Raw genomic sequence first — 72,089 nt, forward strand, 5'->3', positions numbered from 1 at the left:
GGAAATGGAATTTTTTTTCATATTCATTCACAGGATGTGGGCGTCGCTGGCTGGGCCAGCATTTATTACCCATCCCTAGTTGCCCTTGAGAAGGTGATGGTGAGCTGCCTTCTTGAACTGCTGCAGTCCATGTGATGTAGGTACACCCACAGTGCTGTTAGGGAGAGAGTTCCAGGATTTTGACCCAGCGACAGTGAAGGAATTATATATTTCCAAGTCAGGATGGTGAGTTACTTGGAGGGGAACTTCCAGGTGGTGATGTTCCCATTTATCTGCTGCCCTTGTCCTTCTAGGTGGTAGTGGTCATAGGTTTGGAATGTGCTGTTGAAGGAGCCTTGGTGAATTCCTGCAGTGCATCTTGTAAATGGTACACATTGCTGCTACCATGCGTTTGTGGTGGAGTGAGTGAATGTTTGTGGATGTGGTGCCAATCAAGCAGGCTGCTTTGTTCTGGATGGTGTCCGGCTTCTTCAATGTTGTAGGAGCTGCAATCATCAGTGAATATCCCCGCTTCTGACCTTATGATGGAAGGAAGATCATTGATGAAGCAGCTGAGGATGGTTAGGCCTATGGTATATTTCATGATCCCTTTAAATGGCACTGGTGGTAGTGGTGTGGGTGAAGATCCTTCATTCTATTTAATAGGATGTTCAGCTGTGTGTTGTCAAGACAGAGTTTTGACTGTGGTGTGCAGTTTAAACAGGGCAGCAATAGTGTCAGATCAGCTTTGCATATTGATTCACATCATGATCTTCCTGCACTGCATGTTGCCAGCGGTTGTCGGGTGAGAGTACCAGAAAAAATACCTTTACTAAGATGGCATCCTGTGCACTTCTGTTTGGAACTCTGCACTGATCCTGGGTCCCATTTTTGAGTGGTAGGTGGTTGCTTTGCACCCAAAAAAATGGATGCCACATAGCCCAAGTTAGCCCCCAATATCCATTGCACAGTAAATATTGCATACAATTGCTATTAAATTTCCATATTGTGAACCAATTTTAATTTCATGATGAAGGAACATCTTTTTTCATTCTTCTTCATCTCATCCAATTTGCATCAATCATCCAGGAAACTTTCACCTCCCCTTCATATTTATTCAGTGGTAAGAATGATTCCTACCCATGTTGTCTGACACTGGTGCTGTTAAAGCACTTAGTTATAACAGATAATAGACAGACCTTCTAGTATTTTCCCCTGTGCAGTCCATATGCGGATGATGCATTGAGGTTTTCATTCATCATTGTCACTGTGAGAGTGCATCAAAGTTGACATTTTCATCATTCGAGTCAATGCATCTGGACAGTGTTATACATAGCAGATTTGCTTTGTGGCATTTACAACTACCAGTTATGCTGTGATTATTTTATTTGATGAATGCTGATTGTTTTAACAATTAATAGGGCAGAGGTCCTTGAGGAGATTGAGAGAATAATTCTTTGACATCAGTGTTACCTTTCCCTCAGGACCTCATAATCACCTACCTTATGGCAATGAAATATTAGTCGGGAAAGAAGTTGATTATTTTGATATGAAAACTGGTTTTTGTTGCATTGTATGTGTTCAGACAGAAGGTGGTAGGTAGCTTATTGTAGGATATTCTGTATGGCTTTCAGTAATGATGACACTTGCTTGGCAGTTTATAATTAAAATTAATTGTCTATAAAAGCAAGACCTTGCAAAATCTAAGGGGAGTTTATATAGGTTTTATTTGATATTCATTGATACCAGCTATCAGAAAGAAATTTAAGATTTGACAGCAGGCAGCCATTAATGCATCTTAATGGAGACCAGGAATGTAAGAGAGATTCTTCAAGCATTCAATGGCAGCTCAGTGACATGTATGTAAGATGCTCAAATGGTGCATAAGAGTTGCTGTATGTGGTTACTTATATAGAGAAGGAGTCAGCAGGGGCACTCAATATGGCTTCTGGAAAAGAAAGCTGGGTCTTACTAATTATAAGATAAAAAAAGTCATTTGGTTAGTGATGAGGGTATCCACGTAGATATAGTAGATCTGGATTTTTGGAAAGCCTTTGATAAGGTACCACACGATCGGTAAATTTTGTGGAATTAATGAAAAGTTGCTGCAGTGGACTAAGAATTGGCTACATACTTGTAGACAGAAGGTTTTTAGTCATGTCCCAAAGGGTCAAGGCTTTTTATTATCTTTATTAATTACTTAAATATGCGTGTTGGGTATGATTTTTAAGTTTGCTGATGATAGAAAGCTTTGTGTCAAGCTGTAATCTGATCTCAGTCAGTTAGGGAAATGGGAATTTGAAAAATTGTATTTTGTACCTGGGGAGGCCAATGCCTTACAGAGAACAGAACAGAAAGCTGTGGAGAAAGAAGACTTGGTGTCAGAGTTAATGATGTCTCAAGGTTCACCAAAGTAAATATGGTATTGCATCCACAGGACAATTCAATAATACATCAAACATAGCATTTTGTCCTTAGTTAGGCCTCATATAGAATATTGTATAATATTCTGGTGTATGATCTTCAGAGGACAGCCAAAAGAATGATACCCAGTTTAAAACAACTTAGCTGCCCAGATCTGGGACAATATTTTAAAGAAACAAAAACCTGGGGCAATTTATTGAGATCTATTCCCCCCTTCTCTTGATGACACTGACATGATGAAGCTGGCATTTTCCCTTCTACATCTCTTTCAGTTGGACATTTTTTGCATGTGAGTCCCGACAGAGAATATTAGCAGGCAATTCAACTGTGGAGCAACAAGCTAAACACAAACACCTGCCCTAATGCACATCAGCTTGCCTCTATGACTCAGTAGCACACTGGGCAAAGAACTTGCCAATGGACCCATCGGTACAGCATGTAGACAGCATTTTAACAACTATGTGTACTGCCTGATATAGGAACATGCAGAAAGCTATTTTCCAACAAATACACGGGTCTTTCGACTAACATAAGTATCTCCTAAAAAGAACATCATTGGGCATAAGAACATCATTCAACAACATCATTGATTAGTTTTTGCTAGGGTACTATTGCAAGACTAAAAGAAAGATGGACTTGCATTTGTTTATTTTTTCTTATTCTTTCACAGGACATGGGCTTTGCTGACTAGGACCGCATTTTTGTTGCCCATTCTTAGTTGCCCTTGAGAAGGTAGTGGTGTTTTCTTCTTGAACCACTGCAGTCCATGTGGTGTAGATACACCCACAGTGCTGTTAGGGAGGGAGTTCCAAGATTTTGACCCATATTCATATTGCGCTTTTTATGGCCACCAATGTCTCAAAGCACTTTACGGCTAATGAAATACATTTTATTGAAGCATAGTAATGTAGGAAAGGCGGCTGCCAATTTGCCCACGAAAACTCCCACAAGCAGCAATGTGATAATGACTGGAAAATCTGTTTTTGTGATGTTGATCAATAAATAAATCTTGGCTAGGATGCCAGGGATAACTCTGCTGCTCTTCTTTGAACTGGTGCCATGGGATCTTTTACATCCATCTGAGCAGGCAGATGGGGCCTCGGTTTAACATCTCAAGCAAGAGACGGCATTTCCGACAGTGCAGCACTCCCTCAGCACTGCACTGAAGTGTCATCCTTGACCTTTGTGTTCAAGCCCTGGAATGGATTTGAACCCATTAAAGGCTAACAAAATGACTTGGTATCTTTGCAGCCAAAAATTGGGCGGGATTTTCCACACCGGCCGCTGCTAGGATCTTCTGATCCCGCCGTAAGTCAATGGACTTCTGGCTGGGGCACCGCCTCACCCGCGGCGGGTTCTGCCCACAACAGGGCCACAAAATCCCAGCCATTGTATTAATTTACAACAATTACCATATGAGAACAGAAAATGCTAGAAAAACTCAGCAGGTCTTGGAGAAAGAAACAGAATTAATGTTAGGATGGAAGGCAGGAGAGATTAAAGGACAAAAGGACTAATGGTAAAAGCAAAAGGACATGGTAATGGATAAGTAAAGAAATAAAATAATTTTTTTATTTATTCTTTCATGGCTAGGCCAGCATTTATTGCTCATTCCTAATTGCCCTTAATAAGGTGATGGTAAGCCATCTTGAACTGCTGTAGTCCATTTGGTGTTGGTACACCACAGGGCTGTTAGGAAGGGAGTTCCAGAATGTTGACCCAGCAACAGAGAAGGAACAGCAATTAAGTTTCAAATCAGGATGATGTGCAGCTTCCAGGGGACCTTGCAGGTGGTGGTGTTCTCATTCAGCTGCTGCCCTTGTCATAGGTGGTAGAGGTTGTGGGTTTGGAAGGTGCTGTTGAAGGTGCCATGTTGAGATGTAGCAGTGCATCTAGTAGATGGTACACACTGTTGCCATTACCTCAGTGGCAGAGGCTGTGAATGTTTAAGGTATGGATGGGGTGATAATCAAGCATGCTGCATTTTCCAGGATGATGTCAAACTTCTTGAGTGTTGTTGGAGCTGCCCTCGTCCAGGCAAATGGTGAGTATTCCGTTACTCCCCTGACTTGTGCCTTGGAAATGGTGGACAGGCTTTGGGGAGTCAGAAGATGAGTTACTTTCTGCAGAATTTCAAGCCACCAATCTGCTCTTGTCACCACAATATTTACATGGCTGGTCCAGTTCAGTTTCTGGTCAATGGTAACCCACGGGATGTTGACAGTGAGGTATTCAGTGAGGGTAATGCCATTGAATGTCATGGAGAGATGGCTAGATTCTTGCTTGTTTGAGATGGTCATTGCCTGACATATGTGTGACGTGAATGTTACTTGCCACTTATCAGACTTCTTTAGTATCTGAGGAGTCACGATAGGTGCTGAAGACGTGCTGTCATCAGCGAACATCCCCTCTTCTGAACTTATGATAGAGGGAAGGTCATTGATGAAGCAGCTGAAGATGGCTGGGCCTAGGACACTACCTGGAGGAACTCCTGTTGCAATGTCCTGGGACTGAGATGATTGACCTCCAACAACCACAACCATCCTCCTTTGTGCTAGTTATGACTCCAATCAGTGGAGAGTTTTCCCCGATTCCCATTGGCCAGTTTTGCTGATGCAAAGGATGAGTGTAGAGGAAGTATAAATTGGAATCGCAGAATCTGCTACTCTGCCCAATCATAGAGCTTTCCTTTCCTTTCTCCCTGACTCCACTTTCCCTGCCTCTATACTAGCGTGAAACCTCTTACATCCCCAACTTTGTCCAGTTTTGATGAAAGGTCATTGACCCCTTTCTCTCTTGCACAGATGTTGCCTGACTTGTTGAGTATTTCCAACAGTTTTTATTTTTATTTCAGATTTCCAGCATTGGTGTATTTTGCTTTCATTTTACCAATTACCATATTTGCACCATCAGAACTATCTGGCAATGGCGAATTTCATGCGTATTTATATTGGTAAATTAATCACTGCTTCACTGGGCATGCTAAAGTTGTTATCGTGCTGTGGCAAAACTTTGCTAAAGAACTCTTCACATGGTGAGTGACATTATTTAAATTAATTTTCATGTCATAACTCTGCCATGTCAATAATCAGAGGCGCTTTTAAGAGTTTTTTAATCTGTACTACCCAGAGACAAACTAGTGCAAACATCACTTTCCAATTTTCTTTACAGATTTCTGCAAACCAACTTACAGGTTCAACAACAACAAAAGCAACAAGTTGCATTTAAACAGCACCTTTAACATGGTAAAATGTCCAAAAGCGTTTTACAGGAGATTATGAAGGGGCTTGAGAGGGTAGATACTGAGGCTGTTTTCCTAGAACAAATATCAGGATAAGGTAGGGTTGCCAACTGTGATTAAATGTATTCCTGGAGGTTTCATCACATGACTTGCCCCCCCCCCCCCCCCCCCCGGCCAGGTCATTTGTCAGTGAACACATATGGTGCCAGACCTGCTGATCTTTTCCAGCATTTTTCTGTGCATCCTCCTGATGTCTTTGTGTGTCAATTGGAAAGTAAAATGGCTCATTACCCAGTTGGATGATGTTTGGCTTGCCTGTCCCTGCCCCACCCCCACGATCCCATTTTCAATACTTTTTATATCTGGTAAAGAGAACCGTTAAAAGTGGCAAAAAAATCTTTCCTTTTTGTGATCCAATGATTTTTCTCCAAGGTTGCACAGAGCAGCATCCTGGCAATTGATCTCTGATTGCTGGAGACTCCAGGACAATCCTGGAAAGTTGGACACTGCAGCTTAAGGAGAGAGGGAGTCAGTTGGAACTGAGATGAGGAGAAATTTCTTCACTCATAGGATTGTGAATCTTTGGGATTCTCTTCATTGGCTGTAAGGTGCTTCGGAAGATCCTTAGATAGTGCAAGGGCTATATAAATGCAAATCTTTCCTCACTCCTGCGCCTTTAAGGGGTGATTGTTCCAGTGACGTCAGGAGTCCCCGCGCAAGCGCCTTGGCGGTAGCGCGGGGGCTGACGGGAGGCCCAGTTCCAATATGGCTGAAGATCCCGGGGGAGTGACTTTTATTCACTCAATCATTTTCTCTTCTCTTTTCCTTTCTCCTGTCGGTTCTGCAACATGGAAGAACTCTCGATAACGTGTTTCGGTCTCGTGTTGTCGTCGCAATGCCAAAGAAAGGGAACAGAAAACGGCTGAAATACCGGGGAAACATTTCTTCTGAAGCAGGTGAAAAGAGAAAGCGAAGTGAAGGGGAGGGAGGGGAGGGATAGTGCTGGGGCAGCCGAACTTGCTGTCGAGGAGGAGCTGCTAAATGCCGCCCTTCCATTGGCTTATCTCGGGCCCCATTGTCCTGTGCGCCTGCTGATTGAGCCAGGGAGTTGTCAGTAATGGAGCTGAGCTTTTATCAGGTTAGGTGGCGTTAGGTTGGTTCATTTGGTTCTAAACCCGGGGCAGATTCTTTCCGTGCGGGTCCGGCCAAGAATCACAATCGTTGTGCGGGAGGAGAGGTATAGTAGTGGCATTTTTAATGCAGTCTGTACCGAGATGCACTCTGGAGTGAAACCTAGTTGTAGCAATGCACTCCACGAAGCAAACCGTTCAAGAAGCGCAACTTCGCCCTGAGAAAAGTAAAATATTGTAAATGTTGGAAATCTGAAAGGAAAAGAGAAAATGCCGGAAATACTCAGTGGGTCAGGCAGCATCTATGGCGAGAATCAGTGCAGGAGTGGTTGTTACGAGGATTCAAATAGGAAAAAGGATGATGGGGCAAGATGTCTGCCATGAAAGTGGTACTGGGACAAGAGGAGCTGAAAATGATAAAAAAAACATAATCATTACCAGCAGCTGCTATCCCGGGGGGGGGGGGGTGAGGAATTGTGGTTTTATCCCCCTGTCTTACACCATATCACAGACCTTTCTCATGGTTCTTTATCCAACTTTTCTCTCTTTTACTTCACAGAATTGTTACACTGCAGAAGGAGGCCATTCAGCACATCATGTCTGCACTGGTTGTCCAAATGAGCATTTCACCTAATGCTATTCTCCTGCCTTCTCCCCTTAACCCTGCAGATTGTTTCTTTTCAAATAATAATCTAATTCTCTCTTGAATACCTCCATTGGACCTGCTTCCACCATACTTGGACAGTACACTCCAGACCCTAACCACCTGCTACATGAAAAAGTTTTTCCTGGTGTTGCTTTTGCCAGTAACTCTAAATCAGTGCCATCTTATTCTCAATCCTTTGCGAATGGGAACAGTTTCTCCCTATCTGCTCTGTCCAGGCCCTCATGATTTTGAATACCTCTATCAAATCTCTTAGCCTTGTCTTCAAGGAAAAGAACTTCTCCAATTTTACTATATAACTGAAGTTCCTCATCCCTGGAACCATTCTCCTAAATCTTTTATGCATTTTCTCCAATGTTGTTACTTCCTTCCTGAAATGCAGTGCCCAGAACTGTATGCAGTACTCCAGCTAAAGTCTAACTAGTGTCTTATGCAAGTTCTCTTGTACTCTCTGCCCCTATTAATAAAGCCTAGGATACTGAATGCTTTATTAACTGCTATCTCAACCTGTCCTTCCCCCTTTAAAGACATAGGCAATTATACACTCAGGTCCCTCTGCTCCTGTACCCCCTTCATTTTGTACTGTCTCTCCATGTTCTTCCTACCAAAATGTATCACCTCACAGTTCTCCATATTGAACGTCAGCTGCCACTATCTGCCATTCCACCAACTTGTCTATGTACTTTTGAAGTTATACACTGTCCTCGTGGTTTACAATGCTCCCAAATTTTGTATCATCTGCAGATTTTGGAATGGTTCCCTGTACATCAAGGTTTAGGCCATTAATGTATATCTGGAAAAGCAAGGACCCCAATACTGATCCCTGGGGAACTCCATTATAACCCTTCCTCCCAGTCTGAAAAATTCATTAACCTCTGTTTCCTGTCATTCAGCCAATTTTGTTTCAATTTTCCTACTGTCCATTAACTATAACTTTTCTCACAAGCGTGTTGTGCTGCACTGTATCAAGTGCCTTTTGGAAGTATTTTCTTAAATTCTATTGCATTTCTAACTTTTCCCAGTTCTGATTAAAGGCTTGAAATGTCAATTTTGTTTCTCTTGCCACAGCTGTTAACTGAGCTGCTGAGTATTTCCAGAATTTTCTGTTGCAGCGTCACCTTCCTTACATAAAGCAATTTAAGCTCTGCATCCTAATTTGCTCCCAGCATCCATCGTCCCTATGCTTGCTGACCTACATTGGCTCCTGGTGCACCTCAATATTAAAAATTCTCATCCTTGTCTTCAAAACCTGTGTTTCTCTCTAATCTCCTTCAGCCTCACAACCCCTGATATTTCTGTACTTTACCAAACATGACCACTTACAAATCTCCAGTTTTCATTGATGGCCATGCTGTCAGTTACCTTGAACCTAAGCCCTGGAATTCCCTGAACATCTCTCTCACTCTCTTTCTTCCTTAAGGCACTCCTTAGTTTTAGTCACCTAATATTTTCTTATGAGGCACTGTATCAAATTTTGTCTGATAAAAATGTTATAGTAGAGCATTTAGAAAACTTCACAGCAATTAGGCAGAGTCAACATAATTTTGTGAAAGGGAAATAATGTTTAACCAATTTATTGGCGTTCTTTGAAGGAGTCACGTGTGTGGATAAAGGGGATCTGGTGGATACATTGTACTTACATTTCCAGAAGGCATTTGATAAAGTACCACATTAAAGGTTATTGCGGAAAATAAAAGCTAATGATATAGTGGGTAAAGAAGATTGGCTAACTAACAGGAAGCAGAAAGTTGGCATAAATGGATTTTTTTCTGGTTGGCAGGATGTGTGTGGTGTGCCACAGGGATCAGTGCTGGGGCCTCAATTTCTTACAATTTATATAAATGACTTGGATGAAGGTACTGAAGAAATGGTTGCTAAATTTGCTGATGTCACAAAGGTAGGGAGGAAAGTAAATTGTGAAGAGGACATGAGGCTACAAAGGGACAATAGGCTAAATGAGTGGGCAAAGATTTGGCAAATGGAGTATGATGTGGGAAAATGTGAAATTGTCCATTTTGGCAGGAAGAATAACAAAGCTTATTATCTAAATGGTGAGAGATTGCAGGGCTCTGAGATTCAGAGGGACCCGGGTGTCCTAGTGCATGAAACACAATAGGCTGGTATGCAGGCACAGCAAGTCAATAGAAAAGCTAATAGAATGTTATTGTTTATTGTGAGGGGAATTGATTACAAAAGTAAGGAGGTTATGCTTCAGTTGTACAAGGCACTGGTGAGACCACATCTGGAGTATTGTGTACAGTACTGGCCTCCTTATTTAAGGAAAGATGTAAATGCATTAGAAGTAGCTCAGAGAAGGTTTGCTAGATTAATACTAGGAATGGGCAGGTTGTCTTATGAGGAAAGGTTGGATAGGTTAGGCTTGTATCCACGAGTTTAGAAGAGTAAGCAGTGGCTTGGTTGAAATGTTTAAGATCCTGGGGGATCTTGACAGGGTGGATGTGGAGAGGATGCTTCCTCTTGTGGGTGAATCTAGAGCTAGGGGCGGTCACTGTTTTCAAAATAAGGAGTCGCTCATTTAAGGCAGAGATGAGGAGAAATTTTTTCTGAGGGTCGTGAGCCTTTAGATCGCTTTTTCTCAAAAGATGTGGTAAAAATATTTTTAAGGCAGAGCTAGATAGATTCTTGATAAACAAGTGGGTGAAAGGTTATCAGGGGTAGGCAGAAATGTGGGGTTGAGGTTACAATCAGATGAGCCATGATCTTATTGAATGGAAGAACAGGCTCGAGGGGCCACACAAGTGCCAGGCAATAACCATCTTCAACAAGAGAAAACCCAACCATTCTCTCTTGACATTCAATGGCATTACTATTTCTGAATCCCCCACTATCCACATACTGGTGTTAACCATTGACCAGAAACTGAACTGGACTAGCCATATAAATACTGTGGCTACAGTGGCAGATCAGGGGCTAGGAATCCTGTAGCTCACCCCCTGACTCCCCAAAGCCTGTTCAGAATCTACAAGGCACAAGTCAGGAATGTAATGGATTACTCCCCCCTTGCCTGGATGAGTGCAACTCTAACACTCAAGAAGCTTGACACCATCCAGCACAAAGCAGCCCACTTGATTGGCACCCCATCGACAAACATTCACTTCCTCCACCATCAACGCACAATAGCAGCAGTGTGCACCATCGACAAGATGCACTTCAGAAACTCACTAAGCCTCTTTAGACAGCACCTTCCAAACCCATGACCGTTACCGTCTAGATGGACAAGGGCAGCAGATACCTGGGAATGCTATCATCTAGGGGTTCCCCTCCAAATCACTCACCATCCTGACTTAGAAATATATTGCTGTTCCTTTACTGTCGCTGGATCAAAATACTGAAACTCCCTCCCTAACAGCACTGTGGGTGTACCTACACCACATGGACTGCAGCGGTTCAAGAAGGCAGCTCACCACCTTCTCAAGGGCAGTTAGGGATGGACAATAAATGCTGGCCTAGCCTGTGACGCCAACATCCTGTAAATGAATAAAAAAAAGACTCGGGCCGAGTAGCCTACTCTTGCTCCTAATTCGTCTGTCTGTGTAATGTTTCTGTGAAGGGCTTTGGGATTTTTACAGCATTAAAAGGTAATATATTTGGTGTTTTGCATTTGGTTACCCAACCCAACACCATTTTTGTGAAAACTCTAAGGCAGTATAGTGTTGAAAATTAATAATTTAATACTTCTATAATATGGGACACAAATAAGGTCAAAAAGTATTTTGTCACTGACTTTTGGTATCAAGTTTACTTTTTGTGAACTTTGTCAAAAACCATGCCTGCCTTTCAGCAGCTATTTCTTTTAGCCTTAACTGATATAACACATACAGAACTGCTTCTGTGGTGTTTCTGTAATTCAACTGTAGGGAAAAACCACTGTGCTCGCTCAAAAATGTGCTTTATTTCCAAGCTGCAAAAGAACACCCCTCTCCTGCATTAATTAAATATTTCTGTTTCTTTTATCATTCTTGCCTCCTCTTGGTACATGCTGTCAGTTGGTGCTAAACGAAGATTTGATGAAACGTCACAGAGCTGCAAAGTTAACTTTGCTTTTTGCTTCACAGGTGCTGCCTGACCTAAATATTTCCAGCATTTTCTATTTTTATTTCAGATCTCTGGCATCTGTAGTATTTTTCTTTTGTAACTTTTGTGTGACCTGCGCATGTCTGCTTGGAATGATCCTGGGACCTGTTTAATTTGACTTCATCTAGGAAGGTTGCATCATATAAATTGCACTGAAGTCATGTCTGGAGTCTGGAGATGAAAGAGAAACATTGTTCTGCATCCTGATCTGTGGCTATTTGTTGTGTGTCATTAATTTTGAAGAGCAGCTGCCAAATATGCACACGTGAAATTTGCTTAGATTCTTGATTTTTAGCTTGATATACAAAGCAGTACTGCGTTTTAGTTGAGGGTGGCCCAAATAGTGAGAAAATAGTCCGAGGATCAGTGCCCTCGGCCCATGTGGTATGGCAGAACAGTTGTCAAACTCCTATCTTCTGTCAAACCAATATTAAATCATCCCAGATTGACTCCACAATCCACTATGCACACTCTGTAAATTGAATTAATTGCTAAGACGGAGTCATGGAGTTCTGATGTCCCAAAAAATAAGAGCAAAGTTCAAATTTCTGTGGTTCTGGTATTTTCTGTTCTAATGGTAGTTCTACGTTCAGTTTGAGTCATTATAGGCTTTTGGTTGTAATGGAGATTTAACTTTAGGTATTGATGTAGCCTGACAGGATTCTAATTAAACTTTATAATGGGCATCAACCTCGTTGTTGAATTTTGCTTCTGGTCATCTAAAAGTGAATATCCACACATCTCTGAGACCTTTTTAGCATTGCTTGTCCCTTTACCTTAACTAAACATTTCAGCATTAGTCATATTTTAACTTTTTAGTAGAAAGAATGATGTTTAATTCATTGGATAGGTGACTTAGATATTGAATAGATAGTGTTGTTCGTATTTTTAACTTTAAGTAGCTATTAACTTCAGTAGCTATTAAAACCGAAACACTAATACTATGGAATGTGGTTTGGAGGAGCTGTATAATTAATGAGTACTGAATTGTCAATGATGAACTGATTTAGTAACTTTGTCGCAATAATTAATTTCCTTTTCCTGTGGTGTTTAATCCCATCAGACCAGTTCTTCTTAATGCCTCTGAAGCTCCACGTGTATTTGTCCACCTTTATGAAAGAAATACCAACATCATTTTCTTTTGTGAAATGGGTTGGGAAATCTGTCCAATTCCAAATGTTTGTATCCAGAAGAAGAAAGTAAGGCACAGGCTATATGGAAGAACCATATATGTTGGGATTTGGGAACGTGCAGTAGAATCTTTTTTCTTGGCTTTTTCTGTATACGAAGAGAGAGCAATTGTTTTTGTTAGCCTTCCACACACATTTTACTGTGTAGCAAGCTCATATGAGAACCTCCAATCTCACTTGCAAATTCATAATTATTGGTAGCAGATAGTATTTGATTTCACATTTTTATTTCATAGTTTACTAAAGTTTAAACCTTTAACTTTTTTCTCAGTTACCGTGGCAGATTATGCCGATTCAGATCCAGCTATCGTGAAGACTGGTAGAGTAAAGAAAGCTGTAGCGAATGCAATTCAGAAAGAAGGTTGGTTTATATGAATATTTTTCAGAATACTATTTGATTTTGTCTAGCTTTTAATTTCTTTTTAATCCCTGATTTTAGGCTTCTAGCCACATTCCCCTTCTAATTATAACATTTTATTTTGATCAATAACTTTGTCACTTGGTTTCAGTTTAAAAGCCACAAGCAAATTAGCTGCACGGTTGTTGACATTTCTCCTTTCATGAGCTTAACGTTTCAGGTTACATGTGCAAAAATGAACAATTGCACTAGTCCTATACCATTTTAGGTCCTTCCTTCCTCCTCCTCCTCGCCCCCCCCCCCCCCCCCCCCCCCCCCCCCCCCCCCCCCCCCCACACACCCACCCACCGTGAATTAAATGCCTATCATTTAGTGTTCAGTTCTATTGATGTGCACAGGTTAGGAATGTGTTACGACCAGGATGGGAGGAGTGTACAGATTATCAAGCCACACAACTCCGCAGGATGTACCATTAATTTAAATGTTTCATTTTCTCTCCAAAATGGCCAATTGTGTATCTATACCTCTAGTACCCAGAAGAAAAGAGACTCTGACCAAGCTTCTTTCAAAAACTAAATGATTCATTTATTTTTAAACAAAACTTCTTTTAATAAGTTGCAAGTACTGGTTACCATACAATTTTAATTGATAAGTATAACTATCTATCACTTCCTAAAGAATACCCCCAGCGCGCACACCGACAAATCAAGGACAAAAACAGTCTCTCTGCAGATATGGGCTTTGGCGGATGGATGTTATAAAATAAAGGATAAAGCCCGCAGGGCCTCGAACTGTTGACCCAGAGTTCTCTTGTATGCAGACGGGCCGCTGGTCCTGGTGGATGCCTGGAAGCTCCCACCAACTGGTCCAGCTTTGCAGGTTCAAATGCAAACTGGTTACACTCAGATGAGGATTCTCTGACTACAGGTTGATAGCCTCACACAATTTTAGGCAAGGTAGAGAGGGGGAAACCAGTCAAGATAGCCTGCCTTTCTTCAGCTTGTCTCTAACAAAACTGCTTTCAAAGCAAGCAGGTTTCACAACTTGTTTTTTTCCCTCTCTCCCATGTGATTGCCTTTTTGTCTCCCAGCTTCATTAAAGAGCTTTGCAGTTCAACACAAACAAGCAACTCCTTCTCAAGTACCATATAGGTCAGGTGATTTCTTGAAAGAGGCCTGTTTGTCAACAGTTCCAAGGTGAACTTTTGATCTTTTTTAAAAGAAAAATCCCAGGTTAGCATTCACATGTCCAGACCATGCCATGTCCTTCCATTTTGTAAAAGAAAACTTCAACCTTGAGAGGTATTCTAACAAATGTCACATCTAGAAAGGAAGAACCTTTATTTATATAGCATCTTTCACAAACTCAAGATGCTATAAAGTATTTCACTCGCCAATAAAGCATTTTTTTGAAACGTCGTTACTCTGATAAGTAAGAAAACATGGCAACCAGTCTACATACAACAAACTTCCACAGATAGCAATGTGATGACTAACCAGATAACCTATTCTAATGTTGGTTGAGCAGTACATGTTGGCCAAAGCACTGGGAGAACTCCCTTTTCCTCATAAAATAGTGCCATGGATTTTTTTTTATATCTACTAGGGCCATGGTTTAATATCTTATGCAAAAGACATTACCTCCAACAGTGCAGCAGCCTCAGTGTTGTATTGGTGTCAACCTAAATGATAGGCTCAAGCCTTTGGATTGGGCTTGAATCACGACCTTCTGACTTGGGTGGAAATGCTGCACTGAGTCATTGCTGAATGATATGTGTGGTTCCACAATTTGCTTAACGTTATTTCAAATTACTTCTGTTGTATTTGAGCTGATTGCAGTTCTGTAAGACTAGGTTATGCTCTTCCTTCTGGGACAATAAGACCAGGAACCCCAGGCATAGGGCACAATGGGAATGGACATGTATCCTGCTAATTTTGGAGCAGTGCATTTAGTGTGCTAGAGTGCACCATTGTGGTTTATGTAAATTATCATCTGTTTTTATTGCTTGTTGAGCAGTGTTTGGGGCAGGTCTGAGAAGAGCATGGGAAAGGCCCTTGGAAGTTTGACAGCAGAGGAGGTGGTCACTTACCCTATGCCTAAGTGGTCTGAAGTCTAGCTTCAATTCTTCCTTACTCGATATGCAGCCTGTAACCTCGTGATCTATGCAAGCATAGTGGAAGGATTAAAGCAAACATAAGGATGACAAATTTAGCCTAATAGATTGAAGTTACTCAATGAAAATGCACAGATTATTTGAGGGAAAGGAGTGGAGACAGAGGAGGCAAGAACAGAGGTATTCAATAAAATGTTGCATGAGCATATGGTCAAGGATCTTTCATAAATACCGTTGATGTTGGCTTATAGATCGACCTTTGAAACCTTAAAAAATCCCTCCATAAATGGGGGTCGACTTGTATGCCAAGTGCAAAAGTGAACCAATGGTGTGGGTGGTCGCCATTTTGAAATGTGATCAGCATCTGATGCAAAGAGTGGACTTGTCTTAAACTCTGTGCATCTTTGCAACACAGACCATACAACCTGCTTGATTGCCAGTTATAAGGTGCTGGTAAGTAAAACATCCACTTGGGCAAAAAATTGAAGCTGACTACGAATGTGAATATAACATGTCATGGCTAGAAAGAGGGGTCGATTTATACGCCATGTATACACAAAGATATGATTTTTGTGTTGAAAAATGGGGTTGTTTGTATGCCAGGTCAACTTATACGTTGCGATTTATGGTTCATTAAGCTTACCTGGATAATCCTAGAAGCTTTTTGCCAGATGTGCATCCCCTAGTTAACTAAAATTTAATACTCTTTGTAGATCTTAATCCAGCCCCTCTTGGCCTTGTCAATTATACTTCATTTAAAATAAATTTGAATTTTAAAGTGTACTATTTCATATGTGGGGTGGGGTTTGTGGGTGGGTTATGGCTTCCGTGCCTTTCAGTAAAGTACTTGTCTTAGACTTCCTTTGATAAGCTGTATCCACAATGAAATAACAGCTGAAAGATCTTGTCAGAGTCCAGTTAATGTTTATTACTTTGGATTCATTTGTAGAAGAAAGTTTTTGGTATACAATGACCAAAGGTTCCTAAGGACTTGTGCATCTTAATGCTGACTACTTTCAATAGCAAAAATGATCTATTGTAAACCTCCTCATAAGTTCCTGTATTGCAGTGGCTGATTGTTTTTGCCAGGTGTAACTTAGATGAAAGGGTTGACTTATAGAGGAATCATTCAGAATTTTCTTTATATGTAGGGTTGGCTCTGTGATACTAAGCCTGGCACTGAACTTTTATAATCTCTAGAAAAGATTGGAAAACATATGTGGAACAAAAGTTTCATTTGCAGTGGTACATAAAATCCAGCTGCTTTCTCTCTGTAAAGTCAAAATATTCAACTTCAGTTAACTGAAAGTATCCATTATTGTGCTTTATAATGTACAAATTTACAGGGTTTCTTAATTTTTTTTTAGCAGCTTTGGTAACTGGTTATTTTATAACATTGCATTGTAAATAGAATTCAAATGGAGAAAATCGACCAGTTCTGGATGATTTATATAATTGGTGTTGATTCTTGTATATAATTAGGTTTATTTAAGCTGGTATCAAAACTCCTGGAAAAAATTGTAAAGAATTGATGTGTATTGTCCTTAATTTGTAATATAATGCTCACCCAGTGACTGCTATAACCTCTTGAATTTTAACAGCTCTGGTGTTGTATTTTCAAGATGTTCTTTCCAGACTGAACCCAGGGTAAGAGGCGATCATCTAGAATTGTACTGGTGGGCGCTTGAGAGTTCATATGGATACAGCATGAAAATTTGCATGATGTCTTTATACATCACTGAAATATTAGTGGCACCATAGCTTTAATTCAGTTGTACATTAAAAACATTTCTTATGAAATATAATTTGTTGTAAACCCTTCAGATTTACAGGTTTGTACAGTTCAATGATGAGCAAATACTGACAGTTTAATGGTTTTATTTTAGTAAAGTTGCTGTGTGGTTTGGAAGCGTCTCAAGTCCCTGTGACAGAAGAGGCTCTTTCCTCTGTTCCTGAGGATCATTTGGATTGTGACAGCAGTGATGAAGTTGATGTTGATAGCCACTCAAATGAGTTGAAGGTTTCTAGGAAAAAGAAAAGCAAAAGACAGCAAGGTAATTAATTCTTAATATTGCAACAAAGAAATTGTAAATGTGACTGGAAAGTTGCTTAAAATTCTTGATGGTTTTTTTTTGCCTTTTTTACTTGTCTTGTGCTTACATGCTGCATATGTTATGATCTGGTTAGGGACCAGTAAATTTTTGTTTAAAGTAGACAGTTTGAAATCCCAGTTACCCATGAGGAGAATAATGCCGCAAGATTTCCGTTGTAAATAAACAAAATGAACTTTACTATACAAAATTAGTAAAGAAAAACAATTTACAATATCTATCTTGTTCTCTATAACATTCAGAATTAACCTGTGGTAAATATGAATTAACAGACAAACTGTGGTTGAGCATATCACATTGCACAGTAAATGGCCGATGCAGCCAAGGCAGATTCCCTTGGATTTCTCAGCGACCCACCCAAGTATGTGACCACAGTCATAAAATCCCATTAAAACTCTCTCCCTCAAGAGGGATTTCAACTTCTCACTTTCAATGATCTAGCTTCTGAATTGCCTTAGAAACTGCTCCACTTTGGACTGCCCCAATAGCTGCTCACCTCCCGATGATTCGATCTCCTCTCCTGGGACTGCATTCCATGAGTTTCACAAAACTCAACTCCCATCTCTGATTGCCAAAACACCAACTCTCTTGCAGACTGCTAGCTTCACTAAGCTGGCATTGCCCCTGGGTTTCTTTGCACTCCAGCCTCCTGGCTGAATTGCTCTATAAATGGCTTCCAGGGCCTCTCTTAGCTCTGACTGTCCAGTATGAAACCAGTGACCTTTCTCCATCTTTCAGCCCCCCCACTACTTCTCTGAGCTCTAGCTGCCTGGAATCTGATAACAGTTAAATCACACAAGGTCCAAACTGGAACCCTCCGCTGTACCAATGGTTCCCAAAGCTGCTTCGATCCCTCACTGCCTGAAGCCTGCTAACAGCAGCCCCTTTTCAGTATGGAGCCTCTTGCCTGCTAGGGAACACTCAGATAAACTGAAACCAGAGAACCTTCTTAAGCTCCACCCATTTCCTTGAAGATTTAGCCTTTCAGGGTTTAGTGAATGCTTTTAAACTAATTCAGCTCTAACTCCCATAAAGAAAACATCCTCTGGACTGCACTTCTTTGCAAGCAGTGTAGTCATCACCTCTCCAGCTAAGTAAGCCCACCTGCTGTTTTAGGATCTTATCTTTCTAGCTGTAAGACCCTTAAATCAATACGACCCCATTTAAATCTAATGGACTCCAAGCTGCTTGAATTGCATTTATCCCATTTCCTACAGTTAAGCTTTAATCTTCCCAGAACTAAAATTTACTTCTAAAACATCAACATGAGCCATGAATTAGATACTCATCTCACGGAGTATTGATGTTTAAAAGTAATTGTTAGCTTGGTGGCCCAAAGCTTCCTACTGCACTATTGTGCATGTTTGATGAATTATATTTACTTGGACTTGCTCCTAGTGAGCCAACCTCCTTCCCTCTTTGGTTCTTGCAACACTCTTCGAGTAAGCACAAGACAACTGCACATAAGAAACATTTATTCACACAGCATAGGATATCAGCCTGTGAAGTACAAGAATAGCATTGGGTTTCTCTCTCGTCAGCTACCTAACCAGCCATGTTTATATGTCTTGCAAAGCGTATTTCCTAGATAAACTCTAATTTCACAGATAACCCTGTTTAACTCCTTCATGATTAAATACCTCCAAATAGCTTGATTTAGCTCCAGGCCTTCCCAAGGCTAGCTTGTTTACCCAAATTATAACATACACCCATTCTATGATATGGTTAATTGATCCCTCTGCTTATATTTGTCATGCTTATCACTAAAATTATGCATGGTCGATGTTTGAGTCATGCATTTCCTTGCACAGGCATTCCTTGCAAATTAGACATCTGGAATGAAGCATAATTAATTTCCCTGTTGCCCACAGTTGCCTACATTTCCATCTCTCCTCCTATCTGGTGTGCCATTGACCAGTTATGGTTTATACAGTTCAGTTCGATTAACTGTTCTCATTCACTTCAATCCCAGCTGTATTATACAAAGGCTGACAGTATCATTGAGATTCTTTGCATCACCCATATTCTCCCAAATGCCATCACACAAGCAGAACTTGTGCAATTGATGCAATTATAGAATCCCAGTGTTGCACAATTTGGAATTCTCAAATGCTTGAATCTATATCTATCTCAAATAATGTAAAAAACCTATTTGATTTTTGCTTCCTGTCCATCAGACTTTTCCCCACAAGTCAAGTACCCATGCTTAAATTTCTGTCATATTTCAGAAAAAGTGGTGCTTTGGTACAGGAACCGAATTGTCTTAATTTCTGAGTGACTACCAGTTGCAATTGTTAGGCTTGACATGCAGCTTGAAAAGCAATTAAACTCTGATCTCATCCAGGGCAAAATTATGATGTTTTAAACATATACATGCTCATCCTTATGGCAAGAAAATTTGATAGTGTAGCGTGCTGCACTTTCCCCTTTCTGTAACATCACTGAATAATATGTTTCTACTTGCTGAAATGAGATGGTGTTTTCTTTCCCTAGAGAATGTAGAGGACTGTGGACAACAGTACCCTATAGATATTTGGTTGTTTCTCGCATCCTACATACGACCTGAGGATGTTTCGAAGTTTGCTCTAATTTGTAAAAATGCCTGGACTGTTACCTGTACAGCTGCTTTTTGGACCAGGTTATACCGGAGGTGAGATACTTTGATTATTTTTTATTCTATAAACTATTGCCAACTGTAGAGACTGATTTCAGAAGTTATTTACAGAGGCAGTAAAGGACTTGAGGATTTGCTTTTTATAAATGGAATTTGTGCATCTTTTCTGAACAACAAACATACCCATTCATCAAAGACCCTCAAAACAAATGAAGTGGAATTTTCAAGTGCATTTGCAAATTGTCTGTCTCAGTTCATATTTTCATATCAAGCACTTGAAATCATAAGTGCAGTCATAGTGAATGGATGCCCAGTTTGGTCCTCCACCATTTTCCTATCGTGACAACAACCTCTGCTTCAAGGCTGATGGTCAGGTACTAAGTTGTTGATCAGCCAAAAATTCTCTGAATTTCTTCCGTTTCATGGTTGCATACCTGTTTGAACTAACCTGTGACAAACGCAGCTCTGGTTTCTTCAATTCAAAACTGAGTTTCAAATCATATATCCTACTCATCATTAAAGATGTTCATTACCACCTTCACAACTTTGTCTGTTTCCAGCTCTTTATCCACTATTGCCAAAATTCTCTTTGTAACACCAGATTACTTTTCTCCAATGTCTTAGTTGCTGCCCACCCCATCCACAAATTTCAGCTCATTCAAAATTCCACCATCTGCATTCCATTGAGCTTTAACTGCCACATGACCATCACTCCTCCTTGTTGACCTATACTCGCTTTCTTTTCAAATTTAAAATATCCCTATGATTTCAACTGCCCCCACCTCTGCATTTTTCTGTGGCCTTCCGTGCCATCCAGTTATTTGGAATTCAGTGGAATGCCACTGACTTTCCTCCTAATTCAGTGGCAGAATCACCTCTTAGCCCTACTTTTTGGAACTTGTTCTTTATCTCATTTACCTCTCTGCCTTCGCTATCTTTAACAGCATTCAGAAAAGCTGTATGTTTCACCAAGCCTTCAATCACTCTTTTCAGTTATACTCTGTGCAATTTTGTTGTCTTAAAATTTTAGAATTTTCTTCAACAGTACAGGTTCGGGTGAGCTGAATAAAACAGCCTGCTTTGATGCTTGCACCATCTTACAGAAGTGCAACCACACACACGGTGGAGATGTGCAAAAAGGAGAGACATCAGGGTCAATTTCATGATATGATGCAGAGGGTACATAATCCATGTCAAAAAACCTCCATGATTTAATTGTGATCACCAGGAAGCCTCGATCTTTCCTAAGGATAGCAAATGCAATTTTCCATTCTTTGTCAAACTTCTATTTCTGACACGTGAAACCCCTTTTGTTGCTTTTCTTTGCTGTTTCTGAGGGTATAATATCACCATGATTAATGGACCAGAACTGAACATAGCACTGCAAAGATAAGAAATGCTCTGCTGCAAATTGAGACAAAGCCCTTTTTATTTACTTTTACCTTATATATTTTCTATCATTCTCTTAAGGTTCAGTGATGAATGTTTGGCAGCATACATCTTTTGATGTGCATGCAAACTGTATTCTTTGCCAGAATGCTCTGAACTTCCCAAAACGGTGATTATGTTCTGTGCCCTTGCAGCTTTGAACCCATTAAAGTCCAGCACTCCAAATATACTTAAATTCTGTTGTGACTGCCTACAATCTCTTTCCAGTTCTTTATTGAAATGTATAAGCTAAACTGGCTGACACTTTAAAACTAAAACTGAATATGTTCACCCAGTTCAGAGCAGGAGTTTTGCTGTTTGTTTTAAATGATCTGCTGTGGTCATTAATACCTGGTATTCCAGAGCTGCACAGCTTTCACTTGTGGTAGTAGCATGGAGCTATTTCTTGCATTTTACCCACTTGCAGCCTGTGCTCCTTATTAACTGAAGTATACAAGCAAACAAATTATTTTTTCCTATATAGGGTGGGCCAGAAATATAAACATTTATCTGCCAGCTGGAGAAACACAGCTTTTTCATTAACTGTCAGCAGTGGTGAGGGCAGTTGAATCTAATCATCAGCATTGACTATTAATTAGATTACTTCTACTGTTACAATCTACTGGTCGATGTTTCAAGGGATAAAAGTATATCTGGTAGTCATTCATTTCTATTACCAGTTGAATTCAGTTTGACTGATGAGTTCATTTGCTGAATGGATAACCAACAATTGAATTGGATGCCCTAACCAACATGTGCATTAAGTAATGGGCATGCACTTTGTGCTTTCATTACTATTGTACTTTTTCAAAAAAACAGGTGTTTGCTTAAAACTTTTTTATACGTTGAAGTGCTGGTTCTCACCATTTTAAGCATTTGGAGTAAATATTAAATCATTAGCATTTTAGAATTCAGTGCAGTAGTTAAAAGACAGTTGTTTACATATTAGGACAAAAGCAGGAATTTGCTTGATACAGGTTTTGGATAGTTTTTGGACAGGTTATGGAAATATGGTTAAATGCCATTTTAGGTATCCTAAACTCTTGATCTGTACAGGAACTAAACTGTACTATACAGTGAAACTTATATTACTAACTGCTTGGGGACATCAGCTGTCTTTTCACAGGCATAGACTGGAAAAATCAGGTGGGCAGCGTGGATGAAGGGAGTTCATAGAATGTTTTCAGGATAGTTTCTTAAAACAGCACATTCTGGAACCAACCAGAGAACAGGCAATACTAGACCTGGTATTGAGCAATGAGGTAGGATTAATTGCTAACCTCCTAGTAAAGGCACCCCTGGATAGCAGCGATCATAATATGATTGAATTTTACATTTATTTTGCGGGAGAAACTAGTGTGCCCAGGACTATTATTTCAAACTCAAATAAGGGCAGTTATGAGGGCATGAAAGCAGAGCTAGCTGAAGTGAACTGGCAAATGCGGTTAATCATTGGCAGATATTTAAAAGGATACTTCAGAATATACAGAATATATAAATGCAAATAAGCAAGAAAAACTCCAAGGGGAGGGCCCACCATCCATAGTTAACTAAGAAAGTTAAAGACGGTATCAAACTTAAAGAAAAAGCATATAATTATGCAAAGATGGGTGGCAGTTCAGAAGGTTGGAAAGAATATAAAGAACAACAAAGAATGACAAAAAGATTAATAAGGAAGGAATAGTTAGAGTAAGAGAGAAAGCTACCTAGTAATATAAAGATGGATACTAAGATTTTCTATAGATATTTAAATAAGAAAGAGTTAACAAAGTGAACGTTGGTTCTGTAGAGAGTGCGCCTGGGATTTGATAATGGAAAATAGGGAGATGGCAGATGAATGAAATGGGTATTTTGCTTTGGCCTTCACTATAGAGGACACAAGTAACATTCTGGAAATAGCTGTAAATCAGGAAATAAAAGGGAGGGAGGAACTCAGGGAAAATTGCAATCACCAGGGAAGTGGTGTTGAGCAAATTGTTGGGGCTGCAGGCTGATCCACAGGTCCGGTTTGACTTCACCCTCGGGCCTTGAAAGAAGTGGCTAGTGAGATAGTTGATGCACTGGTTTTAATTTTCCAAAATTCACTAGATTCAGGGCAAGTTCCATTAGATTGGAAAATAGCAAATATATTGAAAAAGGGAGGGAGATGGAAAGCAGGAAGCTATAGTCTAGTTAGCCTAACATATGTCCTAGGGAAAATGTTAGAAACTATTGTTAAAGATGTTATAGTAGGGTACTTAGAAAAATTCAAGTCAATCAGGCAGAGTCAACATGAGAGACAATTTTCCCCTCCGTGGGGGGTGGGTGGGTGGGTGGGTGGGTGGGTGGGGGGGGGGGGGGGGGGGGGGGGGGGGGGGGGGGGGGGGGGGGGGGTGGTGGTGGTGGTGGTGGTGGTGGTGGTGGTGGTGGTCAGGTCCGCGCCACCATTTTGTGGACGGGCCAATTAAGGCCCGCCCAATGTGATGCACACCTGGAAGCGCTGAACGGCTGTTCCCTGAGTCAGGAGTGCGCTCTTTCGCGCATGAGCACAGAAATCTCCATCTGTGCCTCAGAGATGAGTTTTAAGTTTTAATAAAGAAAAAAAAAATTTAAGACATGGCCCCTCATGTGACAGTGTTACATGTGCTGGGACATGTCAATGACCTTTAATGAAAAAAATGTATTTAATTTATAAACTCTTCATGAAACCTCATACCGCCCGTGGAAGAGGTTCCATGAAAAATGCGAAGGCCACCTGGGCTCTTTGCCTGCCTGCCAACCTTAAAGTTGGACGGGCAGTTTTTTCAGCAGCCTTAATTAGTTAATTAATGGCCTTAACAGGCCTTTGACAGTTCAGAGGGCATTCCGCTGACTTGGCTGTGTGCCTGCCGAACTGAAAATCTAAATGACAAGTGGTGACATCAGGATGCATGCCCGATGTCACCCAGCGTCGTTTTACGCCTTGGCGAGCAGGCCCCATGCCCGGTCGCCAAGCCAAAAATTCTCCCCATAGTTTTGTAGAAAGGAAATCATGTTTAACCAAGTGACATAAATAAGTTAAGTGAGTGGGAAAAGATCTGGAAATTTGGAGTATACTGTGGGCAAATGTGAAATTGTTCATTTTGGCAGGAAGAATTAAAAAAGCTTATCTAAATGGTGAGAGATTGCAGAGCTCTGAGATTGAGGGACCTGGGTGTCCTGGTCCATGAATCATAAAAGGTCAGTCTGCAGGTACAGCAGGTAATTGGGAAAGTTAATAAGAATGTTATTGTTTATTGTGAGGGGAATTGATTACGTAAGAAGGAAGCTTATGCTTCAGTTGTACAGGGCATTGCTGAGACCACATCTGGAGTATTGTGTACAATACTGGTCCCCTTATTTAAAGAAAAATGTAAATGTGTTGGAAGCAGTTCAGAGAAAGTTTACAAGACTAATATCAGGAATTGGTGGGTTGTCTTATGAGGAAAGATTGGACAGGTATCCACTGGAGTTTAGAAGAGTAAGAGGTGACTTGATTGAAACGTTTAAGATCTTGAGGGGTCTTGACAGGGTGGATGTGGAGAGGATGTTTCCTCTTGTGGGAGAATCTAGAACTAGGGGTCACTTTTTTAAAAAAGAAAAGGGGCCGCTCATTTAAGATGGATGAGAAATTTTTTCTGAAGGTTGAAAGTCTTTAGAACTCTTCCTCAAAAGACGGTGGAAACAGAATCTTTGAATATTTTTAAGGTGGAGTTAGATTCTTGATTAACAAGTGGGTGAAAGGTTATTGGGAGTAGGCAGGAATGTGGGGTTGAGGTTACATTCAGATCGGCTATGATCTTATTGAATGGCAGAACAGGCTCGAGGGGCCGAGTGGCCTACTCCTCCTAATTCGCATGCAGGTACCTTTATGTTCAAAAAGACCATTATATCTTGTGTACAAAAGAAATTCAGTCAAATGTTGTGTTATTTATTCAGCATCCATAGTGGTAGAGAAATTGCTCTATCCCTGGGTTAGAGCTCTGCAAACTTCCAATCTCAGGGGTAAAGCAGTTTCTCTGCTGGGGCACTGGGTAAAGAGCTCTGCATTCTGCAAATGTCAATTGTTTCACAAAACCCGCTGCCACCTTATACAGGCATGTTTCTCATGTTTTAGGCTGTAAAAGGGCTAGCCCTCACACCTTCCTGTCCCTCCCAGAAACATGATAGGATCCCCCTTGTCCTCACTTATCACCCCACCAGCCTCCGCATTCAAAGGATCATCCTCCGCCATTTCTGCCAACTCCAGCATGATGCCACCACCAAACACATCTTCCCTTCACCCCTTTGGCGGCATTCTGCAGGGATCATTACCTCCGGGACACCCTGGTCCACTCCTCCATCACCCCCCTACACCTCTACCCCCTCCCACGGCACCTTCCCATGCAACTGCAGAAGGTGCAACACCTGCCTCCTTTACTTCCCCTCTCCTCACCGTCCAAGGGCCCAAACACTCTTTTCAAGTGAAGCATCATTTCACTTGCACTTCCCTCAATTTAGTATACTGCATTCGTTGCTCCCAATGCAGTTTCCTCTACATTGGAGAGACCAAACGCAGACTGGGTGACCGCTTTGCAGAACACCTTCAGTCTGTCCGCAAGCATTACCCAGACCTCCCTGTCGCTGGTTATTTCAACACTCCACCCTGCTCTCATGCCCACATGTCCGTCCTTGGCCTGCTGCATTGTTCCAGTGAAGCTCAACGCAAACTGGAGGAACAGCACCTCATCTTCCGACTAAGCATTTTACAGCCTTCCAGACTGAATATTGAGTTCAACAATTTTAGATCATGCACTCTCTCCTCCATCCCCACCCCCTTTCCGATTTACCCCCCTTTTTTTCCAATAATTTATATAGATTTTTCTTTTCCCACCTATTTGCATTATTTTTAAATGTATTTCCGTGCATTGGTATATCTCTATCTTTTAGCCTTTTTCAATTCCTTCACCCCCGCCCCCACTAGGGCTATCTGTACCTTGCTTATCCTGCTTTCCACCCTTAATTAGCACATTCTTTAGATATCACCACCTTCAACACTTCTTTGTCCTTTTTGTCTGTGACATCTTTTGGTTATCTCCACCTATCACTGGCCCTCTATCCAGCTCTACTTGTCCCACCCTCCCCTTAAATCAGCTTATATTTCATCTCTCTTCTATTTTTACTTAGTTCTGTTGAAGGGTCATTCGGACTCAAAACATTAACTGTGTCCCTCTCCGCAGATGCTGCCAGGCCTGCTGAGTTTTTCCAGGTATTTTTGTTTTTGTTTTGGATTTCCAGCATCCACAGTTTTTTGCTTTTATCTTAGCCTAATGAAGGCTGTTCATAGTTAATAATTTGCGAGCACCTGTTGTTTGAGTGCTTTTGCACATTTTACCATTCAAGTTATATGGACCTATTATCTTTTTTATTTTGCAGCTGTCCATTTTTGGGGAGTTTCTGTTTATATAGTTTTTACTATATGTATACATTAAGAATCTACTTTTTAAACATGTAAGTCAGTCTTGAAGCCATATTTGCTGTGCTTTCACTGAACTGATCTATTAATATACAGGTACTACTGTTCAGATGTGTACTTGCCTGTACGTTTGCAACGTGAGGTCATAGGAAAGTTGGGTTCGCTGCGTGCCTGTGTGATCCGTTCATTGTACCACATGTATGAACCATTTCGTGCTCGTATATCAGAAAAACCTGCAATTCCTGAGTCTACTCCAAACACATTACAGAATTGTAGTGTAAGTAGAAACTTAACCCTTTGGTATTTCCCTTTGTTTGGACCAGTAAATTTTGATTAAATTAGAAATCTTTGCTTTTGATTTTAAAACAAAATCCACAGTTCTCTTGACTGGGTTATCTTTACACTATAGTGTGAAATGCGGATTTCCCAATTTCATGCTATATATAGTTATGGAAACTGCCCCATTTTGTTTGAAAACTTCATTAAAAGCTAACATACTGGATAAGTTACTAATGCAATAAAATTGAATTTTAAAAAAATGTTGCAACTACAAAAAAAGTCTTGTGGAGTGAGTTATTGATTGACCTGTGTTCCTGTCCCATACCAAGCATAAAAATCTACTAGGAATGAAGTGCCTTGTGCGATATATTTAAAACATTCACTGGACATGCTTTTGCAAATGCATTTAGCACTAAGCTTTTGATTATTCAAATGAATGTGCTATTTTGAAACATGCCTTTTTAAAATTACACCTATTTCCTAAATCTTGCATTCACGGAATGACAAGTGGAAATTTCTGTTTTAAAGCTGAAGGTTTGTTGAAACTTAATTAAAATGTGCTGAAGAGGGTTTGTTTTCAGGCAACTGTTTGGATTTTTGGTACAGAGCTAATTTGGAGTATTGGGGACAAAATTAGATGTGTGCTTATACTGACTGGTTACAAAATTTATTTGTTAATCTACAACTATCCACGGAAATGTGCAAATCTATATTTGAGTCCATGCATCTGTTATATGATTTGGCTAACAAAAAACATTATCATGTTTGTACACTACTGTGCAGTTACTGAAGCTGCAATTTTTCATTCTTTCCTGTTCTCTTTTCTGTGACTAATATGTGAAGCTGAACATTTCAGTATTAAGCACAATCATATGTTCTGTTTCTAGTGCTTGCTGTACTGGTGCAAGAAGGGAAGTGGAAATAGATCAGACCAAAGATGGGAGTTCAACTACAAATTCAAAAAGCAGGTGTGCAATTGAAGTTTTAAGTTTGTGATCATTGCTTTGTTCGAAAGATGGCGTCATTTCGCTTTGTGCTTTCTTAATTGTAATATAAATGCTTACTTCAGAATCTTTTATATTAGATTTGCAACTATTTTGAAGCCGCATTTCCACTTTTTCCCCCCTATAAATTAATTTAAAGTCTGAATCATTGTGGCATGGTTCCAGAAATTTGGGACACGGCTGTGTGGTAGAATGTTTAATTTCTCTCAAGTTTCTAATAGCAGCTACATCATTCTTAGGAAATGCCAACTGAAGTCCAACTTGCTTCCTATGGAGAGCCATGTTGCTTTTGTTAGGCCTTTGAAGCGTATTTGTAGTTTAATTATCTATAATCAGAAGAAATCTGGAGAACAGAGAGATATATATTTTAGGGGAAGGTGAGCTGCTTCATGGTGATGGGAAGTTGGATCATGAAATTAACAGAATTGCTGGCCAAACAAATTCACTGAAGCGGGTGTTCTCTAATCTAGTTCTCTTGCTAAGCTTTCGAGCTTCTGTTCTCATTCTATCTCTGGTAGACTGTTCCTATGTATAATTCTTGAACTGTCTTTTGTTAACTTCACATAGATATTTAAAGTACTTTACCCAGCTCCCCAATAGGTCAGCAGGTTTATGCAGGGAATGCCTGAGGCCTACAGACTAAGAAAGTTCACATTTAATTTGCCATGAGTTAGCTGACCTTGGCTGGGGTAACAAGTTCTGTTATTAGCCTTGCCACCCCTGGACAAGGAGGTAAAAATTGGTCAGGATTCCCATTTCATAAAACCATAAGACATAGGAGCAGAAGTAGGCCATTCAGCCCATCTAGTCTGCTCCGCCATTAATGAGATCATGGCTAATCTGACAATCCTCAGCTCCTGCCTTTTCCCCATGACCCTTGATTCCCTTCTGATTAAAAATCTGTCTATCTCTGCCTTGAATATACTTAACCGTATACTCACCCAGCTTCTACAGCCCTCTGCGGTAAAGCATTCCACAGATTAACTACTCTGAGAGAAGAAATTCCTCCTCATCTCTGTTTTAAATCATTTAGATTATTATCCAGATGCCCATACTGGAAGCCATGCATTAAGGTGTTTGTTGAACGAAGCATTGAACTCTGTTCTAATATCCCTCAGAACTAAATAATCTGTAAATGTTAATTGTTAAAGCTGCTGTGAACAATGGATTCTTGGACAAGTTACTGGAGGGTAATTTGTACTTGTGCCTCTCTAACACAGCAAGGTATTCACATCTTCAAGAGAAGCGAAGAGAAATTCGCCAGAAGAATTAAATATTTAACCATCGGTAAGCTTTGTAAAAGCAATACTAATTCCGCATTAAATGTTTAGAAATGTTTTGCATTTATGTTCCAAAATTTGCTGTCAAATCTTATTTGTTGTATTGCAATAAATGATTTGGGGTTTGCAGTGGAAACAATTTGGTTTTAAATTGCTCAGTATATGCATATATCACAATTTGTGTCCTTCAGTCTCCCAAGTTAAAGAATGGCTCTCGAAATGGGCTTCAGTTTCCACGACAATATGAACAGGTACACAAGAACCCTGACCAAGACTGCTACTTGTTGCAGATCACCACCCTCAATTTCATCTTCACGCCAGTGGTTATGGGAATGACTCTAGCGTTGGTAAGAGCAAATTTGAATGTTCCAAAGGTGAATTCAAAAGCAAAATAGTGTGCATGATATAGAACAAAATGGATTCGGTAACTGCAAACTGGGAGAATGCTTTCATTCTTTACAAGTGTTACAAAAAAAATGAATTGCTACAGACACCTCCTAAGTGCTCAAAACAATTGTCATTAAGCTCCTAATAACCAATATTAAGAATTGGTTTGGTTTCCCCCCCCTCCTGTTAAATTTGCCAATGAAATGATCACACATTTAGGGATGGTTTGGGGAAGGGAAAGTAGCCACTTTCCAATAAGATATTATCCTTCTAAATCACCCAGTCCAAGCCTTTGTAGCTCAACGGTTGATCTATGTTTTCTCAGGGCTATGGGATAACTGGGAAAATCTCAAATTCCTGTAGTGGAAGAACAGTTTGTTCAGATGAAGTTGAAAATGATTGGTTCATCCTAATCTTCAAAGTTATGCTTAATGTGACAGTTTTTTCCCATAGGTTATGGGTTCTCTCTCTGCCCTATATTTCTTATACTCATAACTAGCTTTTTTAAGGATATCCTATCAAAATGGATTTGGTAGCTACAAGTTGGGAGAGTGCTTTTATTATCTCAACTCTGTACAAGCGTTATAAAAAAACATATTTAATTGTTACAGAGATGTCAAACACACCCAAGTGCTCAAAAAGATTGTGTCATTAAGCTCCTAATCAATAACATACCGGTATGTAATCAAGATAGCCCTAAAATCAACAGCACTAGTTAGGCACTGAATATATCATCCAAATGCTTTTGTGCACATGCTGTGGGACACTGTTCATTGTTTTAATTTTAAAAACTGTCTCCCCGTCTGGTTTCTGAAAAAATCTTTGGATATAAGAATCGGACACTTCAGCCACTCCAGTTAGAGATCTAGTAACAACAGATGCAAATACTGCTGCAGTTCTGTCATATAGAATTGGACCAATTGGAAAGGAGCTTAATTGACTTGCCTTTCTGTTTAACCCTTGCGTGAAGCGGCTCAAATTTTTGTTTTGTTTAAACTGACTTCAACTATTGGGTATTAGTTTAATTCTGTACAATGGTTATCTATAAATAAATCCGTTTGATACTTAAGTCTGCTATGGAAAAAGTCTAGTGTGACAGTTTATTTTGTGTTATGAAATGGGCATGGTGGAAACCCTCCATGTAAGTTGAGATTTAGAGGTTCCTTATTTATCTTGGACTTGCCATCCCAGATTTTTTTATGGTTCCTTTAAGTTGTAGGAAGCATAGGGTTCTTATTGGAGTTGACTTCTGCGCTAGTCATGAGAGAGAATAGTTGTGGAAGCCCAAATGTGAGCACTTGATTTTTGTTTTGAAGGAATAGTCACATTATTTCTGAAATCCAAACCATTTTCATCAGAATTTATTGGAATGCTGTCCTTATTTATTATGTAGCAAGTTACACAGCTGTCTTTCTTCCATTACAACAGTAACTGCACTTCAAAGGTACTTAATTGGCTGTAAAGCTCATTGGGGCATCTCGAGATTGTGAAAAACATTATAGATTGCAAGTCCTTTCCTTTTCTCTTGCAGTTTACAATTAGTGTGAGCACTGATATGAGGCACCACCGTGTCAGGATGCTGTTCCAAGACTCCCCACTTCCACATGGAAAGAAGCCAAAAAAGGACCAAGGACTCCAGGTTATCTTAGACCCTGTGCATAGTGTGCGTTTACTGGACTGGTGGCATCCACAGTATCCCTTTTCTGCCAACATTTAATACTATTCCCCACTGAAGCAACATAATGTGAAACTGCTGGACAAAATTTGGGCACTGGAAAGTGCTTTGCATGGTAGACATGGGAGATGAGTTCAGTTTTTAGAGCAATGACTTATGGAATTTTGAGATTCATATGTTTCTGTTATGTCAAAGGTAGAATTAGCAACTGAAGTGTAAAAGTTGAGAGCTGAAGTGTTAACACTATTTGGAGCCCCAGATCTGAGAAACTAGAGAAAATCAATTTAATGTTTGAATGTAATTTATATAATGGCAGTGCTCAACATTACAACTTTCTCATATTAATTTTTCAGAATGTCTGAAATGTGGTGTAGGCCAGTTTTCTCTTGTCTTGTAATTTATGGAATTGTTAAACAATTGCAGCCATGTGCAAATAAAAGGACAGTTGCTTACACACAGTTACCTCACCTAGGGTGCACTCATGCAATATGTGTTTCTTTGGTCCTAATGGCAACCAATATAAAATGTTTTCTTTGTAATGCGTTCCACTAAAGACGGCTATAAAATAAATCTGCTGCACTAACTAGAAAGTGCTTTGTGACTGCTGAGGATATTAAATTTAATTCGGGTTAAAAATCACAATGTATCTCAGATGATCGTCATGCATCACAAGAAAAATTGGTGTACGCAGTTAGTTTATTCCCTGGAAAATGTTTGTATAGAACACTCTTGAAATTTGACTTTCTTTGCCCTCCTCACCCCTCCTATTTTAATTCTAAAGCATCAGAAATGGAGTAAAGTGAAATAAAGCCTTAGCTTTTGTTTTGTGTAACTTGGGAGAGGCAATGTTTACCAGACTATACCTAGAGTAGGGATACTAATTTAGTCATCAGCCTCAGAAATGAGCAAAAGGATTTTGAATTATAAGGAGGTACAATTGAATATACCCACTCAATGTCTGGGCCATTATTTTTCTAATTTTGCTTGAAGTACAATAGAGAGATCTGTGGAAATCCATCAGCTTTTTAATTGCAATGGTACTTTGAACAATAGCCTTATCACATTTTTGTAGATAGTGGGGGAGGAATTCGGGCGGGTGGTGACAATATGTTCATTGATCTTCTCAAAAAAGTTAAATTTAACATTTTACTTACTATTCCTGCCCAGTGACAGTGAGTGGCTGCTGTGCACAATGTGAGAAATGCTGATTTTTATGATTTCATAAAAATGGCTAATCTAAATTGCAAATCTTGTTTCAATTGCAAACCTGTTGCTTGGTGCAGTTCAATATTCGAACAGGAACATCTATTGAGCTACGTTTTGTATGATTTAGTTTCCATTACTTAACCTGCTGTCTGAGTCCTTTAAAGACTAGAACAGTTTGGAGACCGAACATTCTAATGATCTAACCTGGACATGCTACTTAAATGAAGTAAAAAAGGAAGTTAAATTCCAAGTTGGCATTACATTGCTAAGCATGATTGAATAATGTGTGAGTGGGAAGTATGCAATTTGAAGATAATCATTGAATATAGTATCATGGATGCACATGAGTCGAGTGTTTCTGGTTGAGAAATTTGAATACAACAGGGCATTGCTTTCTCAAGCAAAACTGATTTATGCACAGAACAATTTCAGCTCGCTTGGATTCAATAACACAAATGTTTCAGTGTAGCCTAAAGCTTGCAAGTTAATGATTTTTTTTCCTCCAAATGGGCACTTAAACCAATGTATGAAAATGTAAAAGTTGAAGTATTTTGAGTTTCTCTGTTATTGGTGCTTCTCGCAAGTGTAGTTTGTGCTTGTGTTGGGGTGATTTTGAATTTGTGGGCAGATTACAGATGCAGTGGTCCCAAAACAGTATGAAATGTGCACAAAATTCAGACACGTGTTTATGTCTGTGCTTATATATGCAGATTTTCTAAGGTTAGGAGATACTATTTGGCCATTGCTGCATTTCATCTAAATGGACTTGTTCTCACAATTACTGCACTAAGCTTCTAATTGTGATGACTTAGTTCAGATTCCACCTTCTGCTACAGTAACTAATTTATCCAATATAGGTATTTACATAAAAAGAAAGTTCTTGAATAGAAAAAAAGTAACAATTTTATTTTTAAATGGTATCCTTTAAAACATAAACAGTACATTGAAATAATGCAATTTTCAGTTGGGAAAGATGAAATGTTTGTAGATTAAAACTGAAAACTGTTAAATTCTGGTGGACATGAATTTCCTGCTAGCTACCTAATTCCTGTATTACATTCTTTTTGTAATTTTACTAAAAACAGAAACTTGCTTTTGGTGAAATGTGGCTGATTGCTCATAAGTGCAGGCACTTTGCAGAGAGGAGTAGGGCACAAGTTCCAAATAATTTGGAGAATTCAATTTGCAAACATTAAAGCTTTCTTTTGTTAGAAGTGAAAACCAGGTCCCCAAGTGTAGCACTTTGTCCAGGATATTCAAACAAGTTCTCTTGAATAATATGTCTCACATGAAACTTGTTTCCTCCAAGAAACCTAATTGCTTTGATGATGTCTTTTTAATATAAATATTATTTTGCTGATCCAGTTTTTGCAGTTCAAATAGGAAGACTCAAACATTTAACAATTAGCAATCAAAAGATTTTTTTCCAGTAATATATGCTTGACTTACATGTTGGTAGTGCATTTTGAGTTACAAGAGGATATATTGATGCATTTTTCAATTGTGATTCTGCATTCCAATTTTTCTGCTGTGACATTTGTGTTGAGACTTGCCTATTATATAACCATAAAACTCTCCATCATTTTCCTTTAAAGTGATGGGGAGCCATTGGAGGAAGTAATGAAGTATGATCATCAAATATAGCTGTAAATAGAATTGTTGAAAGTTGATTTTAATACCTTTGCCCATTTAAAATTGAGACTTGCGCACTTGCGTAAATTGCCCTCTTTTGATGAGTAAATTTGCTGAGATTTAATGCATTCTACTGAGTGGAAAATCAAGTGTGGATAAAATACTGGTGTAGACCAAAATTATACCACTGTTGGACATCTAATAATGCAGCAAGACCTACTTATAATGAGGCAGAAATCCATGAATTATATTCAAAGCTGTTCATTTCTACTCGAGCAATATATTGCTATTGTCCTGTAAAATATAATTCAAATCTACTGAAATATATCCTGGCTCCTTCAAATGGACTTTAAGTAAATGTTTAACTTGATGTAGGTTGACAACTGGTGAGCATGGTTGCCTGAAATAATGTTCTAGATTTATTTCTTTCATAATCTGAGATTCTAATGTTCAATTTTTTTAAAGAAGTAAAAACTTGGATTTGACGTAAGTTGAAATGCTTCTGTGCAAATCTAATCCAAAGATGGAACAGATTGCATTTTTACTCTGTACAATTTCATGAGCCCAATAAAGTTTGCGTGAAAGCTTGTAAATTCTTTGGTCTTTGCTATAAGGTATATCAATGCATCTCAGAATAGAGCATCTTGCAACACCTTCATCAGAAGCAGCCCTAATTTCCCACTGAAGAAACCTAGTTGACAAATTTCTGGGCCAGCAGCTTATTGAAATATATTGTAGTTCTTCACTTTAGACTTCGGTTTAAATAATTTTTTCGTATTTTTGAAGGAGAGAAAATGGATGTTTTCAAGTAAAAATGGGAGAGAAAATTCAATGTTACACACCACAGAAGAAACAGCTGAACACACGTTTGCTTCATTTTTACAGCTGTTATGGGCACACACCATAGCAGGTGTGACCTCTGTCTCCTGTAAACTTGGGGATGCCCTCAACAGTAGGATGTTTTATTACATTAAAGATGCTATACAAATACAAGTTGTTGAATAAACATTTTATAATCAGTTACTGATAGTGATCCCTAGGTGGCAGACTGTTACTGTTTCAAATACCTTTTCTTCCCGGGTTACGGTATTATTGAATATATGTTCCGCAAATCCAGTTGAAGTTCAGTTTTATTCTGTTGAAAGATTTCAGAGGACAGGCCACAAATAAAAGATTGGGTGTTTTGTACTATAAACCAAATCAACTACCATGGGCAAATGCATGAATGTAGATTTTCAAGTCTGAAACATTGTGTCCTGATACCAAAAGGATATACTATTGAATTGCTGTAAAATATATGGAAGCTTTTTTTCTTCAATTCATTAATGTTGTCTGATGGCTCAGCAAGTTTGCTAAGTGAATGACTGAGCCCTTAAAATCATGAAGGTCCATGTTTTAATCAGTGACATTGAGTTCAGCCCCTGTTGCACACTCCATATCCTAGCTACTGACTCCATCCTTGGCAGTCTGAGATTAAACCAATCTGTTTGAAACATTGATGTTGCATTTGACCCCAAGACAGCTTCTAATCTTATATTTATACCTATTTCCACCTCTAACGTCGCCTGACTTTACCCTGTCTTGGCTCATTTTCTGCTGAAACCCTCATTCATGCCTTTGTTAGCTCTAGACTTGATTATTTCCACTCCCAGCTGGTCTCCCACATTTTACCTTCTGTACGTTTGAGGCCATCCAAAACTCTGTTGCCTGTGTCTTAACTCGCACCAAGTCCTGTTCCACTGTTATCCCTGTGCTCATTGACCTAAATTGGCTCCCAGACAAGTAATATCTTAATTTTAAAATTCTCATCCTTGTTTTCAAATCCTTCATGGCCCCCCTATCTGTAATGTCCTCCAGCCCCATAACCATCTGAGATATCTGTGCTCCTCCAATTTTGACTTCTTGAACATCTCCGAATTTTAATCCCTCCATTATTGGTGGCCACACCTTCAGTTGCCTAGACCTTAAACTCTGGAATAGCCTCCCTACATCGCTCTGTCTCTGCCTACTTTTCTCCTTTAAGACCCTCCTCAAAACCTACCTCTTTGACCAAGCTTTTGTCATCTGACCGAATATTTCCATGCGGCTTTATAATAAGGTTTTATAATGCTCCTGTGAAGAGCCATGGGATGTTTTATGTTAAATGCACTATCTAAGTTGTTGATATTTGTTCATCCCCAGTCAAGGCATTCCAGTTGGCCGCAAACACCCCTGCTTTAGGAAACGGAAAATTGGTTGGGGTTCCTGCCCTGGCTTGCTATCTATTATATCTTGCCAGAAGTTTACATGTAGACATTGGGTGAAGACACGGTTGAGTTTGGAGGTGATTGCACTTGCAGATGCTCGCAAAGAGTTCTGTCTGTAGGCAGTTGTTTAGGCTACTAGAGGGTGATTGGCACTGTGGAACTGTCCATTTAAAGGATGTGGACACTTTCAGGATGGAAGTGGAAATGCTTTTCTGAAATAAAGGGGACACCACATTTATTCCAACATATTTACAGTGGGATAAAAACAAAAAAACTGCGGATGCTGGAAATCCAAAACAAAAACAGAATTACCTGGAAAAACTCAGCAGGTCTGGCAGCATCGGCGGAGAAGAAAAGAGTTGATGTTTCGAGTCCTCATGACCTAGTTCTGTCGAAGGGTCATGAGGACTCGAAACGTCAACTCATTTCTTCTCCGCCGATGCTGCCAGACCTGCTGAGTTTTTCCAGGTAATTCTGTTTTTGTTTTATATTTTCAGTGGGGCTGTGTACTGAGGACCTGCAGTGTGATGTGGATAGGTCGATCAAACTGATCCTGGTGTTATTTACAACTAAAAATCAGAAGTGGGAATTGGAAATTAATGCTTTAAAAATGTATTTATTACAAATCTTAGTTAATCCCACACCCCTGCCAAGTTAGTTTAAACTTCTATTGCCATTTTTTTATATTCATTCATGGGATGTAGGTGTCGCTGGCTGAACCAGCATTTACTGCCCATCCTAATTGCCCTTGAGAACTGAGTGGCTTGCTAGGCCATTTCAGAAGGCACTTAAGAGTCAACCACATTGCTGTGGAGCTCGAGTCACATGTAGGCCAGACCAGGTAAGGAGGGAAGATTTCCTTCCCCAAAGGACATTAGTGAAGCAGATTGGTTTTTTATGACAATCATGGTCATCATTAAACTTTTAATTCTGGATTTTTTTTTTTAAAATTCAAATTTCACCATCTACAGTGAAGAAGAAAAAGGAGTTGAATGGATATAGGTAGGTCAATGAGATTTGAATTTAATATTTGCCTGCTGGATCTGTGTAAGCAGAACTTTTGCCCATTGAACTCATCTAATTTTATTAGCTGAGGAATTTTTTTTTTACTGATGCGCCTCTGTCTATCTTATGTGGTGTTATCATTGAGGGTTGCTAATCATGGCTCTCGACACATCTCGTCCAAGCCATGATATTACAATGGGGGACAAGAGGAGGCGGGCCCCAAGATCTACCTCAGTTAGTAGGGAGACTGAACATGCGCCAGCATCACGCTGTAGACAACTGAGCTAACTGGGTCTGTAATCCCTCCCTCACTGCCATTTATCCAAACATCTTAACCTTTCTCTCACATATGTGATGATTAACCACTTTAAGCAGTTCAACTGATGCTCTCTATATGTAATTGGAGAGTGCATACCCATCTTTGGCATCTTTTCTGGGACTCACCTTTGACGCCTCTAATTTTAACATTGTTCACTGGTCTGCAACACTGAAAGAGGGAAGAATTGTTCCCCATCCATCTTGTCAATTCCTTTGTTTATTTTTCTAGAGATTGCTACTTATTCTCCATCTCTGGGGATGCAGCATGATGCATTGTGCTGAATTTTTTGTAAAGCTAAAGTCAAAAAGTATTTGCATATTTGTTAGGTTTGAATTTGTGGTTCACATTTCAGTGTTTGGAAAATTGGTGAAGCAGACAAGCCTATGCACTGCTTAAAAGCAAAACCCTTTGATTTTAATTTTTTAAAAATTTGAGAGCTACAGTTGACTAGTGTTATTTTAAGGAAACCTGACTCACTGTTAGTGATGTGATAAAATACAACCTTGAAAGGGATGAAATAAATATTTCTTAAGTAATTATTCTTTAAAAGGTTCTTTTCCAAAGGATTCTATCTTTTTTATAGAAGAGAAAAGATTTGGACAAAGTGCCTACTTGTTCTGATAGAGAATGAATGTGACATAACTCACTCCTACATTAATGGTGCTGAGTGTAATAAGGTAAAGTTCCTCAGTGCAAACACAGTCTATTTCCCCCATCCCCACCATGACTATAGTCATGAAATTGCATTCAGTAATCAAATTTCAAAGCCATGCTTGCTGCAACTTTAAAAGGCTCATAAATTCCTAAGAAAAATGTGCACACTGTTTTTCGTAATGTTGGGTAGAGAGGAAATAAGTGAAAGAAGAAATCTGCAAACATAAAAATTAAACAATATGTCGTTGAAAGGAAAGAAGGAACTAAATTAGATCACCTCATTCTTCTAAACTTCAGTGGGTAATTCAGAAGACAGGACAATAAAAATTGTATTTAAATAGAATGTTTCATGACTACTGGTCATCTCTAGCCACTTTGCAGTCAGTGAAGTACTTTTTGAGGTGTAGGCACTGTTCTAATGTAGGAAATGCAGTAATTAATTTGCAATCAGCAAACCCACAAACAGCAATTTGATAATGACCAGATAATTTGTTTTTCTGGTATTGATCGAGTGATAAATATTGGCCAGGACACCAGGGATAACGCCCCCTGCTCTTCAAAATAATGTCATGGGATCTTTTACATTCACCTAGCAGGCAGGTGGGGCTTTGGTTTAACATCTCATCCAAAAGGTAGCACTACTGACAGTGCAGTGCTTCTTCAGTACTGCATTGGAGTGTCAGCCTAGATTTTTGTGCTCAAGCCCTGGAGTGGGACTTGAACCTCCAAAAAGAATCAGATGAAGGTTGAAATCAGAGGATGAGGACCAGTCAGTTCAGAAGCTGAGCGGAAAGTAGGGTTGGTATGTCTGAGAGAAGCTGAGTGAGACTTGGAAAGTCAGTGCACGAGTTCCAGCTGTGGCCTCTGCACAGGTTCATTTTTTTTTCAGCCACATGCCTCTAACTGGGGAGAAGGCAGGTGATCTATACAAACGATTGCTTGAAGAGAAGGAAAGACAATATGTTCATGGAAAAACAAGTGCGAGACACTAAAGGTTGAATAAGAAGGTTAATTGCTTACATACTAATGACCATACTTTAAAGGTGATTTATTGTACATAACTTGTGCGGAATTCCCTCCTTGAAGCACGCTCTACATATTTTTCCTCTTTTACGAGGCTCCTTAAAACCTACCTCTTTGACCAAGCTTTTGGTCATCTGCCCTCCTATCGCCTTATGTGGCTCAGTATCAAATTTTGTTTGTTAACATTCCTGTGAAGCTCCTGGCCATGTTTTATTACGTTATGGGCACTACATGAATATAAGTTGTTGTTAAGTGTCATGGGATGTCCTGAAGGCGCAATGTATGCTGCACTAATTTTTTGTTCAGGCTAATTAGAATTGTTTTAACTAATGAATCAAAAAGTAGGGAGCAATGCAAAAGTCAGTCGAGGAATGCAAAATGAGTATTTGAAGAAGCAATAGGAAATAAGACAATTGTCAATAGTACATGAAGTAACCTTTTTTTGGTGTTAGGTAAATAAATTAATAAACAAGGGACAAAATAGAACCAGTATAGATTTATAGGTGACAACTTAATTCTCATTGATTTCATGTGTTTAAGCTTTATGAAGGTCAATGTTGTATTATGCAGAAACTCGGGAACTTTAATGTCTACAACGTGCCTACCTAGCCAGATGATAGGAAATACAGGAACCGCTTTTGCCTTTTGGGTGGCCCCGTGCCAAAATTTGGTTAGGGCCCCTACATTTCACCAGAGACAAAGCCACCACCTTAACGTGATGCCAGTCCTGCAGACATACAATTGTGAAAAGACATGCTTGGCATAGGTAATATAAAAATAGCAAGGCGTATTGAGGGAGAAGCATGCAAACAGGGGGATGTTCATACATTGAGCAAAGTAGACGTCCAACTAAAGAGTAGGATGCTTTCAGGATAGCGGGTGCAGAGGAAAGAAGAAGAAAACAGAAAAGGGAGATAAACATGAGAAAAAAGCATCACGTACATGTAAATATGGCAACAAGAGACCTGTGAGATCTGTGCAGAGAGGAAAAGAAAGACAAAGTGTGGGAAACAAACATGAAGAATTAGATTTAATGTTATAGGGGAAAAAAAAGACACCATTTTATTAAATTTGTGCTTCAGCTGAGTGCCAAAGGACATTAACTGTATATGGTCAAGAATGACTTGAGAATGCTACGTTTCATAGTGATTCTGTAATTCCAAATAGCTGTCTTGTGCTGGAATTTTCCAGATCTCCAGTAGATTCTTGAAGTATAACCTATTTTTTTCAGAATACGGTTACCTTCTTAAAAATGACCTTATTCATTCTCTATTATTGATAAGAAAAATGGCTCATTAGTTTCCTGATTCATATCTCAGCTTTATCGAGTTTGTGACCCATAGCATAAAGTAACTTAGCTTCATAAAAGTTAAACTTCCAATATCCGGAGTAAACTAGATGGCAGAAGAGACTGAAAAATAAAGCTAAAGTAAAGGAAATTGAAAGACACGCAATAGCCAATTTATTACCACAACAGCTGCAGCCAGGAATATTCAGCAATAAGAAGTTGGCACAGTTTGAGTGAATTTAATCATGAAGAGCTTTACGATATCATTATATTGGAAATCCAGCATTAAATTGTCCACGTTAATGATTATCCAGATAATCATTAACACTTGAATTTACATATGACTACCCATTACTTATAGATAGCAAAATTAAAGCTAACGTTGCTGTGTTTACTGCGGTAAATGACAAATGAAATAAAGCAATGAAGTATCTGAAAATACCAGAATGACAAGGCTGTAGGAACAGTGAACATACCTTCTTGAAGTTGGGAGCTTTATTATTAAAAATGGATGAAGAACATTGGATGATAAAGCTGCAGAAAGTCTTCTACCCTCTTCTTGCTGTGATTGGAATTCCTTGTGAGTACGTGCTTGCCTGGAAGACTTCAGTGAAATAAGCTTCATTTAAAAGCACAATACCAACATAATGCTGTATCTTGTAGGTATTTCTGCAGTATGCAGAGATTTTGCGATACAGATGGGCTTTGCAATGACACATTGCCTTTGTTGATTCTGTCTGGTGCCACAGACTGATTTATTTTTATCAATTTTTCTCTAAAATGAGAATGACGTTGAAATTGTTGCACTGCTGCAAAGTGGAATTCCAGAAGCAGCAAACACACCAGCTCCACTGCTGGGGTTTGGGGCTGGGGCTTAAACCCTGCCTATTTTTTGAGGCATTAACCCCACAGCAAACTCAGCAATATGGGGATACTGTGCCTTGAAAGCTATTTAAAGTTTCAAGGGTTTTTAAAAAAAATTTAATTAACTCAGCCACACAACAAATCTTTGATACAAATGGGTAAGATTATGATGTAAAATAAACTGAATTAATCAAACGGTTCAGATTATATGAAGGTCATTCCCTAAATATATCTAATATGTTTTTGATTGAAAAAACTGGTAGTGATGCTGCAGCAGGTAGCTTGTGTTTCAAAAATTATTGAGCATTTGTAGTGATTTTGGAACGAATTACAGATGTATTTCAGTATTAATCCAGCAATACAATTTTGCTTAATATTATATGGAAATATATAAATTTTTCAAGTATGGTGTTCGAAATGAAAGGATTGTATCATTGAATCTGTGTGATATATTGACGGTGTCCTTTTCACTCTGTCCCCTCTGGTCAACTCATCTAAAAGTGATACCTTCAAACACTACATCAAAACAGATCATAGCAATAGTAGTTTTCATCAGACTCATTCACCAAAAAACATTATTAAAATTCATATTTGTACTTGTAGCTGTCAGGGAGAAAAGGCCGAATGTAACATTGGAAAATACCATTTATTCCACTTGGAGACACCTCAAAGTTATTCATGTTTTTAAGATTATTATTAGGTATAATAGTTTATCTGTATTCTATAAACTACAGGTTGCACCACATCACAGGCTGTAATCTAATGCTGGATAAAGGCCTTACTTCTATTAATCCCTTTGTTATTCTAATTTTAATGACAAGTACAAAATCTCATGAAATTATTTTATCAATAGTTAGTAACTTTGACAACAGAGAATTCATTAAAATGCCTTTCTTGCAGACTTGCATTTACATTAGGGCTTATCACATCTCTGAGGCATCTCAAAGTATGATTTTCGTTCTCCAGGCAAACAAAACAGCTGTTTTCATTTTTGTGATAAAATCCCACAAACAGTAATATGATGAATTACACTTTATTTTGCTGGTTTTTGGAGCAGGAAGGATGTGGATCAGCATTGGATAACTGGGTGAGCCCTTGCTCTTCAAATTATGCTATGGAATCTTATCCACCTGAATTGCTGATATGGGCTCAACGGAGTCTCAGTTTAAAGTCTCTCAAAAGGAATTCTGCCTTTGACAATGCAGTACACCATCACTAATACATGGCTTTTGTTTAAATTTTGTGTGCTCAAACCCCTGAAACAGGGCTTGAATCTACAGTCTTAAATAAGTTAGCAAGGAGTTTTAAAATCTGAATTGTAAAATGTTTATCTGTAATATAGTGAGTCATATCGCTTCCAGTGTTAATTTTTATGTTTTCTATATTTTACAGCAAACATTGTGGCCTTCTTAATATTCTGGCAAAGAAACTGCATGATTTCCAAATCAAGCACTTATTACCTGATGGCAATTTCAGTTGCGGACACCATGGTGCTTATTCTAATTGTAATAATTGAACTAGTCCTCAAGTTCCACATCCTTGAACCATTTTGGGCAAGAGATCCATGGTGTACTGTCAGGGATATTTTTAATTATGGTGCGTACAATGCTTCTGTCTGGCTTGTGGTGACCTTCACAGTTGAACGTTTCTTTGCCATAAGCAGTTTTAGACTCAAAACTAAATTATGTACCTCAAGATGTGCTATCATGATTATAAGCCTCACGTTCATCTTAAGTTATTTGCTCGCTATTCCATATTTTTGGGCGAATCACTCTCAAACTAAACAGATTTCTAGCAATGTTACTGAGAGACTTGAAATTCTGTATGTATGTGTTTATAAACAAAATATCCCACATATTTTTGTTCATGGCCGGGTGTGGTTTCAAACAATTTTAGATTATATTATTCCATTTATAATTATTTTCACACTGAATGGTTTGACACTTAGGTTAATTGTGCGGAGCAACAAAGTGTACCACTCCTGCGAAGTGAAAGGAATGGGCAACTCAGCAAGTTCCCTTCATTTCAGGACTCAGAAGAGGAAATCTGTTGTCCTCCTGATCACAGTTTCTATGAGTTTTGCACTCTTGTGTGCTATGAGATTCGTCACACAGCTTATCCTCCATATAGCATACTATGACATTGACCGGGCAGACTATTCGCAAACCATTAATGTTATTGCTGACATTGGGTCTATGATTGACTTGACCAATATGGCAATTAACATATACCTATATGCATGTACACAACCCAAATTCCGGAAACAGCTGCTATATTGTGTAAATGCTATGCTGTGCCCTTGCCAACATGGCAAACAACTGCACGCAGAGTCCCCAGTGGTCATCTTCCAGCTGTGACAACATGAACAAGAAATTGGAAAGTGTAACACATTCCAGTGGAATACTGAACCTTACAATTATCCCATATCTGGGAACTAATTGTTGCACACAAAACAATTCCAAAGCTGTGCACTAACTTCAATATGGGTTTGAATAATATAAATCTGAACTGCCTAGCTTGGCATCTTTGAGGTTGCAGTTTAAGATACGAGGTTAATAGCAAAGCATGTTCATAAACATTTGAAAATAGGCTGTCACAGTACAACCTGAAGGGGACAATTCTGTTCTTCCCAAAATCCACTTCTAACCAGACTTGGTAATAGTGATCAGAAGTAGGAATTTGAGCGAATTTCATTTCCTCCGAAATCAGGAGTGCTGAGCGCAAGTTTAGTACCACTACTGCTGCTCTCATTCAGATCAAGTAACTCAGCATAGATTGGCGATTGAATCTGGGACCTTGCTGGGTAGTATGACTCAGCTACTCAAGAGTGAACTTGAGTCTTAGTCACAGCAAAGAAGGAATATATTTAGCCCAATGAGTCCATGCTGGCTCCCTGAAGAGCATTCCAGTCAGCCTGATTCCCCAACTCTGACCCTGTCAACCTGCAAGTTGATTTCTCTCAAGTGCCCATCCAATTTCCTTTAGAAATCATTGATCATCTCTGCTTCCACCAACCCCTCCCCCCCCCCCACCCCCCCAACCTCTAGACAACAAGTTCTTGGTTGTAACCATTAACTGCACCTCCTTCCACAAAATCTTGCGTCTTTGTCCCCTTGTCCTTGTATGGTCAATTAATGGAACAACTTTTCTTTGCCTAGCTTACTAAACCTAAGACACCTAAAGAGGTACCTTGTGTACCTCAATCAAATTTCTCCCCCAAATATCATTTGCTCCAAGTAGAACAACAACTCCAGCTTTTCCAACCTAACCTTGTAGCTAAAATCCTTCATCTCTGGAAACGTTCTGGTAAATCTGCTCTGCACTCTCTCAAGGACCCTCCCATCCTTTAAAGTGTTGTGACCAGAAATGGATAGAATAGTCTAGTTGTGGTCTCACAAGAGCTTTATAAAACTTCAGCATAACCTCCCTGCTTTTGTACTCAATACCTCTATTTATGAAGCCCAAGATCCCATTTGATTTACTAACTGCTCTCTCAATAGGTCCTGTTGCCTTCAATGATCTATGCACGTAAACTTCCAGGTCCCTCTCCTAGTCTATCTATGATGTTGATTAATACCATTCTCATCGTTTGCCACACTTCCAAGTTTACTATCATAGGCAAGTTTTGAAATTTTACTCCATATTTCCAATATTCAAGTCATTTATATATATCAATAAAAAAAACAGTGGTCTCAGCACTGACCTTTGGGGAACACTACCGTCTACCATCCTCCAGTCTAAAAATACAACCCTTTACCATGGCTCACTGTTTCCGTCCTTAAGAATTTTTTTTTATCCATGTTGACAGTGACCCTCCCATTCCATGAGCATCAATTTTATTAACTAGCCTTTTGTCAAATGATTTCTTCAAATCCATATAGATAACATTCATTGCATTCCCTTCAGCCTCCTTTGTTACTTCATAAAAAAAATCATATAATTTGTTTAGTTACATTAATCCATCTTTATATACATCTTACAAATCCATATTGTCTCTCCTTAGTTAATTCAAAGCTCTCCACGTGCTTATTCTTTTTTTCCCTGATTATTGTTTCTAAAACCTTAGGCATCGCTGATGTTAAACTGACTGGCCTGTAGTTAGTAGGAATGTCCTTACATGTTTTCTCGAATAAAGGTGTCACATTCTCCACTCTCCAATCCTGTGTCACCTCCCCCTGCCCCCCTTTCCAGTGCATCCTGCCTATTAATTTTCATCCCATCCAGTACCTCTACCATCCCTGCTTCTACTGATATTTTGTCAGCATCCTCTTCCTTAGTAAACACCGATACAAAGTAATCATTAACAATTCTAGCCTTGCCCTGTGACTCTTAAGTATATAACACCTCTTTGCCCCTAATAGGACCCACCCTGCCTCTTACTATCTGCTTACTACTTACATGCCAGGAGAAGATTTTTGAATTCCCTTTTTGTTAACTGCTATTCTATTCTTATTCTCTCTTTGCCAATCTTATTTTCCTTTTCATGTAGAGGTAGGTTCATTGAGTATTTTCAAGGCTGAGTTAGCTTGATTCTTGACTGACAAGGAAGTCAAAGGTTATAGGGGATTGACAGGAAAGTAAGGCCACAATCAGATCAGCCATGATCTTAACAAATGGCAGAAGAGGCTCAAGGGGCTGAATGGCCCATCCTTGTTCCTAATTCCTATGTTTGTATGTCACCTTATCATATTTCTTCTGGTTCTCACTTGAAGAATTCACCTGACTTGCATCATACACCCTCTTTTTTTGTTAAATCATATTCTCATACGGAGACTTTTGTTGCAATACCAAAGATTCCTCCTCAGAAATCCAAGAAGCTTGTTTACTTTGGATGTTATCTGTTGAATGTGGAATCCCCATTGAAGACTGTTTTTCAAATGAACCCTTAGGTGTGGTTGTGAATTTATTTGTTGAAGTTGATGACAGAACTTAAAGCTATCTGTTGGTGGATCCTTTTTGTTGTTGGTGCACCTGACGTAGCATTCTTTTTGCATTGAATGCCAAATTGGCCCTGCCAACTTTGCAATTCCAGAAGATCATCTTGCAGTGAATTGATATGATCTTAGTTTTTCCTGACGCATAAATCAAGCAATCATCTGCAAATAGTCGCACTGTTGTTTTACTTGTTGGGAAGGTCATTTATGTTTGTCAAGAAGAGTAAATGTCCCAACACAGTCTCCAGAGAGGACATCTCTGGGATAGGATGATACCCCATCATACACCACTCGTTGCCTTCTGTGAATAAGGAAGTACTGGACCTTACATGTAGACTAATAATAGCGTTTTTGCGAGGATGTACAAGTAGTTTGATGTAATCCATTCTAACACAGTTGCTTTCAATATGAAAAGTAATTTCATTGTAAATGTAAGCATCATGACTGTGGCTGTTTTGTGTATAATTTTGCACATGGCCTAATTCTCAAAACATTTTGATAGGACTTTGATTGTATAAAAGATTCCTGTGTAAGTTTGGTAATATTCTGTAAAGGGCAGTCAATGTAGACTAGCCAAAAGGCCATCTCCTTGAAAATTGTGAGGTTATTTTACTAACAATAAGAATTCATTGTTTGACAGTAATTGCATTATTCAGGAACAATCTGTACAAGGGGAGAATTCCTTGCAATGTGTCTTTCATCTGTAACCTTTAATTTTGTACATAACCATCCTTTAAGCATTGTGTGTATGTGTAACTAGGTTACCAAAGAACAAACTTGCTGCAATGAGATTAAATGCCTTTATCGTTTGTGTCTTTCAATTGATCGTGACTAACACATAATGAATGCACTAAGTTCTGCTAAGCACTTTGTGTCTTTTTGTTTTTGTTACAAGGCATCTGTGCCCTTTGGTGAATGCCAATATGCATCAAAGTCAGGGTGCACTGACTATTGCTGGGTGTATGGAGAGCTGGCAGCTGCACAAATGGTGCCTAAAAATTGAAGTCAAAATGCACAAATAGTATTTTTAAAAATGCAACAATGACAAGGCTGTACTCTCTTCAGATCATAGTTACAAACTGCTGGAGCTTCACATTTTACGTCTGATTAAATTGTCTTGATGTCTCATTTAGGCCATTATGTTTTCTGAAGCCACTGATTAGCATTCATGAGCTACATTTTCAGCTCCTGCACGTTCCAAATGTACCTCCAGCATTCTCCCAATATAAAGATGTGCTGCTGACCCCAACTCATTTTCTAGCCTTGGGGTTGTTTAAATTATTTTGGCAGGAGTCCACCCTTTGAGGGAAGAAGGGAGAGATTAACTTTGGCAGGTCTCAGAGCAGCATGACCAACAGTCATTAAAAGCTGAATTACCTGGAAAAACTCAGCAGGTCTGGCAGCATCTGCGGAGAAGAAAAGAGTTGACGTTTCGAGTCCTCATGACCCTTCGACAGAACTTGAGTTCGAGTCCAAGAAAGAGTTGAAATATAAGCTGGTTTAAGGTGTGTGTGTGGGGGGGCGGAGAGATAGAGAGAGAGAGAGGTGGGGGGGGGGTGGGGGTGTGGTTGTAGGGACAAACAAGCAGTGATAGAAGCAGATCATCAAAAGATGTCAACGACAATAGTACAATAGAACACATAGGTGTTAAAGTTGGTGATATTATCTAAACAAATGTGCTAATTAAGAATAGATGGTAGGGCACTCAAGGTATAGCTCTAGTGGGGGTTTTTTTAAAAATTTTTTTTAAATAATGTAAATAGGTGGGAAAAGGAAAATCTTTATAATTTATTGGAAAAAAAAGGAAGGGGGAAACAGAAAGGGGGTGGGGATGGGGGAGGGAGCTCACGACCTAAAGTTGTTGAATTCAATATTCAGTCTGGAAGGCTGTAAAGTGCCTGGTCGGAAGATGAGGTGTTGTTCCTCCAGTTTGCATTGGGCTTCAGTGGAACAATGCAGCAAGCCAAGGACAGACATGCGGGCAAGAGAGCAGGGTGGAGTGTTAAAATGGCAAGCGACAGGGAGGTTTGGGTCATTCTTGCGGACAGACCGCAGGTGTTCTGCAAAACGGTCGCCTAGTTTACGTTTGGTCTCTCCAATGTAGAGGAGACCACATTGGGAGCAACGAATGCAGTCGACTAAGTTGGGGGAAATGCAAGTGAAATGCTGCTTCACTTGAAAGGAGTGTTTGGGTCCTTGGACGGTGAGGAGAGAGGAAGTGAAGGGGCAGTTGTTGCACCTTTTGCGTGGGCATGGGGTGGTGCCATAGGAGGGGGTTGAGGAGTAGGGGGTGATGGAGGAGTGGACCAGGGTGTCCCGGAGGGAGCGATCCCTACGGAATGCCGATAAGGGGGTGAAGGGAAGATGTGTTTGGTGGTGGCATCATGCTGCAGTTGGCGGAAATGGCGGAGGATGATCCTTTGAATGCGGAGGCTGGTGGGGTGATAAGTGAGGACAAGGGGGATCCTATCATGTTTCTGGGAGGGAGGAGAAGGCGTGAGGGTGGATGCGCGGGAGATGGGCCGGACACGGTTGAGGGCCCTGTCAACGACCGTGGGTGGAAAACCTCGGTTAAGGAAGAAGGAGGACATGTCAGAGGAACTGTTTTTGAATGTAGCATCATCGGAACAGATGCGACGGAGGCGAAGGAACTTTCTTCCTTAACCGAGGTTTTCCACCCACGGTCGTTGACAGGGCCCTCAACCGTGTCTGGCCCATCTCTCGCGCATCCGCCCTCACGCCTTCTCCTCCCTCCCAGAAACATGATAGGGTCCCCCTTGTCCTCACTTATCACCCCACCAGCCTCCGCATTCAAAGGATCACCCTCCGCCATTTCCGCCAACTCCAGCATGATGCCACCACCAAACACATCTTCCCTTCACCCCCCCCCTATCGGCATTCCGTAGGGATCGCTCCCTCCAGGACACCCTGGTCCACTCCTCCATCACCCCCTACTCCTCAACCCCCTCCTATGGCACCACCCCATACCCATGCAAAAGATGCAACACCTGCCCTTCACTTCCTCTCTCCTCACCGTCCAAGGACCCAAACACTCCTTTCAAGTGAAGCAGCATTTCACTTGCATTTCCCCCAACTTAGTCGACTGCATTCGTTGCTCCCAATGTGGTCTCCTCTACATTGGAGAGACCAAACGTAAACTAGGCGACCGTTTTGCAGAACACCTGCGGTCTGTCCGCAAGAATGACCCAAACCTCCCTGTCGCTTGCCATTTTAACACTCCACCCTGCTCTCTTGCCCGCATGTCTGTCCTTGGCTTGCTGCATTGTTCCAGTGAAGCCCAACGCAAACTGGAGGAACAGCACCTCATCTTCCGACCAGGCACTTTACAGCCTTCCAGACTGAATATTGAATTCAACAACTTTAGGTCTTGAGCTCCCCCCTCCATCCCCACCCCCTTTCTGTTTCCCCCTTTTTGTTTTTTCCAATAAATTATATAGATTTTTCTTTTCCCACCTATTTCCATTATTTTTAAATATTTTAAATCTTTTATGCTCCCCCCACCCCCACTAGAGCTATACCTTGAGTGCCCTACCATGCATTCTTAATTAGCACATTCGTTTAAATAATATCACCAACTTTAACACCTATGTGTTCTTTTGTCCTGTTGTTTGTGACATCTTTTGATGATCTGCTTCTATCATTGCTTTTGCCTACAACCACACCAACCCCCTCCACTTCTCTCTCTCCTCCACCACCACACAACCACCCCCCCCCACCCCCCCCGTCCGCCCGTCCCCCGTTCCCCCGTCCCCCCGTCCCCCGTTCCCCCGTCCCCCCGTCCCCCCGTTCCACACACCTTAAACCAGCTTATATTTCAACTCTTTCTTGGACTCGAACTCAAGTTCTGTCGAAGGGTCATGAGGACTCGAAATGTCAACTCTTTTCTTCTCCGCCGATGCTGCCAGACCTGCTGAGTTTTTCCAGGAAATTCTATAATTAAGAAAAGGTTTGCTAGTACAGAGGTAGAGAAATCGTTCCCACTTGTGGGGAGTCCAAAACTAGAGATCATAAATATGTAGTCAGTAAAAATTCCAATAAGGAATTCAGCAGGAACTTTACCAAAAGCATGGTAAGAATGTGGAATTCACTAACATAAGTAATTGAAGTGGATAGCATAGATGCAGCTAGATATATATGGGTTAGATGGAGATGGGTGGGAGGAGGCTTGTGTGGAGAATGAACTCTCCATTTCTCATTTCTGAACTGTATGTTCAAAGTAACCTGACATAATCACATGCATGAGAGTTGATGATGTGGCAAAATGTTATTTATATTATTGCACCATGTGGTCGTAATCAAACAAAAGTTGATTTGCCAAACATCTTTTACTGAAGATTTGCACCTTAAACATTTTTGTTTCACATCCTCAAATTACTTTATTAGCATTACATTCTGTCAAAATAATTGATTAAAATCTCATTTTGAAAATGTTTGGTATAACAATGTTGGCCATTCTATATTCCTCATATGGCACTGTCTTTAGATTATCAAGGTCCAGTATCATCACTCCCATTAAATACTTGGTGGTGAATTTGAGTTTAATCTAGTGGTTAGCTAATGTGCAGTATTCTTGACCTCTATTAAATTTAGGTACTGACACTTTTTGCAGACCATCAGAACTCCACGTAAGCATGCGCACCACATTAGACTAATTCAAGAGCACCAAGTTCAGCACAGATTATTAACTAATGGATTAACATTTTACAGCAGTGCAGTCTTAATGTTTGACCGTAAATCTTTTAGTGAAGAATCGAAGATATTCAGAGAAAAGCTAATCTTAGAATAAACATAAATAATTCCACATGTACCAACAGCTAATGGCTAAAATGCGGCTATGTAGATTTCAGTAGCTTGCCTCTATTATTGTAATTGGTTTGATAGTACTGTATAGCCTCACTATGAACTGTGCAAGGAGAACTGTGACATGTTACACATGTATATAGCTACAGTGACCTAAGGCTCGCTTGGTTGGAAGCGTAAACTGTACAAAATCAGATAAAGGTGAGTTCAAAACTTCAGTAAAGTGTTTATGTGTGTTTTGTGTGTATGAGGAGGAGGAAAGTTAATCCCACTGGCATCTGACTGAGTGCTGGAATATTGAAAACCATCCAGTGCTGTACACTGCCTTAGGGGAATGCACTTTACAGCTTTATAGTTGTGATTGTCAGCCTTGAAACCCCTAAAATGAATGGATGAAAGATTGTCCACTAATCAACCGGAAGTATATTTGACTTCACATTCTGATGTTAAATGAACTATAATAAGGCTCCTCCTAGTTCCTCAGCAGCCACCAGCCTTTGACATTCTCCTCGCATAGAGCTACTGGCTGTGTCTCAACCTGTGGCAAAAAGTCTCTGTCTTTTATGTCAATACTGTGTATGCAGCAATGTGGAAAACAATTTCAATCTTACAGAATGACCTAAGGTTTGCAACAGATTATATCTGAAATTCATTTCTGCACCATTGCATAGGCTGATTGTAATATGTAAATGGACAGAATTAGAAAGGATTGTAGAAAGTACATAAACTATAAAGAAGTCATCAACCCACACTTCACTGGGGATTAGACCACTTCCTACTGGTTATAAGAGGCCTAAAGGCAAAGTCATCGTCAGTTCCCTCATAAAATTCATCACTTTAATCGTATTTTGGCTACCAAATTATAAATTAGCATTTCCCTAACATTCCTATAACTCTGAAACAAAAACAAAAATAACTGGAAAATCTCAGCTGGTCTGACAGCATCTGTGGAGAGGAAGACAGTTAATGTTTCGAGTCTGTAACATTGACTGTCTTCCTCGCTGCAGATGCTGTCAGACCTGCTGAGTTCTTCCAGCTATTTTTGTTTTTGTTTCAGATTTCCAGCATCCGTGGTATTTTGCTTTTATCCCTATAACTCTATTTGCCATTGCACACTGCATGATTATTATATCAAACTTTATTTCCAATGGAAAGTTTATTTTTAATTAAAGGATTCAAATGTATTTATTTGATCAAATTTCCTACTTTGAACAATATTGTGTGATTATATGCTGATTATTTTTGTTCCCAACCTAACACAGGCTATCTAGCTCACTGACTGGAGCAATTCGCTGCCATTTAATTTGATTGCTCCACAGATTTCGGAAACAAAAATCAGACTCTGGGACGTGGTTAATAATGATAAGAAATCATAAAGTAAATAAAACACATGTTTTATATTCTATATGGAAAAATACAGAATCAGGCAAATCATATATATACAAACAATTCAAATGACATACATATAGAATAAGATGATATAACATTAAAGAGATCTCAGTTAATTTATTATAAATGTTTGATTGACTAGAAGCTGTAGACAAAATAAATAGATTAAATGAAAATCTGTTAGGCCTGGAAATCAATATAAAAAGAGAAAATGCTAGAAGTGTACAGCAGGCCTGTCAGTATTGGACAAGTAGTCGTGTATAAAGTGGTATAATATTGATAGTCCTTTGGAACTATTTGTTTATATTTAGAGAGAAAGTAAGACTTGCATTTATATAGCACCTTTCAGGATCTCAGCACAGCCCACAATGCGTTATGGCAATTAAGTACTTTTGAGATGTAGTCACTGTTGCATTGTAAACATGGCAGCCAGTTTGCCCACAGCAAAGTCCCACAAATAGCATTGCGATGATGACTAGATAATTTGTATTTTCCCTGATGTTGGTTGAGGGATAAATATTGGCCAGGACATCAGGGAGAATTCCCTTGCTCTTCTTTGAAATAGTGGAAGGTTTATGCTCACTGGACAGGAAAGATGGAATTGGGTTTAACATTTCACCTGACAGTGAAGCAATCCCTCACTTATGTGTCAGCCTGGGTTATGTGCTCAAGTTTTTGGAGTGGGACGTGAACCCATGGCCTTCTGACTCAGAGGTGAGTATGCTACCAACAGAGTGACAACTGGCATACTGCTCTCAGGATTCCTACCCATTAGACCATGAATGAACACCGGCAAGAATTAACCTTTTAAAAAATATACTTCATAAACAAGTTGAGAAATGAATATAAATGCAATTCAGACCTCTCATTTGATGAGTTTAATAGGGATACTTTTCATGTATTACCATAGCAATGACAAAAGTGAATAGTACAGGAGCAGCATTGGTGAGGGAGGGTGCAGGTGATCCCAGTGAAATTTTGAGTTGGAACAATCAGTACTTTCTTTTACCAGCTCAGCTTCCATGTTCTCAGTTGTGGCTGAGGCACAGCATCTCACTGTGATACTGGCACATTCTGCTGCAGTGTTTGTGTTCTATTATTAAATTCACTGTAGGAATGAGGGCATCATTTCTGAATGCAAAAATCAATAAAATAAGACTACCAATCTTAATAAATCCACACTGTATAATTGAATATGTCATGAAATATGGCACATTGTGACTCGATTATGAAAGGATACAGGATTCATAACCAGCGTAATTTTGTGATAAACTGTTAGTTTCAAAATTATAATCTTTGACATATTGGAAACAAAGAGGAAAGGACCCATAACACTGAGCTTGCACAGTATTTCCACCAGACCTAGAGGTTGGCGATGGAAGCTTCTGCTTGAAACAGGTGACGGCGACATACTAATACTCATATCACACAGAAATCACGTCACAATGTCTCTGTTGACATTTTCTAGCCATGAAGATATTACAGCATCAAATGCAAATCACACTATAGAGTAGTGATTATTTTGCTATGTTTTTTCCAACTCCAGCTCCACTTGTAGTACCCATGAATTCCCCTATGGGAATCCCTATCTATCTAAGTTTCTAATGGAAGCAGGACAGGAGGACCATCAGAATGATGTCAGGCAGGCCAGGCTGCACCAGGCATTTTCCATGCCCACTGAGCATTTCCATCACATTCATAACTAAGGACCAAGGTGCACATGTTTCATTTTGGCAAAGAATTAGTGCATCAAACATGGACACAAGGGCTGAATGCCAGAGGAAAGGTGAGAATAGCTGCCCTCAGCATTAAGGAAACATTTGCCTGAATAGGGAACCCTTGTGAAACTAAGGAGCTGTGATGAAGAAGAAAACTTTCTTGTGATTGACCGAGGCAAATCAGTACAGCCTCAGGACATTGTTTCGGGAATTTGTCAGGGTGGCATCTTCAACCCCAACTATCTTCAGCATTTTCAATAATTTTCCCTCCTTTATAATGTCAGGACCAAAGCTGTTTGCTGGCAATTCTACAGCGTTTGGCTTCATTCACCATACTTTAAAAAAGTGGAGCAGCCCCCAGCCAGCCTAAAAGCAAGACCTGGGCCACATCCAGGCTTCATTAGCAAATGGAAGGTAACATTAACATCATATTAGTGCTAGGTAATGACCTTCAACAGCACTGAATCCTCCAGCATCAACAATATTAATATCAGACCAGCTATAAGTATAACTCCATGAGTTATATCTACTCTGTGGCTACAGTAGTATGTCAGAGGCTCTGTGTGACAAATGGCTCACCTCTAGGACCTTGAAACCTCTCCTCCATCTACAAGATTCAAACTTGAACATTCACCACATGCCTAATAGGCATAACAAGATACTGTCTAGAGGTCTCATCGTAGCATATCAAGAAGTTTACTTTGACAACACTTGCGTGCCCATGATCTCCACCACCAAGATGGACAATAGTACCAAGATCATAGGGACACCATCATGTTCAAGTTGCTTACAAGTCACAGTTCAACTTGAATATATATTGCTGTTCCTTCATCTTCTCTGGCTGAAAGTCCTGGAATTTGTTGCATAACACTACTGATGGAGTACAAGGACTACAGTGGTTCAAGAAGTCCCAACATCACCACCTTCTAAGGGCAACAAGGATTGGCAATGACTGCAGCCATGCTGGCAATGCCAACATTGTTTTGGCATCTTTTGGGGCTATTGCCCATCTTTAGTGAGGTTTCACTGATACCGTGTTTTCCACCCTTACTGAACCTTGATGAGGCTTTGCTTCCCTTCAACAGGCTTGAGATAGTCAATATAGTTTAACTTCAAACCTTATATTAAGAACTATATAAAAAGGCATCAGAGTAAGCACGTGGTATACAGGAGACAGACTATTCTGCTGTTAGCTCTCTTGGAGGGTCTCGGTCATTTGACTACTGATGTCACAGTTACATCATTAATATCTTCATGGTCTCATTAGCATATTCATCAACCCATTACTCTACAAATATTCTGTGAACAAATAACACGGAATAGGCATGTAAGAGTTGGACAAAATGTTAATGCTAGTTGGATTTTTGAAAGTATTTGAATATGCCCTCCTGCATGGAAGAAGGCTAGAGCAACATCAAGCATAAATGATTGGCCAGATCTTCCAAGACATCATCAATTACATCTGCAGACTGGTTACACCTACCTGCTAATGACCTTTGGAAAACTATCTTTGCCACCTCTGCAAGCAGGAAGGGCAGCAGACAAAGGACTGGAAACAGACTAAGTGCTGCAACCTGTGTGGCGAGGCAGGCCACCTCTACAAGACCTGCCCAAAATGCTGCTTCACTTATGCACAAGCAGCCAAAACCAACAAGGGGGTAGCAGATGAAATGCTTAGTGTCACTACTACCAAGGACACTTGCAATCCTCCAACCACCAAGGCCTCCAATGAGAACAATGGGACAAAAGAGGACACAGAGAGAGACCAGATGAGTGAAAAGATTGAGGCAGCAGACAGCCAAACAATTGCACTGCCCCCTGAAACTCCCACTCCTCAGCAGAGCGAATCAATGGAGGAGGAAGCAGCAGAAAATCATCAGGGGGAGTGGCAGCTGGTGAAGAGAGCCATAAAGAAGAAGGGGCTAAGAAGGGACCAAGCCACTTCCCAGATGAGTGACAAGAGGCGTCTCCCATCCGACACGGATAACAAGGGAAGCTGCTCTTTGGACGAAGACGAGTAAGGGCGGCACCTACAGAAGAAGCGGCAAAGCTCTAGGGAGTTGGAGGACGAGACACCCAAACTCCTGAGCATTGGAGGCAATGAGGAGAGCAGCGCACCCCAACTTTGCCCACAACTTGAAGAAGCCAGCGCACCCCCGCCCCAGGAATCTGGGAGCTATGAAGCACTCAGTGCACCCCAGCTCTGGGTAGCCAGGAGCAGCAACGCCCCAGAGGGGGAGAGGATCGGAGAGACTTCTCCAACAGAGAACAATTCAAAGCTCGTTCTTTGCACGAACCCCCAGATGCCACCTGAGCGGAACATCTCCAATGGGGTGGTTCAGGACAGTTTACTCAGCCCACCCAAAGTGAAACAATTTGTGAACACTATGGGTATGCAGGAGCAGACCAAAGGTCTGGAACTCTCAAAGACAACAGGTTTGGTAAGCGACAAAATGCTTTAAAAATGCGGGTAAAGATTGTATCCATAAATGTGCGTGGCATTAAATCTACTACATGATGTGTTGCGACCTTGGACTACCTTGCCAAGGTCAAAGCTGACCTGCTGTTTCTGCAGGAGTGTGCGATACCACACCTCAGCTCCTACGGGCAATGGTCACGATGGTGATCCCATGGGCCATCGACCTGGTCAGGAGGAAATGACTCATGTTCCTCCGGCCTGGGGATTCTGCTGCGAGGAGGCAACTTCACCATCTCCGAGGTTAAGGAGGTGGTGGGCAGGCGCCTTCTCGTAGTAGACATGATGTACAAGAATGCTCCACTCCGGTTAATTAATGTGTATGTCCTGGCACAAAAGGGCGAGCGGCTGGCGGTCTTTCAGCAGCTCCCACTGCTGCTGGCGACCTCCAGGCCGCTCATTCTGGGTGGTGACATCAACTGCAGTCCAGATCCCTGATGGAAACAATAAAGGATGCCAAGCTGCATGATGTCTTCAGCAACCCAGCAGATGGAGCACAGCATAAATACACCTGGGCGCAGCCAGATGGGTTCATCCATTCCAGGATAGACTTCCTGTTTGTGTCCCCTGTGTTCACAGTCAGATCCACTGACGTCAAGCCGGTGCTCGTCTCTGACCACTGCCTCCTACTGGCTGGCTGCCACTTACAGGAAGACCAGAGGGTTGGCAGGGGGGCATGGAAGCTGAACGTGCAACTGTTGACCCCAGAGAACATTGAGGAACTCAAGAGGGATTACAAAGGTTGGAGAACCATGAAATCCCTCTTTGAGTCCCTGACACACTGGTGGGAAGCGATCAAGGAAAAGATTAAGAGGTTTTTCATCCTCAAAGGCATCCAGAAAGCTAGAAAGGAACAGAGGGAAATGTCCCGACTCCAGAAAAACATGCAGAACCTGCTCCGGCTGCAGTCGATGGGGGTCGAAGTCAAGGAGGAACTCCAAGAGGTAAAGAGCCAGCAAGCCTCGCTCTTTGCCTCGGAGGCCTCCAAGATCATCTTCCAGTCCAGAGTCCGCTCCATGGAACAGGATGAGATGTGCTCACATTTCTTCTTCCAAAAGGTACACAGAGAGAGCTCTGTGATCAGCAGCCTGAAGGAAGAAGACGGCTCAGTAAAATCATCGCAGTCTGACATATTGAGGATCTGCAAATCCTTTTATGCTGGATTGTATGACGTGAAGCCCACAGACAGCACGGCCACCCAGCCCTTCTTGTCTTCTATCACGGTGGTCTTAGATGACAGTGCACTGGAGAGCCTGGACAAATCGCTAACTCCTGATGAACTGACTAAGGCCCTTGAGTCCTTTGAGAAGAGTAAGACTCCCGGAAGCAACAGCTTACTGGCTAAGTTGTATTCGGCTCTGTGGGACTGGATCGGCCCAATCCTGCTAAAGTGTATGAGAGTATGCCTCTGGCAGCATGTCAGAATCCATTAGGAAAGGCATCATCACCCTCATCTACAAGCGGAAGGGGGAAAGGGAGGAAATTAGAAATTGATGACCCATTTTACTGCTGAATTCTGTCCAAAGTCATCACCAATCGGGTCAAGTCTGCTCTGGAGTTGGTGATCCACCCTGAGCAAACCTGCGCTGTGCCCGGCAGGGAGATCTCTGACAGCCTGGCGCTACTCGGGGATACGATTGCCTATGTACAGGACAGGAGTGTGGACACCTGCCTCATCAGCCTGGATCAGGAGAAGGCCTTTGACAGAATATCGCACACCTACATGGTGGATACGCTCTCCAAATTGGGGTTTGGGGAGGGTATCGGCAACAGGATCCAACTGCTCTACACTAACATCAATAGCGCAGTTCCAATCAATGGGTGGGAATCAGGAAGCTTTCCTATTAAATCTGGAGTCAGGCAGGGCTGCCCCCTTTCCCCTGTCCTGTTTGTGTGTTGCACAGAACCCTTTGCTGAGCCCATTAGGAAGGATCCGGGTATAAGAGGAGTGACGATCCCAGGCAGTGGAAGCATTCAACTCAAAGCCTCTCTGTACATGGATGATGTCGTCGTCTTCTGCTCAGATCCGCATCTGTTCGAACTGGCCTCAGGAGCCAAAGTAAATTGTGGGAAGAGTGAGGCCATGTTCTTTGGGAACTGGGCTAACTGATCTTTTGTCCCCTTCACCGTCAGGGCTGACGGCCTGAAGGTTTTGGGAATATGGTTCAGAGGGACCGGGGCATGCGTTAGAAACTGGAAGAAATGAGTGTCTATGGTGCAAAGAAAACTGGGCATGTGGGAGCGATGCTCCCTCTCCATTACGGGTAAAAACCTGATCATCAGGTGTGAGGCGATCTCACTGTTGCTGTACGTGGTGCAGGTCTGGCCCATTCCACACTCTTGCACGATGGCGATCACCCAAACCATCTTTTGCTTTATCTGGAGGTCGAAAATGGACCATCTCTGCAGGGACGCAATGTACAAGCCTCTGGATAAGGGGGAAAAAAACATGCCCAACATTGCCTTTATCCTGATGGCCACCTTTGTGTGCAGCTGCATTAAGCTGTGCGCCAACCCTCGGTATGCAAACACCAAGTGTCACTACATGCCAAGGTTCTACCTGTCCCCGGTGTTGCGAAGGATGGGTCTGGTCATGCTGCCGCGGAACGCTCCAAGTAGTTGGACCATGCCATACCACCTGTCTCTTGTGGAAAAATTTATGCAGAGAAACACCTTTGACCACAAGTCCATCAGGCAGTGGTCGGCACGTAACATCTTAGAGGCCCTGTGGGAAAAGGAGAGGGTGGATCCTGTGGGATGGCTTCCCGAGCAGACTGTCAAAGTCATTTGGCAGAATGCCTCATCACCAGAACTTTCCAATAAGCACCAAGATGCAGCTTGGCTAGTGGTAAGAAAGGCCCTCCCTGTCAGATTCTTCCTGTATGCCAGGAGTCTCAACCCCTCTGCACGTTGCTCTCGTGGAGGCTGTGGTGGGGAAGAGACCATTGTTCACCTCCTTGTGGACTGTGCCTTTGCAAAAAAGGTCTGGAGAGAGATGCAGTGGTTTCTATCGAGGTTCATCTTGAGCAGTTCTGTGACACAGAACTCTGTGCTCTATGGGCTGTTCCCAGGGACACACTCTAAGAAAAACATTAACTGTAGCTGGAGGATCATCAGCTCGGTGAAAGACGCTCTTTGGTCTGCCCGAAACTTGTTGGTCTTCCAGTGCAAAGAGTTGTCCCTGAGTGTTGCAGACTGGCACATTTCAAGGTCCAGGACTATGTGCTGAGGGATGCACTAAAGTTTGGGGCGGCCGCCGCAAAGGCGCAATGGGGAAAGGTCACTGTCTAAGACCTTTCTGCCACAGTGCACTGAGGGGCTGGGAATTGTATAGACCCCTCGGGCTGTATGGCTATCAATAAATGTATGCATTGAACACTAATTGTATTATAATTGTATCGAAGCACCTCAGAGTGCAACATGATGTATGTTGATAACTCCAATACCATTGCACTGTCTGACTGTCTGTAATCACCACATTGAAATGACTGTAATATTCATTGATTGTATTGAAGCACCTCATGATCCATGTGTAAAAGTTGAATCTGATTGTACTTTTTGTGATGGCGATTTAGAAATGTTTTGTAATGTTCTTCCAGATATTTTATGAATAAGGTATATTTTTCAAAAGAAAATCTTTGCCACCTCTGAGTCAGCAAATATTGGGGGTATATCCTCCTTCAAGCTGAAGTTCTCAGTCCAACCCCTCTGTCTGTTGGCATGTGATAACGATGAAAGCAGTTGCTGTTAGTGTTGCTGCTGTTGCTGATATTGCTGTCTGTCAGTGTGGATCCTGCTGCTACTTCTCATCAGAAGTCCAGGTTACTGTTGCATAATATGTTCCCATGCTGCAGTGAAGACTGACAGCAACGAAGTTGAGATGGCAAACGAGTGCAGCTTTGGAACTGAGTGCATACCTGGGAATTTGGTTATGGGCGGAAGAGGTGAAGAGGGGAAGGAGGTGTTTCTTTCTTTCTGCTTTTGCTTATTTTAACTTTTTCACCCTGTGGGAATTGGTTCTTACTCTATTACAGGGAAAGAAGCTAACTGTTTGGTGAGTATCTGGTAAGTGGTTAAATTCTATTCTGTTCCTAAGGTTTAAAATAGTACAGGAACTGGTGGTAAGTTTAGTAAAATGTATAAAGGAAAATAAATAAGTGAATAATATAATAAAGTAATTAATTAAAACAGATTAAGGATGGCAGGACAGGTGATGTGTCAAAGCATGTGGGAACTCCTGGGTGCCAGTTGTGACCCAGGGCAATCACATCTGCAGTAAGTGTTTGCGGCTCGAGGAACTTTGGCTCAGTCGTTGAGCTGGAGGCTGAGCTGCAGACACTGCGACACATCAGGGAAGGTGAAAGTTACCTGGATGCTTTGTACCAGGAGGCAGTCACACCACTTACAATAGGGTCTTCTAATTTGGTCAGTGGCTAGGGATAGAATGGTGTGACTGCAAGTGAGGCAGGTAAGGTGACCCAGAGGGCAGGGGTGCAGGAACCTCAGGCTTTGCAATTGTCTGATAAGTATGAGGTTCTATCAGCTTGTCTGGATGAGGGCTGGGGTGCAGGGTAGATGAGCAAACTGACCATGGCACAGTGGTACAGGAAGCTATTTAAGTGAGGGGAGCAAAAAGGAAGGTAGCGGTAGTAGGGGCCAGCATAGTGAGGGGGATTGACACTGTTCTCTGTATCAAAGAGCAAGAATCTAGACGGCTGTGTTGCCTGCCTGGTGCCAGGGTTCAGGAAATCTGCTCAGTGCTGGAGAGGAACTTGTAGTAGGAGGGAGAGGATCCAGTTGTCATGGTCCATGTAGGTATCAATGACATAGACATGTTTCACTCTCAGATGTAACATTGCAATGTGTAGATCTTGCTTGGCCTGGCTACATTTGAGAATTAGGGATTTCAACATGCAAAGCATTCATTCAGCTGGGGTAATGATTGATATTCCACTTCTCACACATCTCCTGAAATTAATAACTAAGAACCGTTATCCGCAACAACCTCTCTAGGCACACGAAGTAAACTGAAAATAGCACTTAAGAGCGTGTGTGATAGTTGCACTTGATGTATTGTGCAATTGTCAAATAATGGGGTACCTGTTAAAGTGCTTGATGATGATGCTGAAGTCAGTGCAAAGGACATGGAAGAAGTCGGATGCAATTTTGGACCAAGGATAGGCAGGAACTTCATGTGGAATCAATGTTTTTTTTTGTACTGACTTTGCATATGCCCTTGACATGCCTTGCACTTCTTGATGATGCCTTCAATGTCAAGGCTCATACCCAGCCAATAGATTATCTTTCTTGTGAGTCTTCTCATCCAGTCTATTTCCATGTGTGATTGATGGAGTTGTTGAAGAATATCAGGTCACTAAGTTTCCGGTATGATGAGCTGCCCATCTTTAAAAATGACTCCCCGGGAGATGCCTACCTCATCCCAATAAGGCTAAAATGGTCTCACGTGTTTATGGACGTGCTGAACTTAATCAGGCAAACCTTCGACGATGGTTTTCCACAGTTTATATAGTGTGGACTCTTCTGAATTTTCTTCTCATAGTTGCTGCCATCTGCATTGCACAAAATTTACCAGGTCAATTGACGAACTTGCATTTTCCTGTAAGTGTAATGTTGCAGCTCCCTTGAAACTGCCAATTTTGTCAAAACATTCTGGATGTTTTGATTTTAGGTCATGAACTGAGCCAATAGGAGTAATTTCTGAGGTTGATCCATCTTGTGACGTCTGACTGATCCCATGGATTGTCACTAGCGCGAGGTCAAGGCTGGTAGACCTACAATCACTAGGGCTTTAGTCTTCATGACATAGAATATATAGAAAGATTGTTTGTACTTGTACTCCAGGACTATGAATCCCACACATGGAATTAGTGAACCATTTTACGTTGAAAGTTGTGCAATAGTAGGTTTCACCAAGGCCCTTCCATGTCTGTGAATACGCGTCTTTTAGGATTTGCAGGGGTAGTATGTTGGCACTTACCCATGTGTCAATCTTGGCCAATAACGAATAGTTACCAACTTTGTTAGAACAGATAGTTTGAATGGTGTGGTATGGATGGTGAGATAGTATTCATGTTTTCCATGAGATTGATGGTGTGAAACCTGTGTTCACTGCTCTTCATCTTGTCATGCACATTATTGTCATTTTCTGGCTTATCAATGATGCTGGGTATGTGTTTCTATGGGTTACCGGATGATAATTCTTATTGCTTGAAGGTACTCATTGTGTACAATATGTTTGGACCAGTGCACGGCTCTTTGTAGCTGCATCAGCCTTTGCTCTAGTGCACTGCCACTGCCAATGGCCCTTTCTGCCACATGCCTTGCAGAATTGATGAAAAGCTGGGCATTTCCTTGTTGCATGCATCCCTTCGACATTGGAAGACCAGTTCAGAATCAGGTTAAACCTCTGTATTCATCCACTAGAGTTCACGTCATTTGGACAACAGCCTACAGAATCCATAGACCACTTCATCCGCAGATGCAGAGAAAAGGGTATGAACTGTGATTGTTCAAACGCCGAGCTAGCAGACAGAATTGTTGAGTTGGTGATCTCAGCAAATGAGTGAAAGGATCCCCAAAGATATGGACTACAATTTGGGGTTTGGGTGTTCTAGTGGGTGCGTCAACAACTGGGGTTGTGCTTAGGTGCTTCGCTGACCGGTGTGAATTGCTTCATACATATGTCCATCCTTGAGCAGCTCTTCAATGCTATACATTTGGGCTTGTCTAGCAGATATTTCTGGAATTCTTCCATGAGAGTGGATGCAATCACCAACTCAACAATTCTGTCTGCTAGCTCTGTGTTTGAACAATCACAGTTCATACCCTTTTCTTAGCATCTGCTGATGAAGTGGTTTATGGATTCTGTAGGCTGTTGTCAAAATGACATGAACTCTAGTCGATGAATATGGAGGTTTAACCTGATTCTGAACTGGTCTTCCAATGTAGTCCATACCTTTTGGGGATCCTTTAGCTCTTCTGCTGTTAACCCAGATGTGTTCAGCCCATGTAGACCTTCATTTCCAATTGCTAGGCAAATTTTTATGTCTTGCTTGTCTGGTTCAGGCACACCTGAATCAAGAAACCATAGCCCTGTATGCTATTTAAAAATTTTGAATTCTGATAGCTGGCAAGCTGCATCCTAATTGAAACTAGGGAATTTTTGGACATTTTGATAATATCCCTTTGGCCTTCCTCCTTTTTTAATTCAATTTATTGTTCAGCCACTCATGAAGCCATTGTTATAATTTTAGTCTTCTCTGGCCCAGTTTTTTTGACAGCGTTGTTTGTGTTTTTGCTTGACTCTCCCTCACTTGCTATTGATCCACTTCACACCCTAGTCACTCGCCTTTCTCATCTGTGTTAACCCAGTGCTGGTCCTCTTGATGCACTGTTCCACTCATTGAACTGACAGGCTATGCACTGTAGGCTCACCACAAGGGATCCATCTGCTTACCAGCTCTTTATTCGAGCACTATCCTGGCACTGTGTCTTCAAAGCTTTTCTGTGCAGTCACCATACTGTGATTTCAACACTCGCTGGTGCTGTTAACTGTTGCAGTCTGACCAAAACGCCATGGATCACATCATGCCATGTAGCATGACCTAAGGCTGTTCACCATGTCGTACCTGTTTTTAATCTTGCTGTCACATTATTTGACCACCACTGTGCACCATGTCATGTTTTTATAATGACATAAAGGCAGCAATCACTCAAAAAGGATTGTGTAAACATGTTGTGGGTTCACTTATTAAGACTAGGCATGAGAACATTTATACGAAGGTAGAAAGCTTGAAGGCATCAGCAGCAGAGCTGTAAGTGTTGTGTTCTGCTTGCAGGCCAAAGTGAAACTGAGGCTGGATCTCATGACACACTTTCCTTCTAATGATGCCATACTCCTATCCCTTAAAGGCATATTATAGCACCCAGCAGATTAATTTCATTGAACCATCACTTCCCACCATGCTCACAACTCATTGACCTTGGTAATTCCCATGTAGCTTGGAAAACTAGTGTGCTGACTGTTAACATCAGAACACTGGGTTAAATTCAGATTTAATTGTCTCTTTGAATTTTATAATTCAGGGCCTGACAGCTTCATGGGGGTTTCTCATTTGCCTGCAAACACACCCAGGTTAAGCCCAGAAATTGGAAGGATCAGAGCATGTAATGCTATTTTTAAAAAAGTGAACTAGTAGATAGGAAACACAAAGTCACAGCTATGAGACTTTAACTGACAAAAAACTACACCAAGAAAACACACAGAAATATATATCCACAAAAATAACAGGTAAAGAATGAGAAAAAATGAAAAAGAACAGAATAAATAACAAGGTTAAACATTTATCTATTTTTTGAAAGAATAAAATAACCTGAGGCCCATTAAGGAGCTCACAAATTCATGCTTGAAGCTCTTTCAATTTATGCCTTGGTCAAAAGACTTACATAATTCCAAAAACTTGTGCAGTTCTAATTCACAAAGCTAGTCAAATGGAAACTTTTATATATGTAGATTATCTGGAAAATTTTGTTTGTGGACCTAAATAATAAACCAAGGAACTGAGAAGGCAAGTTGACTAACAATGAATGGTTTTGATTCACAATCATCTTTAAGGGCAGCTGATAATTCTCATGGAAGATTAAACATAATCAAAATGTTCAGTCCCACACAGAGGAAATAGTAATCTAAGTTTTACAGCTATAATGGGGAAAGTAGAGGTAGGTACTTTACACGCTTCAGAAATTTCTGTGAGCAAGGCCATACATTCATTAACCAGAATGACTGGGCTACATGAAATAATTGTACAGAGTTCACTTCATATGTGACTGGATGAAGTACTTTTTAGCCAATTATCATGCAACAAAATAAAAAGCTGCTCTTTCTCTGCAGAGTTGAATCTTTCTTTCTTTCCCATCTTGGCTCAGGTGCTGCAGGTGACCTATTTGCTGACATTAACCAGTATCCCTCCTGTGTTTATCACCAGAAGTTGTGTGAGAGAGGTGTTAGGGTGACTCTCCATTTGTCTGGTTAACTTGTCCCACTGGTGGCAATTTTCTTTCTGATGCCCCTATTTGGTTCTGATGTCAATCATGGTCAGCAGCAGTAAGTAATGCTTTATAAAGGATTTATTTAAAGACCTATGCTTAGGACTTTACCAGGAATCTCACTCTCACTGAAAACAACAGAATCTCCCATCAATGATATAAGGGGTGAAATTATGCTGTGCAATATCAGATGATCACGTCATCACCTTTATGTACAAAACCAAAGCAATGTCATGGGACTGGGATGATTAGCCTCTAACAACAGCAAATATCTTCTCTTGTGCTACACATGACTCCAATCAGTGGAGATATTTCCCCCTGATGTCATTCACTTCAATTTTGGCCCCTTGATGCCACACTCATTCAAATGCTGCTTTGATGGTCAAGGGCAGTCACTCTCACCTCACCTTTGGAGTTTAGCTCTTTTGTCCATGTTTGGGCCAAGACTGTAATGAGGCCAGCAGTCAAGTGGCACTGGTGGAACTCAAACTGAACATCAGTGAGTAGGTTATTGCTGAGGAAATGCTGTTTGATAGCACCGTCTACAACACCTTCCATCATTTTGCTGATGGCTGAGAGTAGACTGCTGGGGCAATAATTGGCTGAATTTGCTTTGTCCTTTTTGTGTACAGGACATACCTGGGTAATTTTCCACATTGCCGAGTAGATGCCAGTGTTGTAGCTGTACTGGAACAGCTTAGCTAGGAGCGCGGCAGGTTCTGGAGCACAAGTCATCAGTACTACGGCCAGAATGTTGTCAAGGCCTTTGCCGTATCCACTGCCTTCAGCCATTTCTTGATATCACATGGGGTGATCTGAAGTAACTGAAGACAGGAATGTGATGCTGGGGTTCTCAGCAGGAGGCTGAAATGGATCATCCACCCGGTACTTCTGGCTGAAGACGATTGCAAATGCTTCAGCCTTGTCTTCCGCATTGTTGTGCTGAACAGTGCCATCATTCAGGAAGGGCATATTTGTGCAGTCTCCTCCTTTGTTTAATTGTCCTCCACCATTCATGACTGGATGTGACAATACTGCAGAGCTTATATCTGATCCTTGGTTGTAAGATCACTTAGCTCCATCTATTGCAGGCTGCTTCCATTGCTTAGCATGCATGTAGTCCTGTGTTATAGTTTCACCAGGTTGGCATTTCACTTTAGGTATGTCTGCTGCTGCTCCTGGCATGCTCTCCTGCATCCCTCATTTAACCAGGATTGGTCCCCTGGCTGGATGGTAATGGTAGAATGAAGGATGTGCTAGACCATGAGTTTACAGATTGTGGTTGAATATAATAGAGCTGATAATGGTGATCCATAGCTCCTCATGGATTGCCAATTCCATTCTGAATCTATCCAATTTAGTATGGTGGTGATGCTACACAATGTGATGGAGGGTTTTTTCAGTGTGAAGACAAGATTCCATCTCAGCAAGGACTGTGTGATAGTCACTACTGCCAATACTATCATGGACAGATGCATCTATGATAAGTAGATGGTGAGGATGAGGTCAAGTAAGTTTTTCTGTCTTGTTGGTTCCCTCGCCACCTGTTCTAGGCCAGTCTGGCAGTATGTCCTTCACCACATGGCCAGCTTGGTCAGCAATGGTATTACCAAATCACTCTTGGCGATGGATGTAGAATCCTTCATCCAGAATATATTCTGTGCCCTTCCAAGTGGTGGTTAACATGGAGGAGAACTGATTCATCAGCTGAGGGAGGATGTTAGGTAATAATTAGCAGGAGGTTGCCTTGCCCATGTTTGACCTGATGCATTGAGACTTCATAGGGTTCAGAGTCAATGTTGAGTACTCCCTCTGGACTGTATACCACAGTACTGCCACCTCTGGTGGAATAATGAGGAAAGAGGAATCTGAAACATTGGGTGTGAGGTATGGTTTTGTGAGTATGACCTGGAGTGTGTACAAGATGGTTTTTTTAGACCAGTACATTGAGGAACCAACTAAGGAACAGGCTATCTTAGATTTAGTACTGTGTAATGAGAAGGGGTTAATTAATCTTATTGTGCAGGGTCCTTTAGGGAACAGTAACCATAACATGATAGAATTCTTCATTAGGATGGAAAATGAAGTAGTCCGATCTGAGACTAAGGTCCTAATTCTAAACAAAAGGAACTACGAAGGTATGAGGCGTGGGTTATACAAGAAAAATCTGCTCACTTGGTTGCATTCTCATGAAAGGGCTTCTTATGTACTTTTGATTGAGGTACATTTTAATCCGTATAGAAAATGTAAACAAGGCTACAATTTAAAAATTCTCATCGTTGTATTCAAATTGCTGCATGGCCTATCTCTATAATCTCCTCCAGCCCCACAGCCCTTTGAGATATCTCTGCTCCTCCAATTCTGGCCTCTTTGCATCCCTGATTTTAATCGTTCTACCATTGGTGGCAGTGCCTTCAGCCGCCTAGGCCTCTAGTTCCGGACTCCCCTCCCTAAACCTCCCCATCTTTCTAACTGTCTCTCTTCCTTTAAACCTACCTCTTTGACCAAATTTTGTGTCATCTGTCCGAGTACCTCCTTATGTGGCTCAGTGCCAAATTTTATCCAATAAGTCTCCTCTGAAGCGCATTGAGCATTTTACTACATTGAAGGCACTTATATAAATACAAGGAGCTTTTTTTATAACTCTTCAAATTGTGGTGGATGAGAATGTGCAGACAACAAAGCTACATCATATTCTGAGATGGTCCTTCTATCTTGGACTCTAGGCGTGGTACATGGTTGCTTAACACTTGTTCATTAGGAATACTTCAAAACAGGCTACAGAATAGACATGTTGCTCCTAGACATCTTTCTTGAGAGTCTAACACATAACTGACTGATGTCGATGATACATCATCATCTACTTCATTTTTAAAAATTTATTTATGTGATGCGGGTATTGCTGGCTGATCCAGCATTTATTGCCCATCCCTAATTGCCCTTGTACAGAGGGCATTTCAGAGTCAACCACATTGCTGTGAGTATGGAGTCTCATATAGGCCAGACCAGGTAAGGACAGCAGATTTCCTTCCCTAAAGGACATTAGTGAACCAGATGGGTTTTTACAACAATCGACCATAGTTTCATGGCCATCATCAGACTTTTAATGAATTCAAATTCCACCATCTGCCATGGTGGGATTCAAACCCAGGTCCCCAAAGCATTACCCTGGGTCTCTGGATTACCAGTCCAGTGACAATACCACAATGCTACCTCCTCTCCTTATTAGCATATTCCACCTGCTAACACTTCATACTACACCTCCCACCAAGTACACTATCACATTTTCAACAACTACATGAAACTATGGTTGGGATTTTATGGCCCTGTCATGGTGGGACCTGCCGTGGGAGATTCAGCGACCCAGCCAAAAGTCCATCGACTTTCAGCAGGATTGGACGATCCCAGCAGCGGGTGGGGGTGGAAAATCTCGCCCTATATCTTTAATTATTTGCAATGCATTTCTGTAACTCTCTTTTTACAATGACAAATTCTACTTCAGCTCATGCTCTTCCCCTCCCCAAGTCCAGCCCTAGCAGGATTCAATCTCCCACAGTATTCTCATCCCTTAGGAAAACGGTTTGGAAGCATGAAGGCTTTCTTCTGCATCTGGTAGGACATAATCATCAGAATGGGACAGCACTTTAGCATCATTGATGGGAAGCTGAGTGTAGGTTTCAGGATGACTGAACTGAAAAGACAACAAAGTCTTCTCAACAAAAGACTGATCCAAGAGCAAATACTGAAGAGCATTGACCTTTGGATCCTCTGGAACTATAAGAGAAAAACTCAGGAGACTCTGAGGTACTTGTTGTTCCCTCAAAACAGACAGGAAAAGACCTTCAGAAGAGGAATGATCTTCAACTCCAGGGAAGACTGTCACAGCTTTATCATTGGCTGCTGTATCAAAGACTGTAAAGATATTGAAGACCTGAGATTTCAATGAACTTAGGCAACAAAGGAAAAAAATGACCAAATTTCCTCAGGAAAAGAAAAAGAGATGATTTCCCAATGATATTTTGGGAGGACTGACTGCTTCCTGTAGGCAGTGATAAGAGAGCCACACTTCTCTCTGTGCGAGGTTGCTCCACCATGGGCGATGGGAGGAACTGCTGAGGGTATGGAGACATGATACCTCATCATCTGTAATGAGACCAATTTCTTGTAGACATCAACTTGGGGATAGGATTGCTGTACAAGATTCTGCAGCTTCAGGGCTGACCTCCAGCTTTGGAGGGAGGAAGACTTTCAGCTGGGATTGAAGTATGGGTGGCAACTGACTTTCACCCTGGGAAGGTACCAGCCCTCTAGCAGTGTGGTCCTCTCTGGTCTCTGACATGGACTCAGGCAAAGCATCCTCTCTGGAAGACCCTTCATGGATAATAGGAGGTAAACTAGGCAATACATTGGTGGGTTCAGTGGAACTAAGAACTGAATGCTGCTCAGCCACTATCAAACACAGTTGATTCATCTAAAGAGACAACAGAGGCTTCATATGGTACATCCATCATCTGGAAAGACAAATCATCCTCTATGAACTCAACCTCCAACGATCACTTAATAATGCAAAGGATTCTTCCTCATCACTTTCTTCTAGAAAGAGCAAGTTCAAGTCCAACAGGTCTTCATGGGGATGGATACCATCTGCTGCAGTGTCTTCTGTATCTGCCACTTCTGGCCTTACTTTGTGAAGAACTGAGAGATTCATATCTTCCATGTCTGCCCTGCGTCTAGTGGATGGTGCCTCTGTGAAAGAAAGGAACTTACTGCTAAGCGTGTAAACTTCCTCAGCTTCTGAAGGCTGAATTCCCACTGCTTCGAAATGAAAGGTTGAAGATTCTTGTATGAAAGACAGTGAGTCATTCAAATGATGAGCATCATTTGGTTTTTCTAGGATTCTTAGAAGTATGTCAACATCGCCACTCAATAAGAACATAGAGAGAATCAATGATCTGTCATCCCTTGTAGTGAAGAGGAGCAATATTCCTGCCTTCAATTAGAAGATCTCTGCTGCCTGGACTTTGTGATTTGATGTCTGATGAATGAAGGGTCGTTGATTGAAGCCAGCCGAGGTCATCTGCTAATATATTAATGGCAGCTTCTGTATCAATTTTAAAGGTGGCATCGAAGCCTGAACTTACACTGTAACTGACCAATAGTCTAGGCTGAGACTGTCAACTTCTCCTAGGAACTCTGTAATTTTGTCTTTTTGATTTTCCATTTCTTGGATGGAATATGTTTCATCAATATGCCTCGATTAAAGCTTGGATTTGCAGAACACTTGAAATGTCCAGTTTTGCCAGATTGGAAGCATTCTGTGACCCCTGCTGGGCAGTCCTGGTGCCTATACAGGGTTTTCACGCCACAGCACAAACATCTCAAACTGGCTGCTGCTGTGGAGTTTTGCGTCCTTTTGCCCAGTTTAGCGGGCTTTCTTATGGCCAAGGCCACTGCCCATGGGCCCACCCAGTCAACAGAGTCACGTGAAGCAGTGGAGTCACGCTGAATGATAGCCCGGTTTCTTTCCCTAAGCTCAGCCTGCCGCACACACTGGACTGTTTGGTCAATAACGGGGTTCCATGGTGAGCCAAAAAAAGTGGCAAAGCCTTTGCGTATGGTTTGAAAGCCTACGGTGGACCCCTCCACACCCTGCCTCAGGAAAATGTCGTCTGCAGCTGGACCTACAGCATAAAGAAATGAGTTCCGTGGGGCAGGAACAGGCTGACACTTGCCATTTTAACACTCCACCCTGCTCTCTTGCCCACATGTCTGTCCTTGGCTTGCTGCATTGCTCTAGTGAAGCCCAACGCAAACTGGAGGAACAGCACCTCATCTTCCAACTAGGCACTTTACAGCCTTCCAGACTGAATATTGAATTCAACAACTTTAGATCTTGAACTCCCTCCTCCATCCTCACCCCCTTTCTGTTTCTTCACCCTTCCTTTTGTTTTTTCCAATAATTTATATAGATTTTTCTTTTCCGACCTATTTCCATTATTTTTAAATCTATACCTTTTATGCCCT

The 72,089-nt window shown here is 40.9% G+C and overlaps 1 protein-coding gene across 1 annotated transcript; it reads left to right on the forward strand.

Annotated features, from left to right (window-relative positions):
- Window positions 1–6,370: 6,370 nt before the first annotated feature.
- On the forward strand, window positions 6,371–34,855 carry tmem183a (transmembrane protein 183A). The gene is made up of 8 exons (XM_041195861.1): window positions 6,371–6,600; window positions 12,995–13,084; window positions 17,081–17,248; window positions 19,799–19,955; window positions 26,896–27,076; window positions 27,966–28,046; window positions 29,554–29,709; window positions 31,281–34,855. The coding sequence occupies exons 1-8, from the start codon at window positions 6,540–6,542 to the stop codon at window positions 31,464–31,466; spliced, it is 1,080 nt and encodes a 359-aa protein (XP_041051795.1). The 5' UTR covers window positions 6,371–6,539; the 3' UTR covers window positions 31,467–34,855.
- The last annotated feature ends 37,234 nt before the right edge of the window (window positions 34,856–72,089 follow it).

This window comes from Carcharodon carcharias, chromosome 9 (genome assembly GCF_017639515.1).
Source record: "Carcharodon carcharias isolate sCarCar2 chromosome 9, sCarCar2.pri, whole genome shotgun sequence".
NCBI lineage: Eukaryota > Metazoa > Chordata > Chondrichthyes > Lamniformes > Lamnidae > Carcharodon > Carcharodon carcharias.

Bases quoted from the DNA above. Each gene is read 5' to 3' on its own strand.
- tmem183a (XM_041195861.1), top strand. From the start codon at position 6,540: ATGCCAAAGAAAGGGAACAGAAAACGGCTGAAATACCGGGGAAACATT. The intron at 6,601-12,994 runs GTGAAAAGAGAA...CTTTTTTCTCAG, and splicing joins AAACATTTCTTCTGAAGCAG to TTACCGTGGCAGATTATGCC. The intron at 27,077-27,965 runs GTAAGTAGAAAC...TTCTGTTTCTAG, and splicing joins ACACATTACAGAATTGTAGT to TGCTTGCTGTACTGGTGCAA.